We start from the raw sequence: 60948 nt of genomic DNA, 5'->3' as shown, positions 1-60948 counted from the left end.
TTTTATTGTATTACCAAGGAATGGTGCCAGAGCTTTACTGAACATTTAGAACTTATAACTGAATCATGTTGTATAGATATAGTTCAGTCCTATGTGTTCTATATTAAGAGATGAATATTTTATGTATTTCAAGTCAAGAAAGCACAGGTATATTCATATTTGACTGTTAGTACCTACCGTGAAGAGTCGCCAACAAAAGGCCAGCAATGTAAGGGCAACAGTTCACTGATTTATTGGATAGACATATTCATATAACCAATGAAAACCTGTATGTTATATAAAATAATTTAGGAAATGTTGGGTATTAACAGCACCATCTGTTATTGAAATAGCAAGAAAAACTTCACGTATTTTAAGCAAACACTAGGAGAGAGTAACTATATGGCCTAATGCCACTGGTCTGAGACAAATGGTGGTGGTGTGTCAAACACACCTCCACCTGTGCCAGAGATTTCAGTAAGCACACAGATGTACTGCTGTAGAAGAGTACCGCTGAAGTGAAGACACCACACAGTGTAAGTGGGGCAAGGAGACCAAATTAGCTACAGTAACACAGCTCAGCTTTCTCCTATGTAAGGTTTACTTCTGAATTAGGAAATGTGAAATAAAATGTAATTTTAAAATGACACTAATGGTCCCTAGGAAACATTAAGTGGAGCACAGATCACTATGAAAATACTTCACTTTTCCAGTTTGCTTAGTAATTTTCTTTAAAAAGTCGTGTGTTCTTCACAAGGGGTGTATACAAGTGTGTAATAAGCATTTTAAAAACTTTAAAGACATATTTAAAATCGTAAAGATTCTTCTGACTTTCCTTCAACATTAGCCCTGTTGTCACAATTACTGTGTGCCAGAGTAAGAGACTAAACTTGTGTAAAGGATACAAATGTACACACATTTTACAGCAACTTATTCCCTACATCTACAAAATTCACATTTATAATACAGGCAAGTACAAGGCCAGAATAAAACTGTTAAATTCCAAAAAGTCACGCTGTATACTCTTTATTTTGTCCCCTTAAAAAAGTTCAACTTCGGCACCAAGTTTAAAAGGCCCTCGAGTCGTAGGTAAGGAGATGCCCACTTCCCAGGGCTGTCTCAGCACACACACACTGTTTTCCGGTGCTGATGTAGAAGAGGATGTCCCATCTTCTTCTGGCCCCTGAGTCTGCGCCTCATGGTCAGTTTGACTGAGTGCCTGCGCTGGGATGCTGTAGGGAGACTCGAAGCCTGGGCCCCGCTACTCCGACTTAAGCCATTTCGTCGGTGCTTCTTCATAAGTGGCCCAGAGTTGGATTCTTCTAATGTCCTTTTAAAATTGGCTGGAGGGGTTTTTTCAACTTCTTGAGCTTTCATTTGACCTGGAGTTGACATTTTTAAATTTTTTTGGTCCATGATAGTATTTGTTGAATTGGTTGGCATGAGGCCAACTGACAGGGTATTATTCAAAGAATCATGAATCCTTAAAGTCAGGGCTTTGGGGCAATTTTCTTCAAGTGTCTCTGAGTCTTTTGAGGTCATCACTACAGTCTGGATACTCCCTCGAGCTATCTCAGCTGGGACCTCTAAAAATTTCTCTGAGAAGGCATTACTGCGAACAAGGGCAGGTATATGGTCCTTAGAGTTCAGCCTTGGCCATGGATCTTCTTCCAGTGACTGAGAGGAAAAAAGAAAAAATAAGTATTTATCCTATGCACAATAACTGACAGACAATAAGTTCTTAAGACATTGTTAAGATAGTAAAACCAGCTGGGCAGTAGTGGTGCCCGCCTTCAGTCCCAGCACTCAGGAGACAGAGGCTGGTGGATCTCTTTGAGTTTGAGGCCAGCCTGGTCTACAAAGCAAGTTCCAAGACAGCCAGGGCTCCAGAAAGAACCCTATCTCAAAAATAGACAGACAGATGGCAAAAGCACAGATGCACTCACTTCCTTCACTGTAAATTCACTGCACTAAGGAGGATGAGGGGTGCACAGTGGAGGTTGCAAAGAAGGCAGGCAGTACAAAGGGTCACAGAAAAAACTCATCACAAGAGACGGCATCATGTGCCCAAGGGGAGAGACCATGTGCTCACAGGTATTTCCTAACTACAGCTGAGACCAAGTGAAATACTCTAAGGCTTCAAAACAGATCCCTTAAAATAGCCAAAAGCACACACTCTACCAAGACATTCACTCTGTGTCCAGATGTGGAAAAGAACAAAATTACTGCTTTTGATATTTTAATTTCTTTACCCAAACTCTATATTTTGTTTGTTTAATGAGACAGAATTTTTCACTGTAGCCCTGGCTATCCTGAATTTTGCTATGTAGATCAGGCTAGTTTCAAACTCTGCCTGCTTCTGTCTCCCCAGTGCTGAAACTAAGGTTATATATAAAACCACTGCCAGCCAAGACTCTGTGCTTTAATTTTATGTACAGTAACAATATACTACTGATGGACTAGCTCTTAATTTTTTTTTTACATAAAATCCTTATTTTTTGACATAAGCCCTTAAAAAACTTAAGCTGACATCCCAACTTTCTGGTAAATCGAACAATATTTACCTACATAAACTTGTTTTCAATTTTAATTGAAACATAACAAATGTGACGTAATGATGACATAATTAGGGTGAAAAGGAACAAATTCCTCTTGGATGCATTAAGACCTACAGTTTTATATTATTGTCCTGCCCTGGCATGTTTGTGTGAAAACAAATATGGACCCACAAAATAAATGCAATTTCATTTCTTAACTTACACTTTTCAAAAGCTTTTGTGTATGTGAGAGTGCACATACCACAGTATGTATATGCAGAGGTCGGGGGCAAGTTACATGTGATCTCTCCACACACCCTGAAGATCCCAGGACTGAACTCAGACAGCAAGCACTGCAATCAACCAAGCGATCTTGATGCCTCTAAATGGCCTTTTTAGAAAAAATTTGGGACAGTATGTCATGTAACCCAGGCTGGCTTTGAACTTGCTATATAACTAGAGATGACTGTAGATTTCTGACCCTCCTGCCTCTACTTTATAGTGCCAAACTGCAGAGAGAGGCCCACTCAGTTTATACAGTACTCATATAGCTTATATGAGTATCTAGTCTCAGCCGAGCCCAGGGCTTCATACATGCTGGGCAAGCTCTCTACCAACTGAACTCTACATCCCCAGTCCTATAAATGGTTTCTTGACAAAAACTAGTTAAAACTAGCTAGCTTAAAACTACAGTCAAAATTTTCCAGAGTATTCTTTTTAAAAATTTCTCCTTGCTAAATTCTAACTTGTGACTATTATCTATCAAGGAACTGTAAAGTACAATATTAAAGCAATCGTGTCATATAGAAAGATAGATAGTAATCCCCCACCCCATGAACATTAGACACCAGACATCAACTGAGAAAACAGGTCACAAAGGGACCTCCGTAAGAATAATAATAGAACCCTCTCCTTTTTTGAGACAGGGTCTCACCATGTAGCCCTACAATCATCGTAAACTCTCTATATTGCCCTTGAACTTAAGATTTCCACCATCTCAGCTTCCCAGGTACTAGGATTACATGTGCATGACACCAGCCAGAAGTGTGTGTGTGCACATTCATGTGTGTAGATGCAAATGTTGTATGTCATGGCTCGGGTAAGTCACTTTGGTTTTGTTTTCTGTTGTAAGCTTCCATGATTCCCCTTTCTCTGCATTCCATCTCCCCACAGGGGTGCTAGCATTACAAATGCTCCTGCTCTATGTCCAGCTCGCACATGAATTCTCGGGATCCCTTTCTAAGAGAGGGTCTTGATATTATTACCCATAACACTCCAAGAGATCCAGTGGTAAGAACCGTTTGTTGTCTTCAACAGTATCTCCCTTTGTAGTACAGGCTGCTCTCAGACTTGCAGTGATCCTCCTGTCTAAGCCTCCTAGATCTTCAGATAACAGCAGGAGTCACTTTGTGCCTAACTCCCTAAGAGACCCTTCCCTATTTGCCTAAATGGCAACTCCTTAAGTACATTAGAGAACAAGAAAGCAGTGAACATAGTCACTAATCAAAAACAGGCATAAACCTTCGAAGCCTTGAGTAAATGAAACTGTAACAGGTGCCATTCTGTACTATTATTGTTTTTTTATTTTATATTGAGTACACTGTAGCTGTCTTCAGACACACCAGAACAGGGCATCAGATCTCATTACAGATGGTTGTGAGCCACCATGTGGTTGCTGGGAATTGAACTCAGGACCTCTGGAAGAGCAGTCAGTGTGCTTAACCGCTGAGCCATCTCTCCAGCCCCTGTACTATTATTTTTAACTTTTCAATGAAAAGTCTTTTTTATATGACTTTAATATGTAGCTCCCCATATTAATCTACATGTTCTATGTAAGCCAGGCTGGCCTTAAATTCATGGCAATCCTGAGACAGAGTCTTGCTTAAGGTGGCCTCGAACGCATGATCCTTCTACCCCAACTGTCCAAAAGGCACACACAACCATGCCTGGCTTGGAAAGAAACCTCTGACATAAAGTTTCTTTTAAGAAGGCCAAGTGTACAAGTGTACCTGTAACATCAGCACTTGTGGGATGAAGGCAAGACAATCAGGAGGTCACAGCCAGCTTCTGGTATATATAGAGTCTGAAGCAAGCCTGTGGTACAGAAGACTATTTCAAAACACTAACATCAAGTAAACAAAGATTTTTTTATTTTTAAGTACTATGGGCAGTTGAGATGGTTCAGTATGTAAGATAAAGATGCCTGACAAACTGAGTTCAGTCCCCAGCACCCACATAAAAGCAAGAGGAGAAGACAGCATAAAGTTGTCCTCTGGCCTCTGTGTGAACACCGTGGCATACATACTCATACTCTCATAACAATGAATTCAAAAAGAATGGGCACGGTGCTGTACATGTTTAATCACAGCGTTTAGAGGCAGAGGCAAACAGATTTCTGTGAGCTCAAGGCCAGCCTGGTCTACATAGTGAGTTTCGGGATACCAAGAGCTATATAAAAAAAGACACTGTCTTAAAAAAAAAAAAAAGAAAGAAACAAAAAACAAAAAGAAAAGAAAAGAAAAGAAAATTAGAATAGAGGTCAAGGGTGTAACTCTGTGTCAGAATGCTTGCCTGGGTTTGATCACCAACACAGAAAAAATTCAGTGTTATGAATCAGCTCAAACTATGAAGCAAACCCATGATCACAGCTATTCAGGTGTGGAAGGAAAGAGGACCATAAGTTCAAGGTGAATCTAGACTATACACTATGTTCAAAGCCCCCCAAAATTAATGAACTAGTATGTAATTTACCAGTAGAGTGTTTATGCTTCATTCACTAGATCCCAAGGTCTATTCTAGGGCAAAAACAAGCAAACTAGGTCAAGGTGGGAAAAAAAAACTCACTGTCAATTACTGATGACAGACTACATTTCACCTCGCTGCATATATGTTTTTGCCGTCTACGTGAAGTAAGAGGAAGCATAGCAACATAAATTCCAGACACTGACTTACACAACCACAAAACCCAAAGTAAAAGTCCTTCCAAAGCCTTTTGTCTAGGGCAGGCCTGTAATCCCTTCATGTGGAAACGGTAAGCAGGAGAAGCAGGAATTCAAGGCTAGCCTGGGCTACACGTGAGCCTATCTAAAAACAAATCAGTTCACTGGCCCTTTTAAAATGTGCTCAAAAGATGATGTGGCATCATGTTTTATTTCCCCCTTTAGTTGTCAGTCTCCTAAAAAAATAAACTCTAACAAAGTCAAGTTAACTGAGTTCTGAGTAAATCAGGAAACAGAAATGCTGTTAAGTGTGTTCCTCAGTCTATGTTTTTCATTAAAAGATTTAATTTATTTTCATTTATGTGTGTATATGTGTGTGTGGATACCCTAGGAGTCAGAAGATGGAATCAGATCCACTTGAGCTTGAATCAGATGTGGTTTTGTGCTGTCTGGTATGGATGATGGGAACCAAACTTAAGTCAGACAAGTACTTTTACCCAGGGAGCTGCCTCTCTCTAGCCCCACCTCAGCACATCTCAAACACATTTCATTTTAGTTTACACCAGACACTGAATAATCAGGCATGTTGGCTGACTTCTATAATCCCAGCACTCAGTAGGAGGATCAGATTGGAAGCTTGAAATCATGTGTCAAACAAGTAATATAAGAAGCTAATGATGTTTCTTAGCAATGCTAATACAAAAACCCAAGTCTAAGGTCTAATATCCTAAAGGCCAGTTCAGTCTTGATTCTGCATAACTTTGCTCAAACTATTTAAACTCTCAGTGTTGTTACTGATAACATGGATCACATCAAGACAGCTCTGTATTATAGGTTTAGATTAACTTATGTATACAAGAATTATGATTCCCAGATTTATGTTCTACAAACGTTCGTAGATTCATAAAAGGGATCAATAAGTTCCACATATTAACATTTTTCAGTGACAATAATTTTTCTATTAAGTTATATACATACAACTGACTTCAAATTAGTGTGAAGATGGCTCTTTGAGGAACCGAGGATGTGGTTTAGTGGCAGTTTGCTCAACAGTCACAAATATCTGGGCAGAGGGGAAAGAGATTCTTTCCTGCAATGAATTATGTAGCAAAGATCCATCATTTTCTTGAACTTAGTCCAAATCCAACATTCTGTCTTAATTAACCAGTTATGATTGTAAATACTGCAATCCCAGTACTTGGGAGATAAAAGCAGAAAGCTCAGGAGTTCAAGATCATCCTCAGCTGTACACCCATGGGTCCTTGTCTCAAACACAAACAAGATATGTTAGAATGAATGAGAACGACCTGCCCCCTTGATATCTGAACACTTGGTCCCTAACTGGTACAACTGTTTGTAAAGAATTAGAAAGAATTAGGAGAGGTGGCCCTTTTTTTTTTTTTTTAAGATTTATTTATTTATTATATATAAGTATACTGTAGCTGTCTTCAAACACACCAGAAGAGGGCATCAGATCTCATTACAGATGGCTGTGAGCCACCATGTGGTTGCTGGGATTTGAACTCAGGACCTCTAGAAGAGCAGTCAGTGCTCTTAACCACTGAGTCATCTCTCCAGCCCGAGAGATGGCCTTTGCTGAGGTCGGTATGCATCTCAGAATAGGCTTTAAGGTTTCAAAAGACTTGAGAGACTCAGCGCTCTCTCTTGGTTGTGGATCAAAATGTGAGCTCTCAAGGCTGGCAAAATGGCTCAGTAGTTAGGAGTGCTTGTGTTTGCAGAGGACCCAGGTTCATGTCCCAATACCCACATGGCAGCTCACAACTGTCCATATTTCCAGCTCTAGGGGATCCACTGCTCTCTTCTAAGCTAGCACCAGGCATGCACATGGTAAACAGACATACATTGAAGCAAATACTCATACACATAAAATGAAGAGAGAGCGGTCTCAGCTGTTCTTTCACCGTTCTCATAGACTCTGACCCTCTGAAACCACAAGCTATCACTTTCTTGTATGAGTTAGTTTAGGTCATGGTGCTTTGTCAGTAATAGAAAAGTAAGTAAACCACACACACCCCTGTAGCACTGTGTACCTTGACTGGTGGTGTAGAACTCGGAGACGGGGTCATCACACAGGTCTCTTGGCTGTTGTAGGTAGGGCTATCAGTCAGGTTCAGAAAGAGCTCATCTTCATTGGTGAAGTTCCCTTGATTGTCTACTTCTGGAGAGATGCAGATTACAATGGCACTTGTGTTATCTGCTCGAAGCATACGCTGCCTCCAGCGGCCAAGTGCTCGGTTCACAAGCATTTTGGCACAGGACTGTCCTTGCTCACCCTATATTTAAAAGAACAAGAAGGAAAAACATTAACTCCCAATTGCTTACCATTACATGTAATTCACACTAAAAACCTGGTGGATCTGGTGAGATGGCTCAGTAGGTAAGGGTGCCTGCTACTAAGCCTGATGACTCAAGGTCTCTAGTTCAACCCCCTAGACCCACATGGTAGGAGTGACCAGCTCCTCTTCAAGCTGCCTTCTGACTAACACACATACATTACTGGACCACATGCATAAACACAGTAAAACAAACATTTAAAGATAAAATAAGATAAAGTGTGGCCAAATAAGTTAATAAAATTCAAATTCTCAAACGATCTAAAATGACTATAATCTATTAAACTAATTCACCTATAATTTTTTTAAAAAATACAGTTTGGGGCAAGGCATGGTGGTGCAAGCTTTAATTCAAGCACTCCAAGACAGAGGCAGATGCATCTCTGGGAGTTCAAAGCCAGACTGATCTACATATTGAGTTCCAGCACAGCCAGCTCTTAACTCTTAACGGACCCTGCCTCAAAAAAAAGGATGAATGGATGGATGGATGGATGAATGGATGGATGGATGGATGGATGGATGGATGGATGGATGGATGGACAGACGGACGGATGGGTAGGTGGGTGGGTGGGTGGATGGATGGATGGGTGGTCTGGTGGTTGGTCTTATCTGGTGATTAAATTAGATACTAATGTACCAGGTATAATGATACAAACCTCTAATCTCAATACTGGAGAGGCTGAGGCAGGAGGATCACTACCAAGATGAGATATAAAGGGTGTGTTTTTATCTTATTAATCAAGAAGTTTGGTCTACTCTAAGGAACATTACAGAGAAGTCATCTTTAAGAGGAAGTAAATTATTATATATATAATTAACAAATAAGGCAATCAGTCATGGTAGGAAAAAAAAAAACCTGCTGCAGGAGCCAACTTCCATATAACGAAGGAGCCCACCACAGTGACCTGGTCCAGTAATGCCAGCTACCCTGGAAACCATAGGAAAATCACTGGTGCCCAAGAACAGGGAATCACAATGACAAGACAGAGATAGCCCAGAACATTCTAGAGCTCACTGTGTAGCCCAGGCTGGTCTGGAACTGGTGGTCCTCCTGCCTCACATCCCAGGTACGATGATTACAGATATGGAATATCACAAGCTTTGAGTTTTGTGTGCCATAAAAGAAAAATCACTATCAAATTATAATACATTTGAAAAACAGGATTCTAATTTTAGTGACGTTAAAAGAAGCACCATATAAGAGGGTGCACACCTGTGATCCTATCACTTGTGAAGTTTAGACACAAGGACCAAGAATTCAAGGCTAGCCTCAGCTGCCTAAGTGTGAAACCAGAGGGCTTCATGAGAGCCTGTCTCAAAACACCCAAACATAACAAAAAGGGGGAAAGTATGCATCTAAACTGACTGAGGCAGTGTCCATGTCCTAATTACTCCCAAACTCTTCTGTGCACATGGTTCACATGGCAACACAGCCATCAAGACTCACTGTGAATCACTTCGCCCTTCACTTTTTCAGTATATCTGCTTTATTTCTCAGCAAAGCTCCATGAAAAAAAATAATTCCATACAAACTATTTCTTTTGTTCTTTTAGTTTTTCTTGTTTTTTGAGACTTACTGTGTGGTTCTAGTTGTCCTGAACTCACTCTGTAGACCAGGCTGGCCTCTAATTCAGAGATCCACCTGTCTCTGCCTCCCAAGTGCTGGGATAAAAGGTGTGTGCCACCACCCAACAAGTTATTTCATCTTTGTTATTATCTTATAATCACTAACTGCAAAACACTAACTCTGGGTAATGGTAATAAGAATGAATGTTGAAATAGCAATTCTTGGCTTTAACAAACTCACAGGTTGATGGGATTGACATTTAAAGTCTTTTTTTCAGATTAAGTGCTGAGTGAGGACTGAACATGAGACAAGATGACACATGTCTATCATCTCTACTATCAGGAAATAAGACAGGAGAATTAATCCCAAATTTTAGGTCAGCCTACACAATCTAGGAGACACCCTATCTGAAAGTGAAAGGACAAAAAAAAAAAAAAAAATCCCTGGAGGTACAGCTCAGAGCTCGTGTATTTGCCTAGCATGTGTTAAATTCTGAGTTCAATATTCAGTGCCAAAAGCAAACATTACTTTACATGTTATGCTAAGTGAATGCTAGATTTAAAAGGTCATATGATCATATGTATAGGAAAAATCCAAAGTACGCAAATACACAGATACAGAAAAGCCCAGAGGTTGCAAGGCATATAGAAAAGGAGGAGAGTCACTGGAAATGGTTATGAATAAGACACAAGACTTCCTGAGCTAGACTCACAACCACAGACAAGACTGAAACACTTCAGACAAGATCAAACCTAGTCACTTCTCACCATCAAGTATTTTTTCTCCTCTTGATCTTGGCACATGGAGATGGCATCTTGAGGTGGAACCATATTCCAAAGCCCATCACTTCCCAGGATAATATACTTGTGCTTCTGGGGGTCAAGAGTGTGGACACTGGTGTCTGGCTCAGGTGACACCACAAACTTACCACTGAAGAAATCATAGCTCCACAAGTCACCTAGGGAAAGGGGGCAGAAGAAGCACTAACTATTACTTGCAAGAGAGTCACATCACCGACAAAAGAACAAACAGTCCCTAGGTCCATTCCTATAGTGTGCAACAACTGACAATATTTAAAACCCACACAATCACACTAAGATGAAAGAATTCCCTCAACATGCTGAAGAATCATTATGGTGATTTGCAGCAAATGCCCTCCTTAACCTTAAAGTAATGCTAAAGAAAACTGAAAAATAAACTAAGCACTCTCAGAATATCCACATTTTTCTCTCATTTATGGTTCTGAGATTTTAAGCAGATATATAAGCTCATATATTTATGGAATGAAATTAGCAATCAAACTATCTAGGGGAAAGAGAAGGACTAGTGAAAGAGAGGATGTCAGGAATGAGATAGGAGGGCATGGTGAAAAAAATACTCAAAGTACAGAAACACAAATAAAAATGACCTTCTGTAGGTTAGGATCAGGGCTTGTAACCCAGCACCATGTACAATTTAAATACCAATGAAAAATATAAATCAAAACTATGCCATGGGTAGAGACATACATCAGACATAAGAGTACTTGCTTATTTATTATTAGGATACACAAAGACCTAGGTATGAGCCCCAGAATCAGAGGAAAATAATTAAGGACATATTTATTAACTCTTTTTTGAACAACAACAAAAGAATACTATGTCTTGACTGCCACTTTTCTTCCAATACTATGCTGGAGTTCTTTCTCAACACCGCAGAATGATTAAAAACACAGATGACTTGAATAGGGGGGAATTATTCATGGGTAATTTCACTGCACAAAGAAAACCACTTAATAAAGCTAAATATAGTAGTGCACACTCATAATCCTACTACTCTGAGGAATGAGAGCGAAGGATTCCAGGTTTGAGCCAGCCATGGCAACTCAGGAGGATCCCATTAAGAAATTAAAAAGGACTCCCAGTGTAGCTCAGCATGTGTGCTGGGTGGCAAATGAGGCCCTGGGTTCAAAATCACAGCACCACAGACAGCTCTACAAGCTAGTTAAGCCCAACAGAGAGAAGTCAATATATACATACACATGAAATATGTTTCAAGACAGGGTCTCTCGGTGTGCCTGGCTGTCCTGGAACTCACTTTGCAGACCAAGATGGCATAAAACTCAGAGATGTGCCTGCCAGGTACATGCACCAACATGTTTATAATAAATGTTTTTAAAATTGACATTCGCTTTTGACATTATCTTCTTCTCAGGCCACTTCCTACCTAGAGAATGCCTTTTTCCTTCTTGGTTAAAAACTGTTTAATATGGATAATACAGACTTAATAGGCACTGGGCCAGTGAGATGGTTCAGTAGCTAAGGGTGACTGAACCTGAGCCTGACACCCTGAGCTTGATCCCTGGGACCCACAGTACTGAAAGAATAGAACTGTCTCTCAAAAGTTGCCCTCTGACCTCTACATGTATGCATAAATAAATGAAAAAATTATAAAGAATGAACATTAAAAAGAAAGAAGGTTGGAGAGATGGCTCAGTTGTTAACACACTGGCTATTCTTCCAGAGGATCAGAGTTCAAGTCCCAGTATCCACATGTGGCTCACAACCAACAATAACTCCAGTCTCAGGGGATCTGAAACTCTCTTCTGGCCTCTAAGGGCTCACTATACATATACATGGTGCAGAGACATGTGTGCAAGGAAAATACCCATAAATTTTTTTAAAAAGAAAGAAATGTAAAGCAGACTACACAAGAGGCACTTAGAAAAGGGACAGTACATACCCCAGACCTGGATATCAGGCTTCTCAAGAGCTTTATCCAAAAAGTACTTGAGATGGGGTTTGAAATTGCTTTGAACTCATTAGTAAAAATCCCTAGAGTCTGAAAACTTAAATTCATCATGACATACTTATAGCCAGCTCCCTAACAGCATCACAGGATGTCTTTTCTGTAGAACAAAGGGGGAGCCTTGCAGATTGGGAGATGCTTGCTTGCTAGTGGTCATTCCCCTTTCCAACAGTAGAGGGTGCTGAAAGGACACCAGAAGCAGTTCCTCTGGTTCCAGGGCTTGCTCCCAAAGCACCCAACTCACAAGTCCAAGTATCAGCAACTGTCAGACCGCCAACCAACTTTCCCCAAAATGTCATCAACTCTGTGGCTGCTGGCCTCCTCCCTGTGGCTGACTTACCACAAGGATTCTCCTGCTTCGGTGTGCTACTATCAAAACTACAATCAAAATAACCTTTTATGACATAAATCTTGAAGCCAGTCATGGTGAATAGTCACTGACTACAACAGCAGCGCTGTGAAGTGGAAACAGGGAATCAGGAGTTTAAAGACAGCTCAGCTCCACACCCAGTTCTTCAACTCAGCCTGTGCTCAAGTCAGCCTCAATTAAAATTTTCAATTTTCAATTTTTTTTTTTTATAAAAAGAACAGAAAGAATTGGGTCAATGACTGATTTGGTGGGCAAAAGCACTTGCCACCAAGCCTGACATCCTGAAATAAATCCCCACCACACACATGATAGGGAAAAAAATCTTGGGATGTTCTCTAACCTCCTCAAGCATGTGGCATGTGCATACCTGTATAATTTTCATTTCTAGCCTAAAGAGCATAAGACTTTTAATACACCTGCATCTTGACTGAAACTCATCATGTCTACCTCACCAACTCAAGCATTTTTACTTATTTTTGAGATAGGGTGTCTTGCATACCACAGACCTTGACCCAAAGTCATCATGTAGTTGAAAATGACCTTAAACTTCTGATCCTTCTGCCTCCACCTCCCAAGTGCTGGGATTACATGTGTGCACTCTAACAGCTAGTGTATTCAGTACTGGGATATAATATGATCTATGTGTATGCTGGGCAGGTACTCTAGCATCTGAGCCACATGCCCAGCCTAATTCCAGCATTGTGACAATTCCTGATACACTATGATGTTTCCCATGTCAGGATCCACTACTGAAATACTTTCCACAAAATTAGTCCATTCTCCACTTTCAAGACACAGCTAACACAATACACTCCCTAAAAGTGGCATCTCTGTCACAATGTATAAAGTATTTTTCCTTTCTTTAAAAAAAAGAAAGAAAGAAAGAAAGAAATCAGCACTGTCTCTTTCTTTCAAGGGATTTCCTGATCTAAAGTTACTTAACTTACATCTTCACTGTCTACCACTCCCAAGTGCAAGGCATGATTCCATGAAACAGTCTGTACTACACACCCAAGGCTTCACCAAAACACCTGACACTAGGGTACTAAGCTATCTACTTAGCAAAAACAAACTTATTTTCTCATAAAATTGTATTTTATTTATATTTTATGTGCATTGGTGTTTTGCCTCCATATGTGTCTGTATGAGAGTGTCATATCCCCTTAACTGAAGTTACAGACAATTGTGAGCTTATGTGTGGATTTTGGACATTGAAATGGGGTCCTCTGGAAGAGCAGGCAGTGCTCTTAACGGCTGAGCCATCTCGCCAGCCCCAGGAATTTTTCCTTAAAAAAAATTACCCCTATGTAGAAGAGCCAAAGCAGGTACTTCATTAGTTATAATTCTCTGGTCTCAGCTGTACGTGGTGATCATGCCTGTAATCCCAGCCAACTGGGAGACTGAGATAGGAGGTTCATTATGAGGACAAGGCCACATAGGGCCATATATTTATATCAGGCCAGCCTGGACTACAATGAGATCTCAAAAATAAAACAAGAATGTTTCTCCCACGGAGTGCTCCTACTCTCAGAAGTTCTCTCTCAATTTTCCTTAATCAATGTTCATTCTGTTCAAAAATAAATAAAAACAAAACAAAAAATTCTAGTCTTCATTCTAAAACCAGAACACTAGGAAAAATTATTTGTATTTTGGCATGAACAATTCATTTTGCTAAGGAAAAACAAACAAAAAAAATCTCTGAAGCTTACAAACACTAAGGGCTGAAGTAAACAAGAAGATTGAAAATGGTTTTGATCATAGCATGAAGCCTGGACAGGCATGCAGGTATATATGTATCCGGATGAGTACTGACAGACACAGATCTAAGTGTCCCTAAGATCAGATGAAGATTAGTAAGACGACAAGCATTAATCATAAGCAAAACACAAGTAGTGCTGAAATAGACTTGACTCTTCCCTCACACTGTCATACAGTTTCATCACCTCTAATCTTCCCACGGAAGGTCTCACCTCTCCATATCATCTTTTATTTCACCACTGTAGAGAGCAGAAAATACAACATAATTTTACCAAATATAAGTCCATCTTACCAAGTGCTCTTGCTACAGCCAGAAAAGGAATCTGGTCAATGACTGTACTCCTTCTAACAGGTCCACTGTGAGTGAGCCGAGGTCTTTTCCAAACCACACGATTCACTCCAGACTTGTTCATCACACTAAAAAGTGAACAGAGTTCATAAGTAGTCTAAACTATTAAAATACAACTAAGCCTGATATGTTAGAAATTAATAAAATGAGACTATATTATCACAAAATAATAACACATATTCAAGTACAAAGACATAAGCAGCCAAGATTTTTGCTATAAAAAGACAGACAAAACAGAGCAGGATTTACATGAGAGAAATTTGACTAGATGAGGCCAACTAGAACCAACTGCAAATAATATGAAAATGAAAAGACAGGTCAAAGAAAGCACAGGATGACAGGACTGAAATAATGAAAGCGGAAAAGAGCCTTGATAAATGGACAACATTTATAACCATAAATGTAAAAGGATGTTGCTGTTTCATTGGGGGATAAAGGAAACAGAAAAGTATCAGCTGCCACGCTTCTGGTTTGAAGGTAACAGGAGCTGGGAATGCTCACTCAGACCTCCAGGCCCCTGGAAGGTTGTGGCAGAAGGCTCAGCACCCCTCTGAAGTACAGATTCCTATATATGGAGATGTTTCTGTAATTCAAAGCATAAAACTAGACCTCAAAAACAGCCTTAAAGATTATAGAGTTACAAGCCATGAAAATCCTCCTACAACTTTGCAAAAGAAGCAATAAACATCTTTATAAAGGAGTGAGACACCTCAAGGTACCTAAAACTTTTATAAGTATGATTAATTGTTTAAAAAAAAAATCTGGTGGGTAGAAGAACACCCTCATAGGAGCAGGAGTGGGGGAGATGGAATGGGGGTTTCCAGAGGGAAAACCAGGAAAGAGGTAACATCTGAAATTTAAATAAAGAAAATATCCAATAAAAAAAAAAAAAAACCAAAGTCTAGTAGAGATGATTGCTAATTCTGTGCTAGCTGTGACTGAATAGGCTTTACTTAAAAGAAACTGACCCTTATTTCAAATTAACCAGTTTCTGTCATGTCCTCCAAAACAAACACACACACACACACACACACACACACACACACACACACACACACACACCACTTCTCTGATTTTTTTTTTTTTTTTTTAATGTCAGTAGAGGGTCTAGGGAGATAACTTAGTCGGTAAAGTGCCTGCAATGGAAACAGGAGATCTTTAGTTCTATCCTCAGGAACCAAATAAAAGCAAGGCAGTTAGTGCTGATGGTACACTCTTAGGAGGCAAACAGAAGAAGCCCTGGAGCTCGGTAGCCATTCAGCCTACACAAATCAGCAAGGCCAGTCCAGAGAGAGAGAGATCTCAAACACCAGGTGAACAAGCCAGTTCCCAAGGCATGGTGGCATGGTTGTCTGCAATCCCACCTACTAAGGAGCCTGGGTGGGAGGATGATGAGATTTAAAGTCACCTGGACAACAAATGAGAACCCATCTCCAAACAGAATCAAAAGGAGCAGAGATAATCTTGGGGTAAAAGGCTTGCCACCAAGACTGATAACTTAAGTTCAATCCACAAGGCCCACATATTAGAAGTAAAGAGCTGGTTCCTGCAAGGTGTTTTCTGACCTTTATGTATGCCTACACACACAAATAAATGTAATAAAAAATTCAAAGTTGACAGAAGATATGCAAACTAGTTGATATGAAGACTTTCCCCACCCCATTGGTAGGAACGCTGAGCCTTGGGCATGCTAGGCACCCACCTGATCTGTCACTAGCCCAACACACAGATTTGCCAGATAGCCTCACTATTAATAAGAAATCTGACACACTGGTGCATGTGTCACCTTCTTATTAGATTACTGTATTGACTTTGAATAGTAGGACTCTTATCTCCCTAAACTAAATGAACATCAACTCTCTGTGCATTGAAAGTCAATTCCACAGTCTGGAAAACTAGATTAGGAATACAGCTCAGTTGTAAAGCACCTGGCTAGCATATATGAGCCCTTAGGTTCAATATCCAGTACTACAGAAGAGGAAGGAAGAAAGGCAGGCAGGCAGGCAGAGGAGGGGGGAGGGGGGAGAGGGGGGGGGAGAACCCTTGAAGAAAGGATAGCAATGATGGTTGAACACACTGAAGCACTTGACAGTGCAAGCCTCTCAACCTGAACTCAGATCTCTAGGACTTATGTAAAAGCCAGACATAAATGCAGAGACATCTGTAATCCCAGCACTCCTCCAGGCAGATAGAAGACAGAGATAGGAGAATCCTTGGAAGCTTTCTGGTCACCTAGCATGGTGTATTCAGCAGAAAAACTGCAAAGAAACCCTGTCACAAGGTAGAAGGCAGGGAGCAATGCCCTATTGTCCTCTGACAGCTACACTTTCATGGTGTGCACACTCCCAGACAAGACTGACAAGGAGAGCAAGTAGACAAGCTCACCTAAAGAGGTTAAGCCAGGAGAGCTGAGCAACAGTGGGAAGTAGCCAATCTGCATTGTCCTATGTTAACACAATGCTAGGAAACACTGTAAATAGGAAATGGAAAACGGTTTCTATAGCTTAATTTTTATTAAACTTAAGCGGTCACATGTGGCCAGTGGTCATCACTGATATGGTGACATTACAGCTGAAACAGATAAACCAAAAATTCCAACATGGAGCAGAATTACAAAAAGTCCCTTGTTCACCAATCTTTTAGAGAATAAGTTCATCTTTCGGTTCTAAAGCCAAGGAGAGTTAGAAGACGAAAGGTTTCTTATGTTTCTTCAAAGCTGAAGCTCAAATGGGAGAATGAGGTAAGCTAGCCATTCACAAGAACATCAAACAAGAGAGATACTAATAACCCTGACAGGTGAGCCTCAGCACAGAGCAATCCCAATAGCTGTCTCCAATATAAATGTAATCAGAGTTCCCCTGACATTTCATTGGCGAGGATATTATGGTCCTTGTTGTCTGAGAAACAAGACAAATAATAGTACTGTTTGTTTAAAAAAAAAGTCTAAAATCAAAGCAATATTACAAGACAATACTTTTACTGCACACTCTGCGGGCGCTCTGTATTAAAAGGCAAATGGAGAGGAACACCCTGACATGTAGAGAGCTGACTGTGCATCAACAGAAGGCTGCAAAAACAAGAGTGCTGGCCAATAGCCCAGGTCAGGACTGAGGGAAGGCAGGAAATAACTTATCATAAAATGGCTCATTTTTACAAAAATACACCTGCTCCCAAATGGCAAAAGGCATGTGTCCAACTGTCCAGATGGTATTTTTAAGTGAAGAGACAAAAACTATAAACTCTTTCATTTTAAATGCTATTAAAAATCAAAGAAAAAAATCAAATAAAATCACTTAAAATTCAAGTTAAAAAATAAGAAAATAATCAAGAAAAATACCGTCTTAAAAATACACTGAGAAGACATCAGGCCCACAGATACATGGGCAGAAAAGGACCAGCGGCACAATAATATGGCAGAGCTCTGTCTCATGTACAAGGCCTGGGTCTGTTCTCCAGAAATGCCAAGACAGAAAACACTGCCTCAGTTTAAAACTCTGTGAGGACTAGGTATAGTAGGACAATCAGAAAGCATTCACAGACAATGTCTGTGAGATCAGAAGGAAGGAAGGAAGGAAGAAGGAAGGAAGGAAGGAAGGAAGGAAGGAAGGAAGGAAGGGAGGAAGGGAGGAAGGGAGGAAGGAAGGAAGAAGGAAGGAAGAAGGAAGGAAGGAAGGAAGGAAGGAGAGAGAGATGAAGGAAGGAAGGAAGAAAGAAAGGAAGGAAGGAAGGAAGGAAGGAAGGAGAGAGAGATGATTATGGGGAATTGGGAGTATGAGTCAGCAGGAAGGTGCTTGTTTAGTATGCATAAGATTCTCAATTCCCAAGTAACACACACACACACACACACACACACACACACACACACACACAGTGGGGGGGTAGAAGGGGGAAGTATAAAGAAATAGAGGAGGTGAGAATATAGTACTAGTAAATGTAAGACAAAATAAACAAGGGAAAAACAACTATCTCCCATAGGATCAGACTATAACCTGAATTTAAGATTGCACGTTATAGAACAAAGAAATAAAAATATCCAAGGAAATCTTGAAAGCAATCCTTAGGATTCTCACAAGTCCCTTTGTAGCCACCAAAATGATTGCTTTGTGGCCTTGACTGTCAAGGGACTTGCTTTGTAGATGATGTTGACCTCAAACCTACAGCAGTCTCCCTTCCTCTGCTCCCAAATGCTGGGATGACAAGCAATTGCCACCACAGCTGGCTTAACAGGTAAGTTCTCAATAAACAAGGCCCCACTCTGTAATTCAGGCCTGCCTAAAATTTACTATTTAACTTGGACTGGATACCAATTCATGGCAAACCTGCTTTACCCTCTAGAATGCTGCGATAGCAGGTGTGAGCCCTAATACCCAACATAAGTAAGTTTCATATGCCCAGGAATTCTGCATTTTCCAAAAAGACTTTAACTACAGGGCTAGTTACTGCTAATTACTGCTCTTACAGAGAACCCAAGTTCTGTCCCCAGCAGTCTCACTGGTGGCTCACAGGCACTCTTAATTCCAGGTTCAGGAGATCCAATGCCTTCTTTCAAACTCCAGAGTCACCTGTATATATGTGACATACATTCAAATGCATATATACATACACACAAAAGAAATAAAGACCTATCTATAAGGTATGTACACAAGTTAAACTGTACACTTGTTGGAAGCCACAGCATTGTTTGCTAATAGAAATGTGTAGTCTATACAAAGTCTCTAGCCAGATGAAGCTTCATTCCAGGGTCATTTTACAATAAGCAATGCTGTCCTACAACAAAGCTAACATTTGTTTATCTTAACCAGAAAAAGTACAAGGAGAAGATAAACTCAAGGCCATCTTAATGCAAAATAAAGACAAAAGCCCGGTCAGCCTCCTCATCAGTAAGAGATGAGTAATTGTCCAAGCAGTTATTCACTGCCATAGAAAAAAGTGTCTGTGTCTCTACTACATTGCTTAGATTTTTTTTTTTTAATTCTAGTTTAAGGTTAAAATCTTAAAGGTGAAGCTGAATACACATTAGAAACATGTCTCTCAAAATGTAATCTAAAGATTCCTCAATAAATACCAAGGCCTTCTGAGCAGGTCAGCTGTTTTCATCATGAGGGCCATGTGTAGAGAGATAGTTTTTCAGCAGTAGAATGACTGGCTATGCAATATAGCTCCCCAGGAACAAGTGGTTAAATGATGAAGTCACATACAAAACCTTGTGTGGGGGTTTCTATGAGTCCTAACCACACACTATTATGGAATAAGCAAAACTATGACAGTGAACAGGTTACCAGCAATAGGAACGGGCACTGAATAGGCAGAGTGTACAGATGACGGTTGTTTTGTTTTTTAGAAAAGTATCTCTACTATGTAGCTCATACTAAATGGCCCAAGATGAGCTCAAACTTCCAGGTACACACCTCGTAACTCATAATGCTTAATAAAACTACTTTCCAGGTAATACATTTACTCTTCCCTGAGCTTGGTGACACATATTTTAATCCCAATACTTGAAATGTAGAATCCGACTGCTCTTCCAGAGGACCTGAGTTCAATTCCCAGCATCCACATGGTGACTCACAACCATCTATAATGGGATCTGATGACCTCTTCTGGTGTGTCTGAAAACAGTGACAGTGTGCCCACATACATGAAATAAATAAATCTCTAAGAAAAAAGAAAAAAAAAGGGAAGGAAGGAAGGAAGGAAGGAAGGAAGGAGGGAGGGAGGGAGGGAGGGAGGGAGGGAGGGAGGGAGGGAAGGAAGGAAGGAAGGAAGGATGGATGGAAGGATGGAAGGAAGGAAGGAAGGAAGGAAGGAAGGAAGGAGGGAGGGAAGGAAGAAAGGAAGGAAGGAAGAAGGAAGGAAGGAAGGAAGAAAGGATGGAAGGATGGAAGGAAGGAAGAAAAAAAGAAAAACATAGAAGTAGGAGGAGGACCTCCATGAGTTTGAGGCTAACCTGGCCACACAGTGTCTCAAAATAATAAACATATTAAAATTTGTAGGTGTGTGTCCAGCTACTGCAACCAAAGGTAACATTCCATGACAGACTAAACACAGAAGATATGTCACCCACTAAACACTGGAGAGTTCTACAAAAATGGAAAAGCATGCCATTCTCATGAATGAAGCATTTTTCTCTCACTGTAGATACATACATACATACATACATACATACATACATACATACATACATATATACAAGGCCCAGGAGAGTTTAAAAAGGAGGGACTTTCTAAATATGATTATGATAAAGATAAACTGTAAAAATTATATCTGGGAGGCACATGGCATAGTCTAATGTTCTGCTTTGTCCACACTCGGAAGGTCTTGTCAGTATTTATTTGAGAAGCTTACAATAAAATGAAAATAAAAGTAACCTATTGTTACTTGAGATATTACTTCTCCTTTAGAGCCATTTCATAAATAAAGCAATTCAAAAAGGTAAACATGAATGCACAGATATTTTTGTAACAAGCAAATGAGAACTCATAATACCAGATTTAACTGCTTTAAAAGTAAACAGAACAAGTACAGTTACCATGCATGTAATCCCAGCAAGAAAGAGGAGGAAAATCAGGAGTTCTGGGTCAGGCTCTAGAAGACCCCATCTCAAAAAGAGAGTGAAAGGCAAGAGGGCGGATTTGTGTGTAACCCAGGACTGTGGGAACTAAAGCAGAGGATAACCAGCTGTAGACCAGCCTCAGCTACACAGTGAGTTACATACCAGGCTGGCCTACATAACAAAACCTCGCCCCACTTAAGAAGGAATAGTGAGGGAGATATAGAAAGTCAAAAGACAGAGTAGACAGCTAACCAGAACCAAAATAAGACAGACAAAACAACTGATTACCTCCCGCCAAGTCCTTCGATTCTTTCTCTTTCCTTGGGAAGTTCTGGCTTGTGATCTTGTGTCACCTCCACAGCTCTCACAAAATCATCCTTTGGGTCATCCTGAATTCCAAGGACCACCCCAGAGTCACCTACATGAGCTACATACATCTTCATGCCCCGTATGATAACCACACTGGCAGTTGTTCCAGACGTGCTGGGAAGACCTGTCATAGTCTTTGGCCATTCTGCTGTAATAAGAAAGAAAACATTTTATATTTTACTTCTCCTTACTTTTCCAGATATACATCAGGACAGTTATCAGAATACAAAAAGCAACCTATCTTGAATTAGCATGTTAACACTTGGGTTTGCACAGCAAAAAGTTTTAGAAAAACATCTTGAGCAGAAGCTGTAGCTCAGTAGTAGAGCATCTGCCTAATATTCTCAAGATCCTAGATGCAATTCCTAGTACAGAATGAATGGGAGGGAGGGAGTAAGGGGAGGCTTAGAATTGATTTGTCCTAGGTAGGGTTTCTATTGCCATGATTTAAAAAAAAAAAAAAAAAAAAGACCAAAACAACCATGGGGAGAAAGGGGCTTTTAAAAAAAAATTTACCTATTTATTGTATACAGTGTTCTGCCTGCATATATGCCTGCACACCAGAAGAGGGTGCCAGATCTCATTATAGATGGTTATGAACCACCTTGTGGTTGCTGGGAATTGAATTCAGGATCTGTGGAAGAGCAGTCCAGCACTCTCAACCACTGAGCCATCTCTCCAGCCCCCCAAAAAGGCTTATTTCATCTTACATTTCCATATCACATTCTATCATCATAGTCAGGACAGGAACTCAAGGCAGGAACCTGGAGGTAAGAACTGACAGCAGTGACCATGGAGATCTTGCTCCTCGTGGCTTTCCCATCCTGCCTTCTTAGAGAACTCTGGACTACCAGCCCAGGGATGGTACTGCCTATGGTGAACTGGGACCACATCAACCATCAAGCAAGAAAATTCATCACAGGCTTGACCAGAGGTCAATCTTGTCAGGTTCTTTCTCAACTGAGGTTCCCTCTTCCAAAATGATTCTATCTTGTGTCAAATTGACATAAAACTAACTAGAACACCTGAGAATTTAAATTAAATCTTCTAATAAATAAATTTGAAAATAATATAACTAGAATACTGAGAGAAAGAAATTACAGGATAGATTTTTCTACTTCTATGCACTACATAGAAAAGCAAAAGTTTGTTAAGTTTTCTTTGTTAGGTACCAAGCCCAAGGGCTCCTAAATACGATGTAAGTCTAAGCAACAACTAGGCTGTGTGGTACAGTTGATTGTAATACCATTTCGTCAAATTCCAGCACTTGTATCTTTCCAGAAAGAGCCACTTGAATATTTAAAAGTTGTTTAAAAATAAAACCAAGTATTTAGGTTTTTTGTTGGTTTTTGTTGTTGTTGCTGCTGCTGCTGCTGTTGTTTGGAAACAAGGTATCACTGTAGTCCTGACTGACTTGGAACTTGCTATGTAGAACATGCTAACCTAATGCTGAACTCAGAGACTCTACCACATATTTTCGTGTGCGTGTGCATGTGTATGTGACTTACTATTATGTGCACCATATGTGCAGGGCCCAAACAGGCCAGAAGAGGCTATCAAATACCCAGGAACTGGAGTTACAGGCAGTTGTTAGGCTCCTGATATAGGTGCTGGGAACTGAACACAGGTCCTCTGCAAAATCAGGATGTGCTCTTACCTGCTAAGCCATCTCTCCACCCACCTAACAACATTTACTGAACACTATGTACAAGGTTCTATACAAAGGTTGCACATATTACTTCAAACAATACAGTAAGCCTCTAAGACATAAAATTATTCCCTAGTTAGGCAGTGGTGGTGCACACCTTTAATACCAGCTGTCAGGAGGCAGAGGCAGGCAGATGTCTGAGTTCATGGCCAGCAAAGTCTACAAAGTCAGATCCAGGACAGCCAAAAAGCTACACAGAGAAACCCTATCTTGAAAAACAAAAACAAATTATTCCTATTTCATCTTATAAATGAAGAAAGCAATACTTTGCATGGTTAAAAAGCTTTCTTAAGATAACTTAAATATTAAATAACAGAACTCTCAAATCAACTCCAAACCATATACTGTCTAGTTAAATTCAGTGACAATCAATTATGTAATACTGAACTAAAACTGTAAAGTCATGATAGCAGATTGAATCACTCACATATTCTGCCCATCGAAACTCTACTGAAAGGAAAAAATATGAAAGTAAGCCCAGAGCAGACATGAAGCACAGTAAAGGTCACAAGCAAATATGAGGGACTCCTGTATGTTTGAGCAAAGACAGTTCTACTAGGATAACTGCAGAAGGCAGTCATCTGAGAAGCAAGAAAAGTTAATATGAAGGAATAAATTGGTTCTCCTTCATTGAATTCAAGAAAAAATAGTAAAGGCTAAAGATAATGGGTGGTAAACTGAGGCTGGAGCCACAGCTCAGTAGTGAGGAACACTTGCTGCTCAATTATGAGGATCACAGCATCCACACCTCTAACTCCAACCCTAAGGAATCCAACACCTTCTAGCCTCCTTGTGTACCCACAAGTTTACTTAGTAAAGTACTAGAAACAGAATCAGAAATATTTCACAGAACAGAGGAAGCTATACAAAATTATCCTACAACTGCAATCAGTCAGACAGGCCACCTAAAGGAAAAAAGAACAATATGCCTAAATAGACCTTGAGCCAAAGAAAAAACAAAAAAGCATGCCAAGGCATTCAACTTTTCTACAGTCATCTGATAAACAGCAATTAAAACCACAAGAGAGGACAGCATGAGTACAACTGCTTAATATAAGACACAGAAAATGTGGCCAGAACTTCAATCAGCTACCTAGGAGAGCACTGTGGGAGCACTTGGGTATCTATCATCAGAGAGGGAAGACAGGCCTCCTCCTCAACCACCCTTAGGAATACACCACACATTACTGCAGAAACACATGGTCAGAGCAGCACTGTTCACAAAGGGGAAAGAAAAGTAAACATCAATCCTGATGCCCTCCTGATTCTACACATTGCCTAAGAACCTCAGAAACTCCTGAGATAAAGGAGATATTCAGTGACTTACCACAAAAATAACATGTTCAATACACCTGATCAAACTACTAAAAACATCAACAAGCAGCACAGAACAAAGCTTCAAGTAATGGTTACTCCTTGGAACATGAAGCCACGATGGCAGAAAACTAATCCTACCTACTAGAAGGCTGAAGTGGGAAGATCAACAGTTCAAGGCAAACTTGGGCAACTTCATGAGACTACCTCAAGAAAGTAAAAAGGAAAGCCTACCCAGAAAGTACTGACTTCTGCATTCGACACCCAGCAACACACAGGGACACACAAGACCAGCACAGGTATACAGGTACTAGTACAATACAGGCAATGTCCTCTTCTCTACCTGGACAGTATATGCACTTACTCGTTACTGACATGTAGTCATCTGTGATGCCAGACATATAGTTCTAGCTCTCAGGAGACAGCCTGGTCTACATATCATATCCTAAGCTAACCAGGGCTACTCAGGAAGTCCCTGTGTGTCTAAATAAATAAATAAAAAACAACAAAAGATAAATTCAGGAAAACAAAATTTACTAAAGGCATACAAGTAATTAAGTCATATTCAAAATCTACCTGAAATAAAATGGGTGAGTGTGTGTGCAAATAAGACAGTCAAAGCCACAGTATTATTCAAATCACATTTCTGAAACTGACTTAATGGTACACACCTGTAATATCAGCACTCGGGAGGTAGGAGGAGGATGATCAAGAGTAGGGTATCTTCAACTACATACCGAATTCCAGGACTGCCTGGCCTACATGAATCTGATTCAAAAAAGAAACTTGAAAGTCTGGTATTGTGGTGAATGCCTTTAGTCTGAAAGAGAAAAGCAGGTGATCTCCAGCTAACCTGGTGGGTACTAGAGGTCAACCAGGGCTATGTAGAGAGACCAGATCTCAAAAAAAGAAAAAAAAAAGAAAAAAGAAAGAAAAGAAAAATTTAAAAACAATGGCTCAGCAAAAGTACTTGCCCAAGTCCTTGGAATCCATGAAGCCAAGAAAACCAACTCCTACAAACTGCCCTTTAAACTTCATATGTATCCACACACATACACAAAATAAATACACAGATAAATGTAAAAGAATCCCATGAGCAAACTGTATGAACAAATAGATATTCTGCAATGGAATAGAAATAATGAAATTCACCTGAAACGTCACCTTTATCATGTTATGGTTTGTCTCAGATGTAGTTCTGAATTTAAACTAATCTATTTATATAGCATTTGATAACTGAATTAAAGCAATCCTCCACCTGTTAATATTGTCTTACATATGTTTTCAAATATAAAAATAAAACCCAAAACCTATAAACTTGTTTTTTAGTGTTTTGTGAGGGTTTTGTCTTTTTTAGGATAAAGTATCTCACTGTTTCCCAGGCTAGAGGGAACCCACGGTCATTCTACCTCATCCAAACAAATAGAGTAAGACCACAGGCTATGCACCACTGCACCAGACCCAATATAACATCACTAACTTCACAACTACATGGGTGGCTAAGGCAGAAGGGTCATTGGAGTCCAAGGCTGTATTATGCTGTGCTGACTAAGTGTGTTCACCTACAAAGAACCCTGTCCCCTTCAGTTTGTGTATCATGGAAATGGGGCATTTTGGGAGGGTGTTGTTATTGCTGTTGTTTTCCCTTATTACCCAGACTGAGAGCAACCACCAAATCCTCTTGCCTCAACCTCCCTACAAACTGAAATTTCAGTCTTACCTTGAACCAGTTAAGATTCAGTACCTCTCTTCTTTTTATTCACGTATTTAAATCTTTGTTTTGGTGGTACTGGAGAGTGAACCCAAGATCTTATGCATCCTAGGCAAAAGAGCCTAGTGTCTTTTTTGTTTTGTTTTCTAAAGATTTTTCATTTTTATGTATGTGTGGGTAAATGCATGCATGTCTGTGAATCACGCATATGTCTCATGCCTGAGCAGGCCAGAAGAGGGCATTGGATCCCCTAGAACACTGGAACCAAACCTGGGTCCTCTAAAGGAGCAGTGAGTACTCTTAACTTTTGAACAATCTTTCTAGCTCCAATTTTTGAGATAGGATTTCATTATATAGCACTGGCTGTCTATGCAACTCAGACTAACCCTGAACTCAGTGTAATCCTACTGTCTCAGCCTCTGGAGTGCTAGGATTACATTCTCAAGCCACCTTACTCAGCTAAGACTCAGTCTTCTAAAAAAAAATTAATTAACTTTTTGAGCTTGGAGTGGTGACATACACCTGTAATCCAAGCTCCTGGGAGGTAGAGTCAGGTAATCAGGTTCAAGGAGACTCTAGGTTATGTGAGATGAATGAAAGAACGTGATGAAGAGAGAAAAGGGGGAAGAGAAAGATTTTTTTAATTCTTTTTTTTTTCTCTTTTTTTATTAGATACTCTGTATTTACATTTGAGATGTTATCCCTTCACCCAGCCCCACTCCCATCCAGAGAAAGATTTTAATAAAGAAAAAATTACAAATAAGCAAAAAAAAAAAAAAATACGTGTATTTTGTGGCAAATTTAAAATTTGGGGCACATATTGTATACGTGATAGCAATATATTCATTTAATTCTTAGGAAGTGGACAGTACTGTCATCAGCTCCACCTTACAGATAAAGACACTCTGGCACAATAGTCTTATGCAAAGTCCAACACAAGTAAGAAAAGCTTGGATTCAAAACAAGCCAAAAGGGCTAGAGAGATGGCTCAGTGGTTAAGAGCACTGACTGCTCTTCCAGAGGTCCTGAGTTCAATTCCCAGCAACCACATGGAGGCTCACAACCATCTGTAATGGGATCCAGTGCTGCCTTCTGGTGTGTCTGAAGACAGCTACAGTGTACTCATATATAAAATAAATAAATAAATAAATCTTTTAAAAAAACTAAATTAAATTAAAAAACAAGCCTTCCTAGTTCTTGCCATGTGAGGAAGCCTAGGATGGGAAGAATAGATTATAGACAGGTTTTGGGGGGCATGGTGACAGTAATATTCTCCTCCAAAAAAAAAAAAAAACCACATTAAAAGCAATTATCACAGTCTCTAAAAATCATAAAGACTGGTGCAGATAGTAAAATACAAAGGAGTAGAGGAGATGACCATATATATCTGCATACATGTTTATATGTATATATAAAGTTTATTCATTGCAACAAGTGTGGCAGCTCAAGTCTGTAACCCAGCACTTAGGTGTCTGAGGCAGGAAGATCACCATGTGAATTCATGGCTGACCTAGGATGCACAGTGAGTTCCAGGACAGCCCACACTACAGAGTGAATGCCTGTCTCAAAAAAAAAAAGTCTGAGAACCCTTGAAAAATGACATAATTATAAATCAAAAAATACTTAGAAAATGAAATGAGGCTGCAATTTCTGATTCATATTCTTTATTGAAATATAAACTATCATAGCAAAAAGACCTTAACAAAACCATCCTAGAATCTGACCAAGTCCCTGGGTTTTTGACCTTTCTGAGATCTGTTCCTTCAGTTTTGTATTTTCCTTCCTGCTCTGACAAAAAGTCAAATTATTTTCTTGAACTAATACTGAGTAATTACTCATAGTACCTAATTCCTACAAACAGGAGAATCCACGTCATTAATCCAAAACTGGTTTCTACTGCTATAACAAACATTTAAGGCTGGGTAACTGACTCATTTCGTTTTGAAACAGGGTGTCATTCCCTATCCCAACCTGGCTCAAACTTCCACCAACAATCCACCATCTAGGATTACATCACCAACAAACACAGTCACCCAGTAAGATCCTATCTAAAAATTAAATCCATTTTTTAAAAGTTTAAACTATTTTTTAAACCTATATTTGATAACCTAAAAGGTGTTTGTCAGGTTTCCCACTGTAGTCTATTTTCTTTGGAATTAACTATTTTGGAAGGAAGGTATCTGAGGAGATGAAAATACGTTTTTAGTGGACTGTTATCCTTCTGAAACCTGTGACTATGCCACTATTCGGAAAAGGGTCTTTGCAGATGAAAGTAGGTTAAGATCCTTAAAGAGATCATCTTGGATTAGAGTGGGCACTTAGTAGAAAGAAGGGAAGACAATGCAGAGAAAGGAATACAAAAAGATGAGGCTGAGATGCAGAGATGCAGCCATCTTCAAACCAAAATAAAAGGCAGGCAAAAGACAGCTGACAGCCACCAGGGGCAGGCGTAGAACAGATTCTCTCTAAGGAACCCACTACTCTCATGACTCCTTCATTTCCAACTTTTGACATCCAAAGCCATAAAAGCTTAAGTTTCTATTGTTTCAAACCACCCAGTTATTATTCAAGAGAGCATTCCTAGGAAGCTAACATAACTCTGTTGTATAAATTTTCATTAATGAGTTTTGTTGTTTACATGTTTACTTATTTAGTGGGCAGGAAGAGATACAAGTTGCAGCTTACAGGAGGTCTTAAGACTTGAAGGAGTCAGTTCCCTCACTCCAAGTGTTTCTAGGGATCAGTCATCTGACTGCCCCAATGCACAATTACTTTTGTATGTCCAAGTGTATGTATAAGTACACATGTGTAGTACACTGGCATGTGTGTACACATATACACGTTTGAGGCCAGGACTGGTCCCTATGGAGCTGCTGCTAATACCTCCCCTGCTTTCTTTCCTCCCCAGCATAATGCACCTGCTCCACAACAACCCTAACAACCTGAACTATCTTCAGGGCTCAGATAACACAGAGAAACAAAAACCTATTCCTACCAATTGTCTGTCCTCTGACCCAGGCCAACACCCCACACATAATAATAAAGTAACAAATGGATCAATGTGTTTACTAAAATATAAAGAAGCCGATTTATTACATCATTATACCAGACAGAAATTCAACTGACTATTGAGCAGCTACTTCACTTCATGTGCTATATGGACAACCCTAAGAGTCTTAGTTACAGCCAGAAACCTCAAGATTCAGCTAAGAGGCAGACATAAGTACATGCTGGTCTCTCAGTGGCCCATGTGATCTAGAGCAGTTCCTCATAATAATTCTAAGAGCTCATGTGCCCTTTGTACTATGTTGACTCATGCACTGGTGGTACAAAGCAATACTTGGTAAAACTTCCAGTCCCTTATCACAACAGAGGCCTCAAAGTGAGCTAGTTGTCACTGTACTCTTCATAGCTACACTCTCACAGCTGGGCTTGGGGGAAGACTTGGTAAGCCATACCTGTAAACCTGGTACACAAGAGGTGAAATAGCAGTATTAAAATTTCACAACCAAGGGACTGGGAAGATAATCAGTTGGTAAAAAGTAATGCAGAACCTATATAAAAAGTCAGGTGTGGAAGGAAGCTAGAGAGATGGCTCAGCAGTTAAGGGCACTGGCTGCTCTCCTAGAGGTCCTGAGTTCAATTCCCAGCGACTACATGGTGGTTCATAACCATCTGTAATGAGATCTGATGCCCTCTTCTAGCATGCAGGTACACACACAGATAGAGTACTCATAAACATAAAAATAAATAAATCTTTAAATGAAAAAAGTCAGGTGCACTAAGAGCTTAGAGACAGAAAAAGAAACCTAGGGCATCTTTGTGCTGGGAATTGAACTCAGAGCCTCATTGGTTATTTACAGGCTCTGCTACTGAGCTGTCACTCCAGGTTCCTGTACTAGAAAGTTATTAGTGACCCAAGAGTTGTTTATGTGGGTGACATCTATCAGTGTGTGTGTGTGTGTGAGAGTAATATATGTAAAATACATGTGTGTGTGTTTGTTTTCTAAATGAGTATATATTTGTTTTGTTTTACACATGGTCTCCCTGACTGAGCTGGAACCAGGCTGGTCTTGAACTCAGAGATTCACATGTTTCTGCCTCCCATTTGTTAGGATTAAGGACATGAGCTACTATGTCAATCAAAAGTGAAATATTTTAATGTGCCCTGAAAAAATGTGACTTGTCAAAGATGACAAAAATGGCTAATTAACACAAGTGCAGGGAGAGGTTGACTACGGACTGAAAAGAACTTGGCCTGTAGGTGATAGGGCGGAAACTTTAACTTTACTTAATTGACAGAAAATAAAAAACTGAACAAAAATTAAAACTTGAATTTTTTAAATTTGTTTTTCCTATATTATAATTCTAACTTACTCAAAATATTTTTTAATTCTTTTTTTAAATTTAAGTTTTGAAGATGGAGTTCAAAGGTTTCATTCAGTAAAAATAAAAGTGTGACTCAAAAAAGTATTTATATGCAGAGCTGGAGAGATGCTACAGCTGGATAAGAGCCTGTACTGTTCTTCCAAAGTACCCAAGTTCTTGAGAGTTCAGTTCCCAGAAGCAACATCGGGCATCTCATAACCACCTGTAACCTTAGCTCTCAGGCTATCTAATGTGTCTGGTTGTTTTCAGGCATCTGCACCCCCCCCCCTCTCTCTCTCACACACACACACACACACACACACACACACACACACAATTTAAAGTACGGAATGTTTTGAAGTCTGCATGTATAAATACACTTACGATTAACAGCATGGTCTGCTTTATTAAAGGACACTCTGAAGTCACAGAGGTAGAGCTCCTACTTACATGAGAGACCCAGTGTTAAATTCAGCACCAACACAAAACAGATTAAAATAAAACCAAATATGAAGTTCAAACTTTTTCTTTTGATAGTCTACTTTGTTGTCCTGGCCCTGAACTTGCACTGATCTTCCTTGGTCTGCCACCCAAGTGCTAGGACGACCAGCATTAGCCACCACACTCCAATATAAAATTCAATTTTTTTCTTTTCTTTTTTTTTTTTTTTTTTTAAAGGGTCTCTCTACTAGCCCTGGCTGTCCTAAAACTCTGAGAGTAATCAGGCTGGCCTCAAACTCAGACATACCTTGGCCTCTCGGGCACTAGTATTAGAGGCATTTACCACCACACCTATCTAAAGTTCAAATATTAAAGGCTTTTGATTTTTAAACCATATGGGAAATTCATATGCCCCAAGTGTACTGCAAAATAAATGAACTCTATAATAGTTCTTTGTGTCTAATCTTAATCTTCTTTGTCTCACTACCCACTTTTAATTCCTCTTTAGCCAATAATATAATGCATTTCTAGAATAAACCACAATGCTTTCAGCTCTACTCTGCCCACACGAAAACAAAATAAATCCATGATAGGGGCCCCAGGGATTTGCTGGGAACTGCCTCTAAAAACCTTAGTGGCTGGTCTTCAAGTCAATCAAATATTTGGCAAAAGGCCGAACAGATGGAAAACAGACTTTGAAACCAGCTAGTCTATACTGTATGACAATACCTTTCTAAAAATACTGTGTATTTTACAAATCTGTTACAGCTTTCTCTGTGTCTCTGTCTCTTTAATGAAAATAGAGTGACTTTCTTACCCCACTATAAACAAAGGGTTTTTAGTGGCAGGAGCATAAACTCTTTCCTGTAACAAAGATATGCACCATATACCCAGAGCAATATATAAGCAACCACATAATCCTCGGTCATTTATGTTATATCCAGAAGTACTGTCTGTCTCACAAACATTCAAAATTTAGATGGACTACAGTTACACTTAACTTTCAGGAATTAAGATACCTGTTACCAAAAGCTACTTTGTTGAGTATTTACATGAGTACTTTTGACTATGAACTTCTGGGAAACAATGCAATTAGCTAAGTAAGTATCCCCCCACCTCTCTCTCTCTCTCTCTCTCTCTCACACACACACACACACACACACACACAACCACCACCACCACCAAGATGTTAACACATACCCCTAACATGGGGTCGATTTAATATTTAACACGTTGCACACCTTTCTCATAAACAATTCAAGGGGTGACCCTAAAACACGATCACAACAGAACTGCTTCCAAAAGTAAGTTGCCTATGTTACATACACTTCAACCCTTCTCAACTGACTCACACAGAGACACTCAGGGCAATCTGAAGAAGTGACACCACCGGTAGGAGGCAACCAAGAGGGACAAGCCCAACAAGAACAAAATTATGACAGATGCTAAGGGAACGCTCCAATTCTTGCCACCTCCTGCTTCCTTCACCTGGCCCACGTTTCTTAAATGAATCCCTCGATTAGAATCCGGCGCCTGCTTTCAAACACTTCTGAGCGTGCTGCTAGCAAAGTGAATAAGCGAAGGGAGAGGGGACTGTTGCCCCCTGATCGTGGGAGGGAGGAGAGAAAGCAAGGAGCGGTTGCTGGGAGACAAGCCATCCTAGCGTTTCCGAGGCCACTCGGTGTGCCCAGAACTCCAACCCTGACCGTCTTCACTCACATCCCTTGTTGGACAGCGTCGCTTGATGATTAGCGCTCTGGTACCGGGGAAGGCCCACGCGGTGCTGATGCTATAAAAAGCCCATGGGGGAAAAGGGAGAAAAGAGGCGGGCGACACATAAGCCGGGACCTTACCCAGTTTCTTCCACATGGCGAGGTGACAAGCGAGAAAGCCTTTGCGGATGGCAGCACACACCTTGGCGGGCTCGGACGAGGTGAAGCCTTTCTGCTTCTTGATGAAACCCCACAAGTGCTCCCGGGCAAACTGTGCCGCCTCCCGCCCGCCGTGCCCGTCGCACACGGCAAAGAAGGCCACCGAGGAGCGGCGGCGACAGCAGCGGCCAGCGGGTAGCGAGGCCGCGGCGTCCGAGGCAGGGTCGCGGGCCGCCGCCGGGCCTTTTCCCGATGGCCCGACGCCGGCGAGAGTGGGGGTCGCCGGCAGCCCGAGCGCCCGCCGCGGTACCGGCTTGTCCTCCGCAGCCGGCTCCGGCTCCACCACAATGTGAGTTACGTCCTCCATGTACTTCCTCCCGCCCTGGTCAGAGAAGACGCTCACTCCCAGCGAGTACAGCCCCGCCATGGCTGGCTGCCCGGGATCCCGCCGTTCCCACGCAGCCCGCCGAATTCCGAGGCGGGAGACACACTCGCCGCTCGCCGGCCAACTATTGTTTATCTTCGACGACGCCGAGAGCGAGGAGGAGGCGGTCCCCGAGGTGGGGGGGGCGCGTGATGTCGGGACTTGTCCGCGAGAGCTGGGCCGGTCGAGTCGCTGGCGAGAGGAGCCGAGCAGCTGCGCCTGCGCAATGTACTCGCTCCCCGCCCGCCCGCGCCCACCCAACAAATCGAACGTTCTTTTCCCCACCCTCCGCCTGCTGACGTCACTAAGCTCGCTGAGAAGAACCAATCAGGAGTCGAGGAGAGCGAACTCGCCCCCGCCCTCCTCCCACCCCCGAGTCTCTGCAACTGCAGCTCTTGCTCCGCCTGCCGCCTTCGCGAGTGCGCGCCTTGCTGGGTTTGTTTTCTCCAGCCTAGGGCTTCTGTGCCCTGGGGGTTTTCCGCTGTCACTAAGCGGCTAACGCCTCCGGACGCCTTTTTTCCCCTTAAATCCCTTGGATGAGACTCCTAGCTTTTCCCCTTTGGTGCTCTTGCAGAGCAGCTTTGCAGGCTCCGGCCTCCCGCGATTGTGGAAAATTTGCAGAGGTCAAGGGTGGACTTGACCTTCCACTCAAACGAAATGGCGCGAAAATGCCCTTCAAAGTCGTTGGTCGGTGCGCTGGACCAGGGTCGCACGCGTGAACTGGCTTGGGTGGGACATGTCCGGCTGGCAGTTAAGGGAAGCAGTCGAGTTTACTTAAGAAGACTTGGAATTTTCCACCGCCAGTTGCGCAGTCCTGTTTTCCGCGATAACGATTTGTCGGAGACCTGTCGGCGAATTTAATTCCTAACCATTCTTTACAACGCTTTTTTAAAAGTATTTTTGAGTATTTTTCCTATTTTCAGCCTCGTTAATACTTTTTCTGACTAGTCTTGAATACAGCTATTACTGCAGAATCTAAGTTACCGTTTGGGAAAAGAGCATGCAACAAACAGGATTTTTATGCCCTCAGGACGCAGTTGTTTTCCTCTATTCACACAGAAGTTAACAGTCCAAACAGCAAAACGCTGGCTTTTAAACAGATTTCAATGAAATTGAAATAAGTGCTCAAGTGATCAACTTAATATTTCCTTGGCATAGCATTCTTTTGAAGGAGTTAAAGTTAACTTGTTCCTTTGCTATTTCCTGTACAGCCTTTGAGATTTCACATGGAATAGTAACAAAAAAGTGGTGGAAATTTATATACAGCAGCACAGGAAATGCAAACACAGGGAAAATCTTTACCCTGGCCTTCCTTTCAACATGGTGTTGAAACAATTTCTGTACTACCAAGACAATTCCTTTGAAGATTTTCATTGAATATTTATTTCATTTTTATTATATGTGTATCTCTATGTGAATGTGGGGAGGCCAGAGGCTCCTCCTATGCAACTGGAGTTACAGGTGGTTATGAGTCAAGATATTCAGGAGCTCCAAACCAAAAAGCAGTGCAGGCTCTTCACCACTGAGCCATCCCCCACTCCCCTAAAACAGCATTCTGAAATAACTTGGCCTTAACATTTTTTAAATTACCATTTTTATGTACATTGGTGTTTTGCTTGCATGGATGAGGGAGTCAGATTCCCAGGAACAGACGTTACAAACATCATGAGCTGCCATGTAGGTGCTGGAAACTGAACCTGGGTCCTCTGGAAAACCAGCCAGTGCTTCTAACCACCAACTACCTCCAGCTCTTTTAACAGTTTTGGATTCATTTATTTGTTAGAATTGAACCCAACCCTTAACATATTTAAAAATTATTGGGGCAGGTGTGTGTGTGTTTGGGTTTTTTCTGTTTTGTTTTGTTTTTGAAACAGGTTTTCTCTGTAGCCCAGGTTGTCCTGGATCTCACTTTATAGACCAGGATGGCCTCAGTTTTTGAGACAAGATCTTACAGTGTAGCCCTGGCTAGCCTGTAACTATATAGTCCTGGCAGGTTTCAAACTCACTGCTTCCCAAGTGCTAGAAATAAAGGGGTATAACACACCTAATTTATACTTGGGCTTTTTTTTTTTTTTTTTTTTTTTTTTTTTTTTTTTTAGCCAGGAGTAAAGCTGGGAACCAGCAAAATGACTCAGCTAGTAAAGATGCTTGGTGGCAAGCCTAGCAACCTGAGTATTGTCCTCACAACCTGCATAGTAGGAAAGAATAGCACATGTAAGTTATCGTTGGAACAGAGTCAGAATGTGGCACTCTCAAGCCTACATACATTAAAACTATTGGGAGGCAGAGGCAGGAGAATCTCTGTGAGGCCAGCTTGGTCTACAGAGTAAGTTTCAGGGCAGTCAGAGATACACAGAACCCTATCTCAAATAAAGAAAAGAAAGGAAGGAAAGGAAAAGAAAAAGAAAAAAGTATGTATATATATATATATACTGACATCTTTTATTGTTTTGTTTTTTAAATTAAATATAATTACATCATTTTTCTCTTCTTTTCCTCCCTTTAACTCCTCCTGTTGCATCACTTCCACAAACTTATGGCCTCCGGCCTCATATGAATATATATATTCATATGCAAGATCAATTTAAGAACATACAGACAAAGGTCTAAGTAGATAAATAAACCTGCCACCCAGGCATAGCCATACAGATCTATAATCCTAGTACTTGGAAAGCAGAGGCAAGAGGACCAAGACTTTAAGGTTGAGGCTGGAGAGATGGCTCAGCAGTTAGGAGCACTGACTGCTCTTCCAGAGGTCCTGAGTTCAATTCCCAGCAACCACATGGTGGCTCACAACCATCTGTAATGGGATCTGATGCCCTCTTCTGGTGTGTCTGAAGACTGCTAAAGTGTACTGGTATATAACAAATAAATCCTTTGAGAAAGAGATGGCATTCAAGGTCATCTTCATCTTCAGTTACCTCAGAAAAAGCCCTTTTCACCAACCTGAGTTCCATCCCTGGAACCCACTCCCTCACAGAGTGGTGGGGGAGGACCGCTCCTGCACATTTCCCCCTGACCTCCACACTCACCATCCATACCCACACTAGGGATTCTAATACACCAAAATAAAATTAAAATGCAACCCAAAACAACACGTTCTCAAGAAAGACTAGATTAAGATGATAAAGTAACAAGAATGCTGGACTTAGAGGGGCATGGGGGACAAACGCTTCAATCCCAACATTCCGAAAAGGCATGGGCAGGTAGATCTCTGGGTTGGAAGCTGAAGTACTACTCTACATAGTGAGTTCCAGGCTAGCCCCTCACTCCATAGTGAGACCTTGTTTTAAACAAATAAACAAAACACTTGGATCCAAGAAGGAATCACATCTTGTTTTAATAGGTGATCAGAGCATTATGCAAGCCAAACAAAAGTGCAAATGCATAGGCTGTATTTTATAAGCAAATCGTAGAATTCTAGAAGAGATCATAGCAGTGATACCTCAGCAGCTTCCATCCCACAAGACCTGCAAACAAGAACAGCTCATTTACTTCCCCTTAGATTAGCCACCTCAGTTTGTCTACCTTTGCCCTAAGAGAACACCAATAGCAATTCCATCCTGACCCTTGATACATTTCCTCCCAGGCTCAGCCCACAGGCTCCTGTGGATACTGAACTCCGACTCTAAGACGTTCATCCCACAGTCAGCCTAAGTGTTTCAACTTCAGATGCCAACTACTTCCACATTATCTCTGCCTCATCTGGAAATGTCTGAATCGACTGACTTCCTGTCCCAGACACTTTTCAAGTACGGGATGGTATTTCCTGCCCTCACAGAATCCTCTGCTATCTCCTTCACCCTTTGCTAGCCCCTCCACACACCCACCTCTTTTGTAAATCACTGAAGCTCTGACTCCCTCTTCATCTCTCCTGGCTTACTATTTGTCCCAGTTTGCTTCTCTGTTGCTGGGATAAAACACTGACTGACCAACCTGGGGAGGAAACAGCCAGGCAGGAATCCAAAGCATGAACCTGAAAGAGCTGAACTGAAGCAGACCACTGAGGAGTACCACTTACTGGCTTGCTCAGTCTGTGCAGCCTGTGTGTGCCTGGTACCAAAGGAAGCCAGAGAGGACACTGGATCCCTTGAGAATGGGGTTATAAATTGTTATGAGCCTAAATGTGGTTGCTGGGAATGGAAGAGCAGCCAGTGTGCTTAACTTCTGAACCAACACCCCAGCTCCATTCATTCTCTTCTTAATCTTTGCCTGGGGGGTGTATTTTAGTTGATGGAGTGTTACTCTAGCATAGCCGTGGACTTGATCCCCAGCACCTATTAAACTGGTTGTAATCCCAGCACTTGGAAGATAGAGGCCAGAGAACCAAAAGGTCTAGGGCATCCTTTAATATATAGCAAATTCCAGGTCATTCTGGGATACAGGAAACTGTACCTCAGAAACCATCAACAGTTTAAGTCATTCAGTTCCTGCCATTTCTGTTTCCGGTTTATTGAGTTTGGTGGGTTGGTTGGTTTTGATGTTGGTTTGGTTTGATTTTGTTTCTTTGTTTAAGAAAGGATTTCTCTGTCTATCTCTGGCTGTCTTGGAACTTACTTTGTAGATCAGGCTGGCCTCAGACTTGGAGATCTGCATACCTCTGCCTCCCAAATCCTGAGACTAAAGACGTGTCACCACTGCCCCGAAATTTCTTGGGTTTTTTTTTTTTTTTTTTTTTTTTTGGTTGGTTGGTTTTTGTTTTTTAAACTGAGTCTTATCTATTTGTATGCAGGCATGGTTTTAGCCTAGTATGGTGGTACTCACCTGAAAACCTAACACTCAAGAGGCTGAGGCAAGACAATTGCCACAAGTTCAAGTCTAGCCTGGACTGTACAGTGAGATTGAGACCAACCTGGACAACAAAGTGAGGCCTGCATTAAAAAGATCATGCTCTATTCTGTATCACACACGCGTACACACACACACACACACACACACACACACACACAGACTACTTTAACCTGCTCTACACACTCTCTCTGTGCCACAAGCTCTCCTTCTGTAGACCTCAATGACCTAGAGCTCTCTGTGTAGTCCAAGTTGGCCTCAAACTCATTGAGACCTACCTTCTGCCTCCAGTGTTCAGAGATCAAAGGCCTGTCCCACCAATTTCTCTTTCTTAAAAGATGGTGTCTTTTTGAGTAGCCCAAGTTGGCCTTAAATTCAATACCCTCCTGCTCAAGTTCAACTATTATGACTACAAGTTGCCCATCACCCCAAGACTTACCTCTTTACATCAGCTCATTTTTGTGTTCCTCTTTAGAGCTAAAGGGGGAGAGGGAGTCTTGTATCTAATTGTCCTTTCCAATTACTACATCATAGCTGATTCTAAACTACTTACAGTCAAGCAACCACCCCCATCAAACCATGAGAGTTGCTATTATGACAGGCAGATCTGCCTGATTTCATAACTGATCGTAGCTTTAATGGTTTGGTCTGGCTTGCCTTGGATTTTTGTTTCTCGTAGTTTTGTTTCCAGGTTCTGGAGGTGAGAAGTTAGTGTGGCTGTGGGCGTGCACCTGCTCAAGTGCTGAGACCAGAGGAGAGAGTCTGGTATCCTGCTCTAGCATCTTCCACCTTATTCCTTTGAAACAGGGTCTTGTTCTGGAGCTAACTATCAAGTCCCTGCCACCCCTCCCACCTCCCATAGCACCATGCACAGATATGGCCATCTTCTGACATGGGTGTTAGATTGGAACTCAAGTCCTCGTGTTTACTCAGCAAGGGCTATCTCTCTAGCCCCTTGTTTAATTAATTAATTTATTTATTTTTGGTAGTTAGTTATCTCTGTCTGTGTCTTGTATACACAAGTGTGTGTTTGTGCATGTATAAGTGTGGAGACCAGAGGACAACTTTCAGGAGTTGTATATCTCCTCTATGTGGGGTCCAGAGATTGAATTCAGCTCCCTATACTCAGTAACAACCATTTGTCTGCACAGAACCATCTTTCTGACTCCTTACTTTACTTTTTTGAGACAGGATCTCCCTAGACGGCTTGGCCTAGAGAACACAATGTAGCCCAGGCTACCTCAAATACACAACAGTCCTCCTCCCTCAGCCTCTGAGTTCCTGGATTGCAGGCTATGCCACCACACACATCTGATTTGGTTCATTGAGCCTAGGAAGACCTGGAAATGGTAAGCCTCTTGCTTGCACCTATGGAATGCTGGGATTGCAGCCATGCACCGAAGTTTCCTTATTGTTTTGGTTTGGTTTTGGTTGGTTGGTTGATTTGGTTTTTTTTTTTTTGTTGTTGTTGTTGTTTGTTTTGGTTTTGGTTTTTGTTTTGTTTTGTTTTGTTTTTTTGCTTGCTTGCTTTTGTTTTTGTTTTTTGAGATACATGTGGCTAAGAGTGACTTTGAACTTCTAAGTGAGTCCCTTTTGCCTCCCAAGTGCTGAGATTATAGTCATACATTGTCAAGCTTCATTTTTCTTATGTTTTTGTTTGGTTTTTGTTTCAATTTTCTACAGCTCTTGATATAAAGCCCTGCCTTGCCTGGTTTTCCCTATGTAGCCCAGAATCTTCCTAGATATCCCACAATGGTCTTAACTCATCCCCTGCCTCCACCTCCTGAGTGTTGTGATTATAGGCAGGTGCCACTACATCTAGGTTGAATTTATTTTTTTCCCTAAAGAACCATTCATTTTTATTTTATGTGTATGAGCATTTTGTCTGAATGTATGTCTGTGCACAGTGAGGCCAGAAAAAGACAGCAGACCCCCCGGAACTGGAGTTAAATATGTTGTGAGCCTTCGTGTGGGTACTAGGAGCCAAACCCAGGGCCTCTGCCTCAGTAGTAAATGCTCTTTACTGCTGAGCCATCTCTCCAGCCTTTTGACTTTCTTTCAAGTAGCTGTACTTCCTATATACTTTGTAAAACTGCCCACGCTATCCACTGGTTGTGACATTTTTTCTATTGGGATCTACTTCAGGGTTAGTACCTCATCTATTCATTGGGTGGTTCTGAAGTCATATCTTGCTTTTAATGACCCCTTATTATGTTGCTAACCATTAGCATGCAAAATTGGCAAACACCCTTTTCTTTCTTTCTTTTTTAAACTTGACTAGAGGGTCTCGTTGACCCTCAGGCTGCATGCAGGTAGGTGGTGGTGTGCAGACTGTGGAAGGAGCGCCTGCCATGGGTTTTTTTTTTTTTTTTTTTTTTTTTTTTTTTTTTTTCGTTTTGTTTTGTTTTTTAAACACACTTTTCTTAAACATGTACTTTAAGAATCAATTTTAGTATAAAAATCTAATCAAAGCCGTCATGGGGACATAAACCTTCAACACCAGCACTTGGGAAGCAGAGGTGGATCTCTGTAAGTTCAGGATCAGCCTATTCTACATATTTTGTTTCTGGACAACCAGAACTACAGAACAGAGAGAACAAAACAAAAGACCCTAATCTGTCTGCTACTGTTTCTTTTCGTAAGTCTACCATTCACCTATGAGAGCCACCTGCGCACTGACTAGGGACATTAAGTGCTGTAAGTCTGCCTTTACTGTAACCCTGCTGTGTTTGCAACTCAGTGCTTAACAAACTAGTCTCATGTGACTACTGCTGCCACACTCATCAGGAACATACACAAGTGGGAGACACACAGAACTGCTGTGGCCAGACTCCCAAAGGTGCCAGCCCTGTATGTGCTCACAATTAAGGAAAGCCAATGTCACCTTCCCTCAGATAGCGGGGTTTCGTGGATAATGTGGGAAGAATATTCATGCCTTCTCTCTTCACTCACACTTGACTTACATACCTTTGATTAAAGGCTTGTCTTCCTATGCCTTACTTGATTTTTGGCTTTTTGAGAAAGTGTCTCACTGTAGTATAGTAGCCCAGGTTGGCCGTCAACCCAAAGCAATCCTCCTGCGTCTTTCCCCCAAAGAGCTAGGATTACAGACCTGGCTAAATTTATTCTTTTTTCTTAGTGATACGTTTTCCATTTTTGATTTTTCATTTCCTAAAAAGTTAGACAAAAACTTTATTTTCTAATTGGGCAGCTGAGATAAGAGGTTCTGCAAATAACTCAGAAAACACAGTGAGAACCCCAAATCTCAAGCCAAGTGTAGTATGGTGCAGACCTGTAGTCCCAGCATTTAGCCACTGAAAATGGGAGTTTTTAGTTAGCATTGGCTATTTGTGACTCATGGGAAGTAACTCAGTGGTAGCACACTTGACTAGCATGTGCTGGGTTCTAGGTTCAGTCCCCAGCACTGGAATAATGAAAGCTTCGTTTAAATAATTTGAAAGTAAATCTTGATGGTAGGCACCTACAATCAGAACAGTGGAAAAGTGGAGATAGGAACACCTAGAGTTCAAGGACATCCATAACTACTTGTTAAGCTTACTTAGGTTGTGTGAGACCCTGTCTCAAAAGGGAAAACCAAAACCAAAAAAAAAAAAAAAAATTCAAGTGAGAAGTATTTTCTTGAAGTAATTACTATATTACTTTTTTTTTTTTTTTTTTTAAAAAGGTGTATATGAAGTTTGTGTTCATGTGAATGTGGCACCTGAGGAGTTCAGAAAAGGGAGTCAGATCCCCTGGTACTGAATTTACAGAAGGTTGTAAGCTGCCTGTTACGGGTGGTGGGACACAAACCAGGGTCTTCTACGGGAGTGGCAAGTGCTGTTGAGCTGTCTTTCCAGCCTCTACTATGCAGCATTTTAACGCAGCAGTATTATTTACTAAACTTCTGTTGGAGAAAGCTTTAAGCCCCGAGTAATGTGTCCTTCAAACTTTGATACAAAATTAGCAAAGAACAGCTTCAAAATATAAGCGAATAAATTGTATCCCCACTTCCCCTCTTTTTCTTGAGTTTCTTTTTCTGTGTTGCTTAAGTCAACTGTTGTGCTTGGTTGGTCTTCCTCCTTCCTGGTGACTACAGTGTACCAAGCCACACCCAGCTGTAGTCAAATTTAAACTCAGCATTTGCTTTAAGGTGTGAACTGGGCAAGTCTGTTTCTAACTACTATAGAAACAGGTCATTTCAGACCACTCACTGCCTCTTGGGTGACACAACATTTCCCCCTGAATCTTCTGCTTCCACCCAATTTGTGAGACTTGAGTGAACTGAAGAATAGACTTCTCTGCTGGTGAGATGCTCAGCAAGTAAAGGCATGAGACACCTGAGTCTGGTAACTTGAGTTCAACACTCAGAACCCACCCAAAGGTTAAAGAATCCAAAATGTTTTTATTTGATTGCTAGCTACATACACACTTGGCCAAGTTGCTCACATCTCCCTCTCTCTGTCTCTGTCTCTCCCTCTTTCACTCACTCTCTCTCTCTCTCTCTCTCTCTCTCTCACACACACACACACACACACACACACTTTTTTTTAAAGAACTTCAAGTTGAGTGGTATTGTGCATAGTGTCTTTTAAAAAGCAGAAAGGGAAATTGCTATTTAGCCCAGGCTGGCCCTCTCCACCTCCCAAATGCTAATATTACAGATAAGTGCCACCATGCCCATCTGCACTTCACCTTCTAACTCCTTAGCCCGGCCCACACAAATGCAGGGAGGAGAGAGCCATCCACGATGCTGCATGCTTTAACCCCCACACTCAGAGGCAAACAGAAAGTGTGTGAGCTGGAGGCTAACCTGGACTACCGAGTGAGACCTTGTCTAGAAACAATCAGCCTACCATAGAGCCCATAGGCAATAAGCTGTGTCAACGCATCTCATTTTTTATGGGTGTTTTCCCTGCCTGTACGTCTGTGTACTCAGTGTGTCTGGTCCTACAGAGATCAGAAGACTGTGTCAGATCTGCTGGGACTAGAGTTACAGACACTCACGAGCCACCATGTGGGTGCTGGGAACTAAACCCAGGTCTTCTAGAAAAGCAGCCAGTTCTCTTAACCACAGAGCCATCTTTCCAGCTCCACCTCTCACCGTTAGTAATAGTTTTTTTTCTATTACCTTTTTAATTAAATTTTCTCAAGAGCTTTATATTTTTATTCTCCTATGATAAGACCTCCACACCCTCTACATTCTAACTTGCCAGATGTTACCTCCTGATTTATTGAACTTACTTCCTATTTCCTAACTCTTTGCCCCCTCTTTTTCATTTGACAACCTTCGCCATACAGATTTTCAGGTGTCTCGTTTTATTTTAACTAATCCTGCCAACTTATGTATCTGCCGGTCTCCTGCTGGTGACCAACACCTTTACTTCAGATGCATCTCCTGTTTGGTGATCAGCATCCCCCTTTTGGCTGTAAACCCCACTAGTAGAGAGTTGTCTACATCTTTCAGCTTTGATCTCTTTAAATCAGAATAAGAACTTTAAATCACTGTGTGCTTCCAACACAAACTCACTTGGATTTTATGATTTCCCTGTTTTTTTTTTTAGGATTTATTTATTTGTTTGATATATATGACTCCTCTGTCTTCATGCACCCCAGAAGAGGATATCAGATCACATTACAGATGGTTGTGAGTCTCCATACGGGTGCTCGAAGTTGAACTCAGGACCTCTGGAAGAGTAGCCAGCGCTCTTAACCATTGAGCCAGTCTTCAGGGCCCTGATTTCCCTATTCCACCAACAATTATTTATAGGTAGCCTCACCTAAACCTAAGCAGCTGCTTGTGTGTGTGTGTGTGTGTGTGTGTGTGTGTGTGTGTGTGTGTGTGTGTGTGTTACATAGACGTGTGTGTAGTGTATGCGCAGAGATGTGGTGTGCAGAGGAGGGTGCTGAGTGCCTTGCTAAACTGAGGGTCCTTCCCTATCTCTCCTCTTTATTGCCTTGAGCATTCTCTCTCCTCGAGCCTGGAACTAGGCCACCGGCAGCAAGTTCTGTCATTCCTCCAGTCTGCCTCTTCTGGATGCTGGGGCTACAAATGCAGGTGACCATTTTTACAAGTCTGAGAAATTGAATTCAGGTCTTCCTGATTTCAAAACAAACTCTCCCCTGCTGAGCTATGGGATCAGTGCCCTTTTTTTTTTTTTTTAATGACAAGTGGGTCAGGAATTCAGTTATTCTTAGTTCCATAATGATGTCAAGGTCAACCTAGACCTGACTGAAAACAAAAGGGGGAGATACATAGGGTCTTGAAACATTGCCTATATTGGCCTTGGACTCATTCTGTAACCCAGACAGGCTTTGAAATTGCAATTCTCGTGCCTCAGCCTCCTGAAGAGCTAGGATTACAGGCTTGTACCAGCAACTCTGACTCTTAATTACGTTAAAAAAAATTGATTTGCCTTGGGTCTTAGAGATGACTTACTGGTGAAAAGAACTTGTTGTTCTTTCAGAGGACTCAGTTCAGCTCCCATTGTTGACACAGTGGCTCACAACCATCCATTACTCCAGTTCCAGGGATCAACTGGCCTCTTCTGACCTTCAAAGGTATGCACATGCCTGCAAGCAAAACATGGACATACATAAGCAAATCTACATTTTTTTAAAATAAAAAGGCTCCTTTGGCTTTATGGAATCTCTCTATTCAACTTGTTTTTCATAAAGAGAAATAATTTTTCCTACATTCATATTGTACGTATTATATAACATTTAATCAAATATCTACTTAAAACAAGAGCAACTAGAAACACAGAGAGGAAAGCAAGCAAGGCAAAAACAACCCACTGTTTGCCAGTCCCAGGTTCTCCTGTTCCACGAGGTTTCACAAAGGGATCAAATTTAGAGGAAATCTAAAGATCTCTAGTTCTCTGAGACTTCCAGTTACCATCCAGTCTACAAATGATGTGAGGAAGCTCCGTCCTTTCAAGTAACAAATCCTCCAATTCTCCAGTCGTTGCAGACATCCAAAGTTCTCTGGGTGCCTTGGGTTTACCATGTCAACAAGGTCTCATGGATTCCCAAGTACCTTCAGGATCACAAGATTCTCCCAATGATCCAGGAACACAGGAGAAGAAGTGCAATGTGTTCTCCCAAGAAGAAATGCAAGTCCTCCAAGAGCATTTTGAGAAGAGCAATTACATGAGCCAGGAACCATGCAAGTCACTGGCTCAGAGCTTGGCATGAAGAAGGAACAGATCAAGACCTATTTCAAGAATAGACGAGCCAGAGAAAGTGATAAGAAGGGTCAGCAACTGCCTGGGAAGATTAGAAGTGGACTTCACTGTAGGCCTACCAACCCCAAAGGTGCTGAAGCTCCTGTATCTAATACTAGTACAGATTCTGTGTTCCAGAGATATTTGGATGCCTCCTCAGTTTAGACCATCGAGGAACTCCCCTGACCAGGAATCCAACTTCTCCTTCATTGATCAGCCCTTAGAAGAGGTGTCTTTTAGCATGAGCCATGTTATTGGGGAGCATCAGAGTCAGAAGTGTAGAAAACTTCCCAGGAAACCAGGGCACCTATCTAGTGATAGGTCTGGCCTTCCCAGTATTCCTTCCCCTCCTGATTCTACATGTGAAAGACCCTCAGGTTTAAGCTCTTCTCCTCTACTCAGACCTTCAAGTATTACCAAAAACTCATAATTCACCTTCTCCATGTGTCAGACACCATCAGTTTTGCACCCTCTTCCTGAACTCAGTCCCTTTAGTAATTCCCTAGACCAGATGGCCATCTTCGACAACACTGATCGGGCCTGTAATGTATACCTAAAGAATACAAGGTCTAGGAAGCAAAAGAAGCTGCAGAAGACGACTGTGGTATACATGATGCTGCAAGGCCAGGATTCCTGTGTTAAGCCTAACAGTCCTAAAGGAACCTTCTTTCTAACCTCTGCCTTTGAGGATCTCTAGTCCGAAAGACAGTCTGTTCTCAGTTCTCATTCTCCATGCAGCCGCAGCCCATCAAGTATGTCCCCAGACTCAGAATCCATATTTTCCACATGGGAGGGACACTTCATGTCAGCACTTCTTCTTCTCTCCCCCCAAGTATGGTTTCAGACCCAGAATGAGTCTCCTCCATTGCTCAGACCAATGAAAGTCTCTTACGTGAAGCCCTGATGTATATACAGGCTGTCCAGGCTGAGCATTAGGAGCTAGTGTTGTAGGTCATTCACCAGCTTGTTACAATATTATACAACCAGCAGCAGCGCATGATCCAGTCCTTGCCTAAATTCCACAGTCCAGCACAGCTTTGGCAGCTGGGAATCCAAGGGAGATTTTATTGCTCAACACACTTACACTTACAGAAGATGTTCAAGACCAGACTGCCATCCATGACCAGCTCTTCCCTGAACATCTCAGTGAGTTGGATGTCACAGCCTGACTTCACTGAGCACCTCTCGTTCCTGGATGTCATTTAAGAACTCTTGATTCAGAGGTTTTGGACAATCTTGTCTACATCTACCAAAGTGTATGGTTGAAATTTGGAGACTGTTTGAACACCTGATGTAAAAAAATTTCAAGGAAGATTGGTAATGTAGTATTATATATCTTCAATATATTCCAAATGTACAGTCATTTATTCAACATAACATTTGTATTGATTCATATTTTTAATGTCAGATACCACCTTATCACATGCACTGTCCTTCCATGTCCACACAACCTTGTGACCACTCTTTCCCCCAAAGAGTAAAATAATAAAAGTAAAAAAGCAAAAGAAGAAAACAAACCCCAAAACAAGAATAACTAGAATAAACCGGCTTGTGTACAAGCACTGACCCAGCACATGGGAACAATAGTATGTGGGTATATCTCAGCTAAAGTCTGTTCCCAGGGATTCAGCATGGCCTGGGGTTCAGCATTGCTTTCCAGGCAGTGGAGAGCATTGTTGAGTCAGGTACATCATCCAAGTAGTGACTCATTAAAGGAGCTTCTATTGGATTGTTTCCAGATGGGCTTTAAATTCTAATGAGATGAAACAGTCAAGTTCACTGCAAGTTCTAAACCAACCTGGTCTATTTAGCTATAAGTTCCAAAACAGCCAGAACCACAAAGAGAGACCAGACCCTATGTGATGTGAGTCTTAACATCCCCATGAGCTGCAAAAGAATTCCAGACAATGTAAGGCATTATGTCTTAAAGCAAAGATTAGAAGAAAAGGAAGGAAGGAAAGAAGGAAGGAAAAATAGAGGAAGGAAGAAAGGAAGGAAGGAAAAGAGAAAAAGAAAGCATCTTTTCCTTCACTGAAACGTCCGAGGGGATACCAAGAAGCCTCTTTGCCCTGCCGAGAGCAACACCCTTGAGGCGGAGCCCAGTTACAAATCCAGAAGGTCCAGGCTGAGAACCAAGATAAGGAAAACACCCCACTCTAACAGCAGCTGCTGATAGTCAAGGTGAGCAGCTGCAGGGCGCAGGCACCCAGTCCTACACCATCCAAAAAGAGTCCGGACCGCACGCACCTGGTGCTGCGCCAGCGTAATGGCATCACCCAGCCGCCTTCCCCCCACCTCCACCAGAACAACCATGACAAAAATGGCCCGCTACAAACTTTACACGCGCCTGCATTTCTGAGCTGTGAAGCCACGCAAGAAACGTGGGAGCACACACAATCTCAGCACCAAGAATAGGATCAAAGCCGAGAGCTGCCGGCAAGCCCATGACCCCGAGCCTTGGCCTAAACCTGTAATCCCGGCACTCAGGATCTGGAGCAAATGAATCTGGAGTTGAAAGTTTTCCATAGTTAGCTACACAACTAGTTCAAAACCAGCCTGTGATACGTAAGATTCTTTTTCAAACCATGTATGTGTGAGGTAAATCTGGCTGCCACCCCGTCAGCAGGGCTGATTCAGCTGATCTGGCTGGCCAGGCAGGTATCCCCTCCTCCCTCACCGCTATTCTATTTCCCCCGGAATGCTGTGCTAGGTTCAAGGCAGCCTTCCCGGAATAGAAGAGGACCAGTCTTCAATGAAGGGTATACTAGTATCTGTGATTCCAGTGGAACCTGCACTGACCGTGGTGGCACACACCTTTGGTTCCAGCACTTGGAAGGCAGAGGCCCTGGTTTACAAAGTGAGTTCCAGGACAACCAGGGCTGTTATCCAGAGAAACCCCGAGTCAAACAAACAAGCAATCCCCCCCCACACCAGCACAAATCAGAAGATTCACAGACAGTGACTAAGTGCATTTGTATTGAGAATAATACTCTTTACTCTGCCTGCTTACATAAATTAAAACTTAACATGAAGCGCGTTCTACTCTAATAGCCCCCTTTACCTTCCTCTCCAGCATCCATTCATCTAGTTTCTTCTAAGTGAGTGCTCCCTGTTCCACTCTGAGGAGTAACGGGCCCACATCCAGCTTTGGAAACCATCTAAGACGGTGTTGGGCCAGTCCATACCTTACATCGCCGTGGTTTTAAGGATCGCTTCATTAATGAACTTAAAACCAGGAGGCATAAGAACATGGGATTCTCAGGGACAAGGGACTACTAGCAGAGCTACTGACAGAGAAACAGCTTTCTCGGGACTCTGAGATCCAGAGATGTAAAACTGACCCCTGCCACCATTATGCTACCAGAGGTAAACCGGTGTCAAGGAAGCCCTCCCTGTCTTCCCTATGGCCCCAGGCTGGTCTCAAACTTGCAGCTGCTCCGATTCTGTCTTCCTAGTGCTGAGGTAACCGGAGTTTGCCTGCTCTAGCGTTGCTTGCCTTCCTCGCGGCCTCTCTGGTCTGTTCTAGACTGACTTATGTACAACATCAGCATAAAGTTGTTTGCTTACTGTTGTTTTTGTGTTTTTGAAAAAAAATCTCCTTCTGCCTCATACAGTGATCTGGACCTCATGTAATCCAGGCACTCCTCCTGCCTCAGCCTCCTCAGTGCTAGGACTGCTGGCATGAGGCAACACACCCAGCCGCTTAAACTCTTAAGTGTTAGTTACTGGTTTCTTTCTTTTTCTTGTGCTTACCAGTTCTGCACACTCAGATGTGTCTGCCACCCCCATGACCTTTCCCTTTCTTGCTTGTGTTTAGACCTCAGGAAAATGAGAGGAAAAGTATGTTAAATGTTCAGCTTTTTGTTTCAAAACTCTTGATCTCACCTTTAGTCCACCGGGGAAATGCAAATCGAAACTCCAATGAGATTCTATTTTTGACATTCTGTCAGAATAGCATTATAAACAATTACTAAATGCTAGAGCAGGTCTGGGGAAAAGGGAAACCCATATCACTGTTGGTGGGAATGTAATAAAGTAAAACACGATAGGAGATGCATTAATAAAATAAAGAATAAATGTCACATGATCCATGTGGTGGTTTGAACATGGCTGGCCCAGGGAGTGGCACTATTAGGAGATGGGGCCTTCTTAAAGGAAGTATGGCTCTGTTGGGGTGGGCAATGGGGCCCTTCTCCTAACCACATGGGAGCCAGTCTTTTTTCGGCTCAGATGAAGATGTAGAACTCTCAGCTCTTCCTGCATCATGCCTCCTTGGATGCTGCCATATTCCTGCCTTGATAATAACCTGTAAGCCAGCCTCAATTAAATGTTGTCCTTACAAGAGTTGCCTTGGGGGCTGGAGAGATGGCTCAGTGGTTAAGAGCACTGACTGCTCTTCCAAAGGTCCAGAGTTTGAATTCTAGCAACCACATGGTAGCTCACAGCCATCAGTAATGAAATCTGATGCCTTCTTCTGGTGTGTCTGAAGACAGCTACAGTGTACTCACACACAATAAATAAATAAATCTTTAAAAAAAAAAAAAGTTGCCTTGGTCATGGTGTCTGCTCACAGCAATAAAATCCTAAGACAACCCAGCTTATATATCATATATCAACCTCAATCATATATATCATATATATACATATATACACAAAAACCTGCACATTGCAATGGTAATCACTACAGCCAAACAATGGAGTCAGAGTAGGTGCCCATCCTCAGATGAAGAGATTAGGTTGGTGTACATACAAAGGGAAATATTTAAGCCATAAAGAAGAATGTTACTTGCAAGAAAATATTGGACTGTTTCATCCATTAAATGAAACAAGCCAACCACAGAAAGATGTGCTAGGGAAACATATAGCTCTGTGGTAGAATTTACCTCAAATGTGCCAGGCCCTGAATTCAATACCTAGTACCATTTTTTAAGACCTTCAACAAGGTATAGGTTCTTAAACAAAATGCTCAGTGCCATCAATTCACCAAGGAGGCCCAAAGTCTCCAGTACAATACAGGCTGTTGCCACTGGTTTGGGTTGCCCACCAGAACCAGTCAGCAAGATCATATTGCTTTGTATGAAGGATGTGATGCTTTGACTTGAGAGTGGCCCCGTAGGTGCATATTGTTGTGCTCCTTCAAAAGCCCCAGATAACCACCAAGGAGCCGACTCTGACGTAATCTCATTAAGGTCTCTTCATTACAAACTCGAGCCTGTGCTCTCTGTCAACCCTGAGGACAGGAAAGTGGAGCAGCCCGAGCCCTCATCAGGATAAGGTTTTGTAGGGAATGGCAAGCAAGCAAGGGGTTTAAGCCAACTGGTGTGTGCTTTGAAGCAAAACCATGAACAATCACAAACAGTCTGAAAGTACATCTGAAACAATCAGACTAATCTTTGATTGACTGTTGCTAGGAAGTAGTTAGGGAGTAACTCTGCCAAAGGATAAGCTATGGAGTCCTTCCTGGTACTTGGGTGTAGGTTGGATTCAGCTGCCGGGCAAATTCTCAGGCTCTTTTTCTTTTAAGATGGATGTCAGTGCCAACACGGAGTAGGTTTGGCCTCCCATATATCTGAGTGCTGAATCACCAGGGAGTGGAATTCTTTGAACTGATTAGAAGGAGTAGGAGGTGTGGCCTTTGTGTGTGTCATGCTGTGTCACCATGGTCCTGCATTGTTGAGGCTGCTGCAGGGATACTCTGAGATGAACAGGTTCTTGAACTGTTGAGCTCCTCAAAGCAGTGTTCAGGTTGTAAAGGTTCTTAGCCTCCTAGAATCTCCTTAATAAATTTTTTAAATGCTTATGATCCACTTGATCTACATTTTGGTAATCAATTATATCTTTTACCCTGGGAAGATGCTGTCTGTTCACAGGAGTCCCACACTTGACACTTACACTAAGGTTACCATGTAAGTCTTGTGAATCAGCCAATGCTTGGAAATGCACAGCTAAGCGAGCACAGGTCATAGTGCCAAGCACAGGACAATCACTCTCACCCTCCTTCCTTATTCTTCCTCCGGAAGAGAAATGTACCACAGTCCTAATGTGTTGGTGTTAACATTGTTCTGTTTGACTTTTGTGTAAAGTAATTTGCATGCAATCTTGTAATGTGGCCTGAAAACAAGCTAACTGTATTAGAAACTATTCAAAAACTAGATATTTTTTAGTGACCTGTAGGTACTGGCAAATACAGACTCATGAACCCTGGATACATTGCATTTCTCTCAAACACAAGGAAACGAGCAAAATGTTTTGCAGCGTGTTCTCTGCTGCCCTGGAGATGCTGTCACCTTCCACCTGTGTCCATGTGAGTTGTGGTGTCTTACTAATTTAGTCTGTAGCTTACTCCGTGTTCTGAGACATGGTGTCCATGATGTTCCTGAAACGTTGTACCTGCTAAAGTACACAGCAGCTTATTGTATCTGTCAGGTACAAAGGAATAGCTGTTGAGGCTGTTGTGCTCACATCACAGCTTCATGTGAAGTGGTATGTGCTTCACATCAGCTTGTAAACATGCCTTATACCTGTCTAGTAACTGTCAATAAAGAACATTCTGAAAGATTAAAAAAAAAAAAAAAAAGGAGGTGTGGCCTTGTTAGAAAAAGTGTGTCACTAGGGTGCACTTTGGTAGGCCCAGTCTGTCTCTTCCTTTCCATTTCTCTCCCCATCCCCCACTTGCAGATTAGGATGTATAGCTTTCAGCTCCCTCTCCAACATCATGCTTGCCTGCCATGTGTTCCTCACCATGATGATAATGGACTAAGCGTCTGAACCTGTAAGTCAGTCCCAATTGAATGCTTGCTTTTATAAGAGTTGCCTTTGTTAGGGGAAAATCGGGGAGAAGGGTTGAAAAGGGAAAAGGATGATATAGGAACAATTAGATAAAGGGTAGATTATTGAATATACTTTTAGACCAAAGAGCATTAATAAGCCAAATACTTTACGTTTAATATGAACTGTATATATTGATACAGTCTTAAGATTATATTTCGTTACTACATACTGTATTCATGTTTCAACTCTTGCTTAATGTACTTAATGAAACTCATTGATAAATGCAATGTGAAGTTCTGGTCCTTTTGAAAGTTGCTATTACAAACTGTTTTAGGATAATTAAGAGATTCAAGTTAGTAGTCTATCAGTCAAATTCATGGTCATGTTAGATACTAGTTTAGTTAACTACAGAAATATATTTTCCTAGAAACAAGCAATGTTTGACTGTTCAGATATACTATAGACAGATAGTTTTCAAAAACCTCAGAGATCTACAGAATATGGCATTTAAAGATGTTTTATTAATAAAAGAAGTTTCAAGACAAAAATATGTCAGCTCCTGGCAGCTCCCCCATTCTACTTCAAAGAAGAGGATTGGCATCAAAAAAAAAAAAAAAAAAAAAAACCTCCTTTTGGAGTTAGCTTCAAATGTAGAAAGCTAGCCACCAGGCAAAAACTACCCTTCCCTCAACCACAGACAAGAAGGCTGTCCAAGCTGTGGACAAACATAGACACAGGGAAGTCAATTGCTAAGCTCTGCCAAGATAAGGTAAGTAGTTCTTCATAATTTCTGCTTCACAAAAAAGTCTGTCGTATATTCTGAGCCAGGAAGCTGAAGGTGATGATGCTCTAATGACACAGAGAAATTTTTGGGAACTGTCCAGGCAGACTGCACCTCTGTCATCTCTGTGGTTTTGGAAGCTGCTTGCTCGGCACTTCCTGCATCCTCAGATAATATTTATTCCTTCTCAGGTCTCTGATGGAGGTTGAAGACTAGGTAGCTGTAGTTTCACAATTAAGCTTAAATTGTTTAGGATTTGAGAAAAATGTTTTAAGGTCTAAAAAGATATTTTAAGGTCTATAAGTACAAGTTTTAATAGAAAATTATTTCAGTACAGAATTCTAAACTCACCAAGATAGATAATACTTTTTCCAAGGTTGCCAAATCAAATAGACTGGATTTTTTAACGTAATTTTACTTGATAAGTTTCCATAATTGTTCTTATTGTATATATTTTATTAGTATAAGACAAAGAACCTTTTATTGAACTAAAATGAAGAAATGTCAGGGAATGGTTTGTGCACTGTCTATTTAAATGCTGATTTCTATGCCCAGACATCTTTTTGCAGTCCAGATGATTACATGGTCAAGCATCTCTGGTCTCAATGTTAGGTAAAAATGATCAGCCAATTACCCGGGCGGAAGAGCATAGAGAAGGACTTCCAATACCAGAGAGGGGATCTCTGAGAGACTAGAATAGAAGGGGAGAAGAGAAAGAGAGAAAAAAAGGTGTGGCGAGACCATGTGGATGAACTGGAAGTTTTTGCCATGCAGTTGCAATGAGAGAGCAGCCATAAGAACAACATGGGACCAGGGCAAGCCAGGACAAGGCTCAGATTACAGATAATGGACCGTGTGGCTAGGTGGTAGCCGCCTTGACAAGTTAGAGTAGCTCAGAACCTACCCAGCTAGTGCTTGAAGCTTGTTAATAAAAATACCAGGTCTCCATTTCTTTATTCAAGAGCAAGAATGGGATAGAGTGGGCATAGAAACGGCCTGATGTTCTTTGAGAGCAAGGGGGGGCTTAAGAAAAGCCCCGATAATTACTTTTACATGCCTTGGTCATGGTGTGTTTTCACAGAAACAGAACAGTGACTAAGACACAAGACATGGGAAAACAAGCTGAGTTAACAGCATTCTCCCCACCTCCCCTCTCATGGTGCTGCAAGGATCTCTGAAGGCAGCAGAAGAGAGGCTTGTCATCAACAGTCTTACTCAGCTGTGGGCCCTGCCGGCAGCAAGGCAGCCATACCAATGGGCAGATGTGAACTTTACCAGTGGCCAATGACTTCCAGGATGACCAGGCCACTGTGCTCTTGAAGCTGCACAAGATCTTGCCCATTAATGTCATGCCAGGAAAGGGGGAGGGGCTATTGGGACCCCACACTCTCCTGAAGAGTTATATGAAGACAATGGATGCTCAAGGGAAGGACATTTTTCTCAGTAGTGTAGGCACTGGAAAGGAGCTCATGTTCTATAAACAAACTCCTACCCACACGCCTGTAAACAACTCTAATGAAACTACTGAGTCACAAAAAAGGGTGAGTACATCAAAGTAGAAGGGGGCTGGTGACTGGGAAGAAGAAAGAGTAACAGTGGGAGGGAGACAGATGAAGGTAAGGGGTGTGTATGTTCTAAATACTTTATGTATATGTATGAAGATGTCATAATGAAACTTATTTGTATAATTAACATGATAATCCAAAATTAAAGAAAGCAGACAATAATGTTTTCCCTCACCCATTTGGTCTAGAGGGGAAATGGCAATGATTTGAAGGCAGAAGACATTAAGGAAGGAGAGGAGATGGGAGTAGGGGAGGGAAGGGAGAGAGGAAGAAGAAAGTATGATTCATAGATGTATAAAATTAGCACTGAGGAAACCCATTATTCTGTACAACTGATAAGACTTATTTTGAAAAATAAAACTTTGTTCTTATTATACAAAAACAGCAATTCATGAGGCTGGAGAGATGGCTCATGGTTAGAGCACTGACTACTCTTCCAGAAGACCCAGGTTCAAGACCAGCAACCACATAGCAGCTCACAACTGTCTGTAACTTCAATTCCAGGGGATCTTATGATCTCTTTGATTCTGCAGGATCCTGCATGCATGTGGAGCACATAAGCTCACAAACACACATGCACACACATGCACATACACACACATACACACCAAAGATAAATAAATTTTTAAAAATGTGAAGTGGTATCAGTAGAGGCCCAAACCTTTGAGCCCAGCCCTTGGGGGCAGCAGCAGGCAGATCTCTGAGTTTGAGGCCAGCCTGGTCTACAGAGTGAGTTTCAGGGCAGCCAGAGCCATACAGAGATACCATGTCTTGAAAAAAAAACAAACCAACCAAAAGGAAAAGGCAGTTTATGAGATGGTTCAGGTGGTAAAGTGCTTGCCTAGCAAGCACAGGGGTCTAGTTCAGTCCCCAGAATGAATGTAAAAAACCGAGGCACCTCTGCAACCCCAGCACTGGGTAGGTGTGAGGGGCAGAGACAAGAGAATGTGCAAGATCCTGGCTCAGTGAGAATCCCTGTCTCAAAAAATTATGTGAAAACTGAGATCACCTGATGTCAAGTACTGCCTTCCACTTATACACACACATGCACATAAACACACACACACACACACACACACACACACACACACACATTGAATTTCAAAAGTTACTAGGTAGGTAGTAGGATGGTTCAATGGTAAGGAGCACATATTGCTCTTGCAGGGGACCTAAGTTCAGTTCCCAGCACTAACAGGTGGCTCACAACCGCCTATATAATTTGAGCTCAATGAGATCCACTAATGCCTTCGGTACTCCATGCTCCCCCTCATATAAATAATAAAAATAAAACCTCTAAAATAGTGAAACCAGTAGGGGAGTGCGGCACATTCACAGCTCTTAACAGCAGCAGAAGGGGATGCTCTTTTAGGAGGTTTATGATACATGCATCGACTGACCCATCAAGCAGCCTTCACTCCTGGGTCCCTCACTACCTTCTCTGCTGTAGGGAACAACCTACCAATGCCTTTCCTACACTCCACTGCACACAGGCCGCCGGAAAATAATAATCCATGAGACAGAATGAAAGTTTATAGGAGGTTCTGAAAGGCACACGCATTGGCCTAGCCAACTTCCCTGCAGACAACTGGGACAAAAAAAAAGAAAAAGCCAGGAAAAGTGAGGGAGAGTCTGCCCTTGACACGACTGAGCTTCTCCTGATCCTCCTGCCTTAGCCTTCTGGGAAACGAGATTACAGCCATATTCCACTCTACCCAGGCGATTATTATTATATTACCCTCTATATTTTTTTGCACTTAAAGACAGATTTTAACAAAATGAATAATCTTTAGGCTATATGGCAGATGAACTAGAAAACAATGGAAGCAAGGAGAAAGCTGTTTCTAAGGGCTGTCTACTCTGTGCCTACCTCTGACTGTAAGACAGGCCCAGAGAGCGGCTGGACTCACCCGGATGATGTGGGGCTCAGCTGCAGAAAGGGCAAGCTTGGCTTGTTAGGCCCACCCGGTAGGCACCAGACTTTAGGCCTTCAGTCTAACTTTTCTGGTGTCATAAGGCATTGGTGCTCTGGGTTTTAAACCCACACAATGTCATGGATCTGTATGGAACAGTATGTCCTGAGAAAGAGTGAAAAAGTCGACTTCAGCAGATGCCAGAGCAGAGCAGTGACTCAACATCTGGCCCAGTCACTACTCACGTGTGGACATCATGTGTAGAAATAACTCGTAATAATTTAAAGGAACAACCCATTTCTTGAGTTTATTTTTTTAGTATTTGGTGAAGTGGAGGTATTACATGTCAACTTTAAATCAAACTTCTTCTAGATCTGATTTTGTGTACTCAGTATTTTAGAACACCCTTGATCTCTCCCTGGGACTTTTCCTCAAACTGATTGGGTGAATCTATGGGAAGCATGGTGGCTCACACCTTTAATTCTAGCACTCAAGAGGTAGAGATATAAGGATCTCTGTGTGTTCAAGACCAGCCTGGTCTATATATGGAGTTCCAGACCACTTAAGGCTACAAGACTTAGCCTCAAAAAGCTATTCATTAATTAATTAACTAATTAATTAATTAAAATATTGAGTGAATCTGTATAATGTGCTCCATAATCACAGGATCTCTCTCTCTCTCTCTCTCTCTCTCTCTCTCTCTCTCTCACCTTTCCTCTCTCTCTGCCTCCCCCTCCCTCTTTCTTTTTCTTCTCCCTTTCCACAGAGAAACTCATGTAGCCCAGGCTGTCCTTGCTATGTAGCCAAGGCTGGCCCTTGAACTGATCTTCCGTGTTGCATCTCCCAAGTACTGGGATATCGGGTACATGTCCCATGTCCAGGCCTTTATATTTGTCATGGGTGTCTATAGTTTATTCAGATTCTGAGTAATGTTTCTAGAGATGATTGAAATGATCCTGAGAGTATAGAAAAAAATAGCAAGACTGAAAAGTAATAACCCTGAACAAGGTATCATTCCTCAAGGAGGGTCGTAATTTGCTAAACATGGATTCTCTATAAGCAGCACAGATGAGAGCCATAGTGTCAGCAGGAGGTATATGGCCTGGGCATCTTTGATTATCCATGTCACATGCTAGGTGTGCCCATGCAGTTCCATGATTGGAAAGCAATGCCTTAGTGAGTCTTCAGGAGTATGGTCTGCCAAAGACACGAAACACAAGGCAAAGCCTACTGAGAACGTTTAGAGGAAAGACATCAGCAGAACGCTCACAGAATGCTCACAGCCCACCAAACTTCTAACCCTATGCAGGGGCGAGCCCAGGTCAGACACAGCCCGGGGCTGGATAGATAGTGCTGCAGGGAAAGAATCTGACCGCAGGCTGCCCTGTGTGTGCAGCGGGACACAGAAAAGGGGAGTGAGACACTCGTCAGGCAGTTTTCCGGTGTGTGGGTTGGCAGGGATATGAGAGGGAGGTGTGGAGATGAAGGGACTCAAATCCTAAAGCTGTATCAGTGATGTCATCACACATCTCTCTGAGCTCGCTCAGAGACAGAGGCCACCCTAGCCCAACCAGCGCTAAGGAGTCTGTGCACCGCTAGTGTTGAGGGTCAAGCCTCTTTCTCTTTGCCACTGAGCTGAGCCAGCCCCAGTCTCTATCCCTCTTCTCTTTTCTCCTGTTTGTTTATTCACTTGTTTCACTGAGATGGTGTCTCACTCACTCAGGAGAGCCTCCATGCTTGGCCTTTTCTCTCTTGGAGACAGGGTCTTGATAGTGAGCTCATGCTGGCTTTGGACTCACAGCTATCCTCCTGCTTCAGCTTTCTGAGCACTGTACCACACCAGGATTCTTTTCTCCTTCCCTCTCCCTATCTCCTTTCTTTCCTTTCTTTCTTCCTTCCTTCTTTCCTTCCTTCTTTCTTTCTTTCCTTCCTTCCTTCCTGGGCTAACCTTCTATACCAGATCCTCCTGCATCAGCTTCCCACAAACTGTACCACACCAGGCTTCCCCCCCCCCCTCTCTCTTCCTTCTTTCCTTTCCTTTCCTTCCTTCCTTCTGGGAATAACCTCAGATCTCAGACCCCTCTGCTTTAGCTTCCCATGTGCTGGGATTGCACGTGTGAATCTTTATGCCTGTTTCCTCCAGTTTAGACAGAGTTTAATGGAAGCAATGGTTAGAAAGCAATGGACCACACGTGGCAGTGGTTTGGCAGTGAGTGGTGAGGGACAGACAAGGTCAGGAGTTTAAGTGTGTGCTGCAAGGACAACATGAGAAACATAGAGAGGGAGGTCTCTGAGTATTCTAGGGATATTTGGCTCCCAGTTTCTTCGTCGTGAGAACCAGGGATCCCTGGTGTCTTGGTTACTTTTCTGGTGCCATGGTAATAGTCTGACAAGAGCACTCTAGAATTTATTTTGGCTCACAATTCAAAACTCTCTAGACCATCCCTGGCAAAGTGGCCCTGGCAGGAGCCGCAGCAGCTGATCATGCTGCTTTTGAAGAGAGTGTTGAGTATTTGCATTTAGTCAGCTTTCTCCTTTGTCTGCCGGGGAGAGCACCACCCAGTTTTAAATTTCTTCCCACCTCAGTTATCCTAATCAGCATACTCTCCCACAGGTGTGCTCCCAGAGAGGGGTTGGGGATTCGGGATCAGTCAAGTTGATAATTAACACTAGCCACCCTAGCGGGTTGATCTTTAAGCCATGTGCAGCTAGTCAGGTGGTGTCTAACATATGTACAACTTGTAGAACCAGCCCAGAAAACTTCTGATTGGATGCTGTTGGCCAGATCTTAGTCACAGGACCATATCTAATTTACAGAAGGCTGAGAAATTAATTTATTGGTGCGAGCGGGTCATACGCTCAGATTAAGACCTTTGTTGCTATATGAAAAGACTGGCAGTGTATGCTAATCCTCTCAGATAGTATAAACAAAATGAGACTTGTTATTCGGATTCCTGAATATCCTGTGGCCCTAGTGTCAGGAAGCCAACCAGGCTCTTTGAGAACCTTGATGGGACTGATCAGGGACCAAGTCACTCTCCTTGTCTCTTTAGGCACAAGGAAAATCTCAACTATGCTGTCCTTGGCTGACTAGGTTTTGCTTGTCCATTGGCTCACATTCACTGAGCAGGTACTTACTGAACACTTCCCTGGGCTAGGGATTTTCCAGGCACTGGGAGCAGAGAAGGGAGAAAGACAAAAATGACCTGTCTGGGTCCCTTGAGCCTACTGGTCCTTTCAATACCAAAGACTTGTCCTGTCTGAATTTCCTGTTTCTGCTTATCAATTCTAGTTCCTCAAAAGGAGAGGCCCCAAGTGCTACAACCAGCTACAAGGTTTAGACTGGGGTTCTTCCAGCTCCTAACCTAGAACAGCCCCCAGGGACCGCTGTGCCACAAGTAAGGGAAAAGCTGCTGTAATCTCTTCTGTGCTCCAGGGACCCCTCAGCTGTGCAGAGACGTTTGTGAGATATCAGTGGATACAGAGAGCCAGGCCATCCTGACAGTGGTGATGCTCCTGACCCCCATGCCAAATTTGGAGAAGGAAAGAGTTAAAGTCAGTATCCTCTGGGGGAAACTGAAGCAGAAAGCCAGCTTTGAGTGCAATGTCCCTCTGAAGAGAGCATATGGGAGGCACAAAGACACCCGGAGACAGGGAGACAAGTGAGTCAGGAAAGAAGTACAGCAGCGGGGCTGGTGGGGCCACGGATTGAATGACACTCTCAGAATCTGGCTTTCTTCACCCAGTACCACCTGCCAACACTGCCTGCCTCTCTAGGTAATAATGTTCGAGAAACAGCCCCCAGCTCAATCCCTCCCTCTCCCCCCTCTTCCCAATGTCCTTCATTCCTCTCTTCTTTTTTTCTGGGGCGGGGGTTGGTTTTGTTTGTTTGTTTTGAGGCAGGGTTTCTCTGTGTGGCCCTGGCTATCCTGAACTCACTCTGTAGAGCAAAGTAGCCTCAAACTCACAGAGATCCACCTGCCTCTGCTTCCCAAGTGCTGGAAGAAAGGCGTGCACCACCACCTCCTGGCCCCCAGCTCTTTCTAAGGTAAAGAACTTTCTTAGAAACCCCTGCCAAGCCTGTGTCTCTGCCAAGCTAGTCAAATGGGATTCTCTCTTTCTGTTTTTCTGCTGTATTAGAGAGAGAATCCCGGACCTCACACATGGAAGGCAAGGACTCTGCCACCAAGCTACAGTCTCAAGTCACAGCATGTTTTCATGCAGGGTTTCTCTGTGTATCCTGGCCATACTAGATCTGGCTGTCCTCGAACTCAGAGATTCACCTACCTAGTGCTGGGATCAAAGGCATGCACCATCACTGCCTGGCTTCAACCCAATCTTAAAGCCAGCCATTCTCAACTACAGGCAGAGTTTTCCCCAAAAGAACAATTAGCAACATCCAGAGACAGCCTTGGCTGTCACAATTGGGGAAAATAGCTACTGGCATCTAGTGGGTAGATGTTGGAATTACTGCTAAACATGGTGGAGTGCAGGGGCAATTGCCCACAGTG

General features: G+C 42.0%; 1 protein-coding gene and 1 long non-coding RNA gene across 3 annotated transcripts; both read right to left on the bottom strand.

The window, feature by feature from the left end:
* Positions 1–270: 270 nt before the first annotated feature.
* Positions 271–33552, bottom strand: PPM1D (protein phosphatase, Mg2+/Mn2+ dependent 1D). 2 transcript variants are annotated; one of them, XM_080922315.1, is made up of 6 exons: positions 32958–33552; positions 21482–21710; positions 14584–14708; positions 10144–10334; positions 7507–7749; positions 271–1656 (listed from the first exon to the last, which is right to left on the bottom strand). In XM_080922315.1, exons 1-6 carry the CDS (start codon positions 33400–33402, stop codon positions 1099–1101), a joined length of 1791 nt encoding a protein of 596 aa, XP_080778441.1. In that variant the 5' UTR covers positions 33403–33552; the 3' UTR covers positions 271–1098. The 2 variants fall into 2 exon arrangements, with proteins under 2 accessions (XP_080778441.1, XP_080778442.1); XM_080922316.1 differs by having other exon boundaries at positions 21482–21707.
* Positions 33553–36732: 3180 nt separating this feature from the next.
* On the bottom strand, positions 36733–56588 carry LOC308425104. Its single transcript, XR_013975146.1, has 3 exons — positions 56395–56588; positions 44624–44757; positions 36733–36869 (listed from the first exon to the last, which is right to left on the bottom strand). It is a non-coding gene; the product is annotated as an uncharacterized lncRNA (long non-coding RNA).
* Positions 56589–60948: the final 4360 nt, after the last annotated feature.

The sequence above is a fragment of the Micromys minutus genome (genome assembly GCF_963924665.1).
Source record: "Micromys minutus genome assembly, chromosome: 10".
Taxonomy (NCBI): domain Eukaryota; kingdom Metazoa; phylum Chordata; class Mammalia; order Rodentia; family Muridae; genus Micromys; species Micromys minutus.
This window is presented reverse-complemented; position numbering and strand designations above follow the sequence as displayed.

Coding starts and splice junctions, on each gene's coding strand:
- PPM1D (XM_080922315.1), bottom strand. CDS start 33,402: ATGGCGGGGCTGTACTCGCTGGGAGTGAGCGTCTTCTCTGACCAGGGC. Junction 21,711..32,957: donor CGCCATGTGGAAGAAACTGG/GTAAGGTCCCGG, acceptor TTCTTATTACAG/CAGAATGGCCAAAGACTATG. Junction 1,657..7,506: donor GTTCTACACCACCAGTCAAG/GTACACAGTGCT, acceptor TTTTCCTCTCAG/TCACTGGAAGAAGATCCATG.